We start from the raw sequence: 72,089 nt of genomic DNA on the forward strand, positions 1-72,089 counted from the left end.
GTAGTAGAGCAGAGCTGGTGATCACTATGGATATACAGCTGTAGTAGAGCAGAGCTGGTGATCACTATGGATATACAGCTGTAGTAGAGCAGAGCTGGTGATCACTATGGATATACAGCTGTAGTAGGACAGAGCTGGTGATCACTATGGATATACAGCTGTAGTAGGGCAGAGCTGGTGATCACTATGGATATACAGCTGTAGTAGGGCAGAGCTGGTGATCACTATGGATATACAGCTGTAGTAGAGCAGAGCTGGTGATCACTATGGATATACAGCTGTAGTAGAGCAGAGCTGGTGATCGCTATGGATATACAGCTGTAGTAGGGCAGAGCTGGTGATCACTATGGATATACAGCTGTAGTAGGACAGAGCTGGTGATCACTATGGATATACAGCTGTAGTAGGGCAGAGTTGGGGATCACTATGGATATACAGCTGTAGTAGGGCAGAGCTGGGGATCACTATGGATATACAGCTGTAGTAGGGCAGAGCTGGTGATCACTATGGATATACAGCTGTAGTAGGGCAGAGCTGGTGATCACTATGGATATACAGCTGTAGTAGAGCAGAGCTGGTGATCACTATGGATATACAACTGTAGTAGGACAGAGCTGGTGATCACTATGGATATACAGCTGTAGTAGAGCAGAGCTGATGATCACTATGGATATACAGCTGTAGTAGAGCAGATCTGGTGATCACTATGGATATACAGCTGTAGTAGAGCAGAGCTGATGATCACTATGGATATACAGCTGTAGTAGAGCAGATCTGGTGATCACTATGGATATACAGCTGTAGTAGGACAGAGCTGGTGATCACTATGGATATACAGCTGTAGTAGAGCAGGGCTGGTGATCACTATGGATATACAGCTGTAGTAGGGCAGAGCTGGTGATCGTAGAGGGCTGAAGTAGCAGCAGGTAGACAACAGTCTGCAAAGGTAATCCTCAGAGCTTTGGGGGCAGTATATGTGTGTATATATATATATATATATATATATATATATATATATATATATATATATATATATTAGTAACAAAGCTGATCCAGTACAAAAATTGATAGGTCAACAATATCAGATTGACAGTGGTTCAACACTTGGGCCCCCCACCGTTCAGCGATTATTGGCCGCTGCTATACGAAGAAGGGTGCAGGAAGCAGATAGCGCTCTTCTCTGAGTAGTGGCCATAGTGAGTTACTGCAACTCGGTTCCTGTATATGTGAATGAGCCTACGTTCACATGTAAACGCCGTGTGATGTCACATGATCGCATTATTTTCAGTGTCTGTGAAAGACCATCAACATATAGGCCATGCTTTATTTGTGTCCGCTTTCACGGATCCCCCCCATACTCTGCAATGTATGAGGGCCCCTTAAAAACAGCCGTTCTGCACTTCTATCATGTGAACATAGGCTATAGCTGTAATAACTCAGTATGGCCCCTACATGGCGCCCCGCACTTTCTGGTTCTGTTCTCCATATGGATTGGTTATCTTAAGGATACGTCCATATCATTTCCCTGCAGCCCATGTAAGATTTTGTTTCTTTCCTAAATCCTTTTTATTGGCCGGCCAATCCCTGTCATATCGAGAGTAAGTCTCCGGATTTAGGGCAAGCGAAACAATACTTCCAATGTGACAAGAACAATCCAAATGTGAGATACAGCTTTACTCTACATTCACAAGAACAATGTTCCCTTTATTGACTGGCTTTATCATGGGCACCATGAACGGGTCACTATGAAGATGACGCACGGGTGGAGACGACCTCCAAAACACCATTTCATTCAAGTAATAGTCAAAAAAATATGGTTAAAATAATGAAAAATAAAAAAATGATCTGCGGCGCTATGAAAGTGTAAGAATCCAAGTCAATAACATTAGATTTACAGGCGGCCACCTCTGATATGGCGAAAACAGAATGGCCATCGATGGCTCCCAAGTCCTGCAGTCCCGTAGAGATGAGGCCAAATCACCGCAGGGCGTGAAGGCGTCTCCTGACATGTGCTGGAGTGTCGGCTCTGATAGTCCGCCGCTGACATTACACGTGTCCTACCACCTCAGCCCAGTTTAGTGAGCTGGAGATCTCCATTGATCTTAATAGTGTCAATAGAAGAAAGAAGTTCCACACGATGGTAAAAGTCAAAAAGCTGGTGTCCGTCCACAAATACCCTGAAACGTGGATGCTCGCAGAGAATCTCTACCTGCAAGGAGAGAGAAACAAAGGGGTTAATGAAAGATGGCGCCGTGCAAACTAAAGCGGCTTAAAGGGAGAACCCAGTCAAAATAATCTTCTAATTTAGTTCACATGACTGTCGCGACCAATCAGTGACCGGTGATGGACTGATGATGTCACTCTCATAGTCCTTCATCAGGTCAGTGATTGGCTGTCGCAGTCATGTGAGCACCGGGGATAGGTAGAACTTTTTTTGGTTATTTCACACCCATCCTGGCCAAATTAGACCTTTTCCTTAGGCCGAGGCCCCACGTTGTGAATATGCAGCATTTTGGGGCACCGGGGCAAAAACTCTGCGTATTATAATACCTGCAAAATGAATAAGATTCTGGCTAATCCCATCCACACATGCAGAAAAATATGTGGAAATACTGCGATGGCAAAAACGCTGCAAGTCAATGATCCCTGCGGAAACGCTGGTGTATTCTGTACAGGTGTAACAGAGGCAGATTATAGGCTCGGCATGATATGCCTGGCATCGTACATAGCTATACTGATGGCATATACCAAGGGTCACTATCTTGACATTATGTTCACGTCGGTGAGTCCGGCCAACACACAGGTGAAGTTTCACGGCTGAAACATGTTAGTGTGAATGGTGGGGGGGGGGGGAGGGAACCACAGGGACACAAAATGTGCAGCAAACTGGTTTATTTAGAAAAAAGAGGAAAATAAATAAATCTTGACTTCAGCCACCAAATGAGAAAATCCAGCCTTAACTTCAGGCACAAACAGAACAAAATCCTGCTCGTCCGAGCAACTAACTAAACAGAAATGATAACCCAACTATACGTGTGGCTCACTACCAGCCACATGAACAAAACAAGCACAATATAGTGTCACCGGACTCAGGGTTACAGGACAGACCCGGCGCCTCCTTTCACCTCATGGACCTGCCCTGCAATGTCAGAGCTGCGGCCATTACCGGCCCAGTAATGAGCCTGGGATCTGCCCCTGTGCTGAGGCTCCTCCAGATCTGCCCCTGTGCTGACACTCCTCCAGATCTGCCCCTGTGCTGAGGCTCCGCCAGACCTGCCCCTGTGCTGAGGCTCCTCCACATCTGCCCCTGTGCTGAGGCCCCTCCAGACCTGCCCCTGTGCTGAGGCCCCTCCAGACCTGCCCCTGTGCTGAGGCTCTGCCAGACCTGCCCCTGTGCTGAGGCCCCTCCAGATCTGCCCCTGTGCTGAGGCTCCTCCAGATCTGCCCCTGTGCTGAGGCTACTCCAGATCTGCCCCTGTGCTGAGGCTCCTCCAGATCTGCCCCTGCTGAGACTCCTCCAGACCTGCCCCTGTGCTGAGGCCCCTCCAGACCTGCCCCTGTGCTGAGGCCCCTCCAGACCTGCCCCTGTGCTGAGGCTCCTCCAGATCTGCCCCTCTGCTGAGGCTCCGCCAGACCTGCCCCTGTGCTGAGGCTCCTCCAGACCTGCCCCTGTGCTGAGGCTCCTCCAGATCTGACCCTGTGCTGACGCTCCTCCAGATCTGCCCCTGTGCTGAGGCTCCTCTAGATCTGCCCCTGTGCTGAGGCTCCTCCACATCTGCCCCTGTGCTGACGCTCCTCCAGACCTGCCCCTGTGCTGAGGCTCCTCCAGACCTGCCCCTGTGCTGAGGCTCCTCCAGACCTGCCCCTGTGCTGAGGTTCTGCCAGACCTGCCCCTGTGCTGACGCTCCTCCAGATCTGCCCCTGTGCTGAGGCTCCTCCAGATCTGCCCCTGTGCTGAGGCTACTCCAGATCTGCCCCTGTGCTGAGGCTCCTCCAGACCTGCCCCTGCTGAGACTCCTCCAGACCTGCCCCTGTGCTGAGGCTCCTCCAGACCTGCCCCTGTGCTGAGGCCCCTCCAGACCTGCCCCTGTGCCGAGGCCCCTCCAGACCTGCCCCTGTGCTGAGACTCCTCCAGATCTGCCCCTGTGCTGAGGCCCCTCCAGACCTGCCCCTGTGCCGAGGCCCCTCCAGACCTGCCCCTGTGCTGAGGCTCTGCCAGACCTGCCCCTGTGCTGACGCTCCTCCAGATCTGCCCCTGTGCTGAGGCTCCTCCAGATCTGCCCCTGTGCTGAGGCTCCTCCAGATCTGCCCCTGTGCTGAGGCTCCTCCAGATCTGCCCCTGTGCTGAGGCTCCTCCAGATCTACCCCTGTGCTGAGGCTCCTCCAGATCTGCCCCTGTGCTGAGGCTCCTCCAGATCTGCCCCTGTGCTGAGGCTCCTCCAGATCTGCCCCTGTGCTGAGGCTCCTCCAGATCTGCCCCTGTGCTGAGACTCCTCCAGATCTGCCCCTGTGCTGAGACTCCTCCAGATCTGCCCCTGTGCTGAGGCTCCGCCAGATCTGCCCCTGTGCTGAGGCTCCTCCAGATCTGCCCCTGTGCTGAGGCTCCTCCAGATCTGCCCCTGTGCTGAGGCTCCTCCAGATCTGCCCCTGTGCTGAGGCTCCTCCAGATCTGCCCCTGTGCTGAGGCTCCTCCAGATCTGCCCCTGTGCTGAGGCTCCTCTACATCTGCCCCTGAGCTGAGGCTCCTCCAGATCTGCCCCTGTGCTGAGGCTCCTCTACATCTGCCCCGGGCCACACATAGGTCAGAGACCTGGGGCTGATATATCTGGACTCCAGCCTCTGCCTGTCAGACAACTGAATACAGAGGTGATATTCACTTTATACAATGTAGCGGATACAACATTCTGCATTGTATCTGTGTCAGTATCTCACAGTTCTCTAGATCTCCGCTCGCTGTCAGGCAAAAGCTGTTTCCGACCAAACCAGATATTCATCCGAAATGAAGGTAAATAAAAGCTAATGAAAGTCTATCCCATAATGTACGGTAATATAATAATAATATATATTGTATCTCAGGTCCCTTTAAATCTAAAGATAAAACTTACAGAAATGTCAGGAAATAAGGAATGGCTGATACAGGCGAGGCTTCATCTATTTACATTAGTGTCTGTCCGTCTGTCTATAGTCAGTAGTGTCCGTCTGTCTATTTCCATTAGTGTCTTTCTGTCTTTCCTTTCTGTTTTCACTCCGCTCATCCCGCCCTATAGTAACACCAATCTTATAATTCTGGTAAATCCAGAGTAAAGGAGCTTATGTCACACATATGCTGAGCCCCTGCATACATGTTATACTGTACAAGCATCACACCATCATACATGTTATACAAGCATCACACCATATAGACATGAGATTACACCAATAAGGGCTCTGGTCACACATTGCAGAGATTCAGCAGGAATAAATGGTGATTTCACGTAGAAGACCTCCAGGCCTGTGCACCCGGGCCATATATCATTGCATCTCATATAACAGAGGCTTCGTCCTCCAAAAGCAATGTTTGTAGGGAAAAATATCTCCATAACAAGGTGCTACCAGATAAGATAAGATAAGATAAGATAATCCATGTAATGGCACACAGACTGCCCTGTGGTAATGAGCCATATGTACGCTACATGGCAATATATGGACATACAGTAAAATACATCAGCAAAATATAGGTCAGAGGTTGTAGCTGTGTATAGTAGTGCGGCTATATTCTACCGCGTGCACCATTTCAGTATCGTATTATATTATAGTAAAATAACACAGTACAATGAAAGCAACAATGGACAAAACAACAACGTACAGAGCTACTATTAGGTATATACCAGTACCATGCAGTGTCCAGATAACAGCGCCACATCATGCACATAATATACTGTATACAGCCTAAATACAGCATGTCCCCCAATAATACTACACAAATAATACCAGATAAGAGCGCTCACACACGTTCACATCTGCATTAGAGCATTCGGCAGATTCTTAAGATGAAAAACTTCTGTAGTGACACCAGACGGACCCCATTATAGTCGCTGCAATCAGTGGGGGATCCATTGCTGTCCGTCCTTAGATAGACCAGGATAGGCCATCAATTATTTACACTGAAAACCCCTGTAAGGCTACGACCTCAGATACGAGAGGCAGCAAAAAAGTGGCTTTTTTTCCCGCAGTGTTTTTCTTTATATTTTTGCATATTTTTTTCCTGCAGACTTTCTGCTCCTATTAAACCTATACGGACATGCCAGGGTTTCTGCAGGTATAACTACCACGCTGTGATTTACAAATACGCAGCATTTTTCCTGCAATGTGTGGATGGGATTGACCAGAACCCCGTCCACTTTGCAGTGCTGTAATATGCAGCATCTTTTGCCGCAGTGTTTCCACCATAACCAGAACATTGCATTTTCACAACGTGGGGCCCCCACCTAAGTGTTAGTCTGAGATAACCACTACAGAAGCAGGCATGTGTTGGTGCAGCATTCTGTGTGTGCAGGGCAAGCACGTGCAGTGACTCCTAGGAGTAGTGTGGTGGGAGTCACATGGTGGGCTAAGACTATTCTGTCCTCAGGATGATGATGATGATGTCACAGAACCTGCTTATAATGTATCTGCATGGTGGTTTGGGGAGGTCCCTTTAATCTTTAATACGAGAGCCCTGCTCAAGAGATCAGCGGCGCAGGTATATTTATACACCGCTGAGCTGCTCCAGAAGTGAGACTGAGCCTCTGGCAAAGAAATTCTCTCAACAAGCCATCTGCAGCCGCAATGTTCTAAAAAAATAAAAAATGGTGTCAAGTGACTCATTGCAGAGATGTGATTGTGGTGGAACAAGGGGGTAGGGCCTGCAAGAGCCCCCCTAAAAAACCCTACAATCTGGGGGCTGCCATTACTGAAGGTACTATATGCTGTCACTGTAACTTTTGGGACATGGCAGGTATTACTTAGTATACAGAATTACATACTATTCTAAGGTCTTATTCATACAGCCGCATTTCACGTACGTATGGCGTCCACATTTTTCGCAGACGCTGAACATACCCATTCATTTCAAGGTGTTTATATAGACATCTGCATTGTTTATCAGGGACTCAGAGGCAGAGAAAATAATAGGAAATGCAACAAGAAATAACGAGAAAAGCGAATCAACCAGGGAGAGAAAATGTAAGGCCCCGTTCACATTGGGCATGAGGGGGTGGATTTTGGCGCGGAATCCACGTCATAATCTGCCCCCTCACAATGGAGGTCTATGTAGACCGCTAGCGCTCTTTTTTCCGTGAGCGGCAAGCTGCCCCTTCTTCAGGCAGATTCCGCTGGTCATTGAGTATAATATAGTATTGTAAGTGCCCATTTTCTCGTGGCCGGCGGGCATGCGCAGTCAGCTTGCCCTATGCCTGAGGCCTAGAAGTTACAAGCCACCACCGGAAGAAGACGCGGTGAAGACCTGGCTGCAGAAGATGGAGGCAGCGCTGGAGAGTTCTCTGGCAGCATTGGGGACACCCTCACTGCTGTTTGAGCACTGGGTCCCGCCCCCAGTGCTGCGAAAGAACTCATTTACATACAGACAGAAACCAGGATTTTAGGCGAATGGGGGCGTGGAGAAGACAACGAAAGGTAGGAGACGAATAGCCTTTCTTAAGGCTATTCCGATGTGTTAGAAAAAAAAGTGATTGAATGACAGGATCCCTTTAACAGTATTCTTAAATGTTACCCAAAGTGTCTAACATGTCTGTTACATTGTCCCAAACCTTTTCTGCTCCTGTTCCTTTTGTGCCATCACACACAATGGTGCAGACTATGACTCTACTTACAAATCTCCCTAAGACCTCATACACACGACAATCTGCAAACCCACCAATCCATAGTCTGTATGGCATCTGTAATCATGGATCCGCAAAAAGACCTGAACCCGCGAGTCTGTGCTCAAATACGGACAGGGATAGGTCCCGCTCCATATATCACAGATGGTTCTATGTATGTATGTGTGCACTGAGCCATAGAAATGAATGTGTCTATAAATACAGATACTATATGGAAATCAGCTACAGTTGTGTGGATACGGCCCAAATCTACAGGACACCCCAATATAAAGCGAAGCGGCTGGTTACAAGGAAATGTTACACAATGAACCCAATGATACAGCAGAGCAGAAGGACGACCATATTAGATATATTAGATATCCTATGGCCGCAGTCTGTGAACGTGGGCACCCATCCTGGGCTGAGCAGAGCGGCGCTCACAATACTCGTATACACATATCAGAGTCAATGGGGTAAAGTCGCAACAGAAAACATCACCTCAATGCTGCAATGACTGAATCTGCAAAGCAGGCGGCTGTTGTATGCAATGGTCAGTAGCCCCCCTCCCCCATCACTAGCCATAACCCATCTGATCACTCACCCTGAATGGCTGGTCAGCAATAAATGGAAAAAAAGGGATTGTAGATTCCTCTTCCCCCCACTCCCCGGATACACAGGCGTTCCTGAGCAGCTGCTTATCGCTGAACTCTGTTTTCATCTCTATGGCCACATCAGCGGCCGGATCTTCGGAGTCTCCACATGTCAGCTGGATTTCAAAACTAAAAAGGGGAAAATTCACAGATCTAAGGAATGAACCTTAAAGGGGATGTCTATGACATTTTTGTCACAGCATTTACTATTGTATAAAGTCATCTTTCCAGCCCCCGCCAATATTTCCCTGGTTCCCTGCTGGTCTCTGTGTACTGGACTCCGGTGATGACAAGGCGCGCTGACATGTGACCGCTGCAGCCAATCACTGGCCATAGTGGTGACACTGCAGCCAATGATGACATGTCCTGACTGCAGCTGAGACTACTGAGACCAACAAGGGACCATGGAAGTCTATCGTATTGGTCCGGGGTTTGGTATTTTAGATGTAACGATAATCCCCTTAATAAGGGAAAATGACACCACAGATGAAATGTTTGATGTCACTGCCATTCTGTCTCCTGGGGAGATTCTTACCTGAATGAAAATTTTAAGACCAATTCTGTAAAAAAAGCATATGACAGAAATCTTAGGAATGAGCAGAATCTACTTGTCTGGACGGATCGTGCGCCTGTCCATGGAGAAGCCACATCGTAGGTCTAAATCTATCATAGGAGTCTGTAGAACTTATCCCCAGGACTGCAATCTGCCCAATAATGGACAATAAGTGGCCAATAATCCTCAATGTGTCCTCCTTGTGGTCTCTTCAGAGGTCGGACATATCTCGTCACCTGTTTAATGGATCCAATTTGTGAATGCAAGAAATATTCTAAAAATGGATGAAAATATATGTCCATCTGTAGAGTGTCGCCAATGACCCAACATATCAACATCGCCATACAGATAGATAGGTTACGGGCACCTGAATTACATGGTGTTTACCCATTGTGACTTGCTGCCTCCATGAACGTCTGGTGCTTCAGATCCACGGGCCCTTTTGGAGATGGGGGCCCTAGGCATTTGCTCAGTTTGTTCCCCCCCCCCCCTCGTAACGCCGGCTTTGATCCTAACCTATCTATCTGCAGGGATGGGTGATATGCTGGTTCTGGTGACAGTAACCTATCTATCTGCAGGACTGGGGTGATATGCTGGTTCTGGTGACAGTAACCTATCTATCTGCAGGGCTGGGGTGATATGCTGGTTCTAGTGACAGTAACCTATCTATGTGCAGGGCTGGGGTGATATACTGGGGTCTGGTGACAGTAACCTATCTATCTGCAGGGCTGGGGGGATATGCTGGTCTGGTGATAGTAACCTATCTATCTGCAGGGCTGGGGTGATATGCTGGTTCTAGTGACAGTAACCTATCTATGTGCAGGGCTGGGGTGATATACTGGGGTCTGGTGACAGTAACCTATCTATCTGCAGGGCTGGGGTGATATGCTGGTTCTGGTGACAGTAACCTATCTATCTGCAGGGCTGGGGGGATATGCTGGTTCTGGTGACAGTAACCTATCTATCTGCAGGGCTGGGGTGATATACTGGGGTCTGGTGACAGTAACCTATCTATCTGCAGGGCTGGGGTGATATGCTGGTTCTGGTGACAGTAACCTATCTATCTGCAGGGCTGGGGTGATATGCTGGTACTGGTGACAGTAACCTATCTATCTGCAGGACTGGGGTGATATGCTGGTTCTGGTGACAGTAACCTATCTATCTGCAGGGCTGGGGGGATATGCTGGTTCTGGTGACAGTAACCTATCTATCTGCAGGGCTGGGGGGATATGCTGGTTCTGGTGACAGTAACCTATCTATCTGCAGGACTGGGGTGATATGCTGGGTCTGGTGACAGTAACCTATCTATCTGCAGGGCTGGGGTGATATGCTGGGTCTGGTGACAGTAACCTATCTATCTGCAGGGCTGGGGTGATATGCTGGGTCTGGTGACAGTAACCTATCTATCTGCAGGGCTGGGGTGATATGCTGGTTCTGGTGACAGTAACCTATCTATCTGCAGGGCTGGGGTGATATGCTGGTACTGGTGACAGTAACCTATCTATCTGCAGGGCTGGGGTGATATGCTGGGTCTGGTGACAGTAACCTATCTATCTGCAGGACTGGGGTGATATGCTGGTTCTGGTGACAGTAACCTATCTATCTGCAGGGCTGGGGGGATATGCTGGTTCTGGTGACAGTAACCTATCTATCTGCAGGGCTGGGGTGATATGCTGGTTCTGGTGACAGTAACCTATCTATCTGCAGGGCTGGGGGGATATGCTGGTTCTGGTGACAGTAACCTATCTATCTGCAGGGCTGGGGTGATATACTGGGGTCTGGTGACAGTAACCTATCTATCTGCAGGGCTGGGGTGATATGCTGGTTCTGGTGACAGTAACCTATCTATCTGCAGGGTGGGGTGATATGCTGGTTCTGGTGACAGTAACCTATCTATCTGCAGGGCTGGGGTGATATGCTGGTTCTGGTGACAGTAACCTATCTATCTGCAGGGCTGGGGGGATATGCTGGTTCTGGTGACAGTAACCTATCTATCTGCAGGGCAGGGGTGATATACTGGGGTCTGGTGATAGTAACCTATCTATCTGCAGGGCTGGGGTGATATGCTGGTTCTGGTGACAGTAACCTATCTATCTGCAGGGTGGGGTGATATGCTGGTTCTGGTGACAGTAACCTATCTATCTGCAGGGCTGGGGTGATATGCTGGTTCTGGTGACAGTAACCTATCTATCTGCAGGGCTGGAGTGATATCCTGGTTCTGGTGACAGTAACCTATCTATCTGCAGGGTGGGGTGATATGCTGGTTCTGGTGACAGTAACCTATCTATCTGCAGGGCTGGGGTGATATACTGGGTCTGGTGACAGTAACCTATCTATCTGCAGGGCTGGGGTGATATGCTGGGTCTGGTGACAGTAACCTATCTATCTGCAGGGCTGGGGTGATATGCTGGTTCTGGGGACACTATCCTATCTATCTGCAGGGCTGGGGTGATATGCTGGTTCTGGTGACAGTAACCTATCTATCTGCAGGGCTGGGGTGATATGCTGGTTCTGGTGACAGTAACCTATCTATCTGCAGGGCTGGGGTGATATGCTGGTTCTGGTGACAGTAACCTATCTATCTGCAGGGCTGGGGTGATATGCTGGGTCTGGTGACAGTAACCTATCTATCTGCAGGGCTGGGGTGATATGCTGGTTCTGGTGACAGTAACCTATCTATCTGCAGGACTGGGGTGATATGCTGGTTCTGGTGACAGTAACCTATCTATCTGCAGGGCTGGGGTGATATGCTGGTTCTGGTGACAGTAACCTATCTATCTGCAGGGTTGGGGTGATATGCTGGGTCTGGTGACAGTAACCTATCTATCTGCAGGGCTGGGGTGATATGCTGGTTCTGGTGACAGTAACCTATCTATCTGCAGGGCTGGGGTGATATGCGGGTTCTGGTGACACTAACCTATCTATCTGCAGGGCTGGGGTGATATGCTGGGTCTGGTGACAGTAACCTATCTATCTGCAGGGCTGGGGTGATATGCTGGTTCTGGTGACAGTAACCTATCTATCTGCAGGGCTGGGGTGATATGCTGGGTCTGGTGACACTAACCTATCTATCTGAAGGCTAGGGTGATATGCTGGTTCTGGTGACAGTAACCTATCTATCTGCAGGGCTGGGGTGATATGCTGATTCTGGTGACAGTAACCTATCTATCTGCAGGATTGGGGTGATATGCTGGGTCTGGTGACAGTAACCTATCTATCTGCAGGGCTGGGGTGATATGCTGGTTCTGGTGACAGTAACCTATCTATCTGCAGGGCTGGGGTGATATACTGGTTCTGGTGACAGTAACCTATCTATCTGCAGGGCTGGGGTGATATGCTGGGTCTGGTGACAGTAACCTATCTATCTGCAGGGCTGGGGTGATATGCTGGTTCTGGTGACAGTAACCTATCTATCTGCAGGGCTGGGGTGATATGCTGGGTCTGGTGACAGTTACCTATCTATCTGCGGGGCTGGGGTGATATGCTGGGTCTGGTGCCGGAATTTCCATAGGTATAACTGACATGCTGCACAGAAAACATACGGACCCTATTACAGTCTGGGGGTTCATATGCTTTTATTGCTCACCGCTTTTTATTGCATTCGGTATTCCATTCGGGGGGGGGGGTATACCGAATGCAGATGTGAACCAGGCCTTATATGATTTTATAATGTGACTTGCTCGTTACACTTTAGCAGCACATTATATGGCCATATACAGGACCAGTAGAGGTGTATAGCGCTCTATAGGGGACAATCTTGGCGGCTTCTATCAGACAGTTCATTCTGCTCATTCCTGCCAGTCACAATTCACACACACAGCAGGAAGACAACAAATCAATAAAATTCTTCTGACAAAGTGTTCGCACCTCTCGGGGTTCACGCCGACGATTCCCATTATGAGGATCTTCTTCCCGGGTCTCATCCCGCCCTTTATGTGACCGCAGAAAGGAACTGTCTGGAAGAATAATGAGATTGGTTAAACAAGGACAATAAAACCTACAATATATGTTGTGTAGTATATGGCCGTACAGTATAGGGCATACAGTATAGGGCGTACAGTATAGGATGTACAGTATAGGGTGTACAGTATAGCGCCATACAGTATAGGGCGTACAGTATAGGGTGTACAGTATAGGGTGTACAGTATAGCGCCATACAGTATAGGGCGTACAGTATAGGGTGTACAGTATAGGGCGTACAGTATAGGGTGTACAGTATAGGGCCGCACTGGATAGGGCCATACAGTATAGGGCGTACAGTATAGGGTGTACAGTATAGGGTGTACAGTATAGCGCCATACAGTATAGGGCGTACAGTATAGGGTGTACAGTATAGGGCCGCACTGGATAGGGCCATACAGTATAGGGCGTACAGTGATGTCACAGTACAGGATAATACACACAGTGATGTCACAGTACAGAGATAATACACACAGTGATGTCACAGTACAGGGATAATACACACAGTGATGTCACAGTACAGGATAATACACACAGTGATGTCACAGTACAGAGATAATACACACAGTGATGTCACAGTACAGAGATAATACACACAGTGATGTCACAGTACAGAGATAATACACACAGTGATGTCACAGTACAGGATAATACACACAGTGATGTCACAGTACAAGATAATACACACAGTGATGTCACAGTACAGAGATAATACACACAGTGATGTCACAGTACAGGATAATACACACAGTGATGTCACAGTACAGAGATAATACACACAGTGATGTCACAGTACAGGATAATACACACAGTGATGTCACAGTACAGAGATAATACACACAGTGATGTCACAGTACAGAGATAATACACACAGTGATGTCACAGTACAGAGATAATACACACAGTGATGTCACAGTACAGGATAATACACACAGTGATGTCACAGTACAGGGATAATACACACAGTGATGTCACAGTACAGGATAATACACACAGTGATGTCACAGTACAGAGATAATACACACAGTGATGTCACAGTACAGAGATAATACACACAGTGATGTCACAGTACAGAGATAATACACACAGTGATGTCACAGTACAGAGATAATACACACAGTGATGTCACAGTACAGAGATAATACACACAGTGATGTCACAGTACAGAGATAATACACACAGTGATGTCACAGTACAGGATAATACACACAGTGATGTCACAGTACAGGATAATACACACAGTGATGTCACAGTACAGGATAATACACACAGTGATGTCACAGTACAGGGATAATACACACAGTGATGTCACAGTACAGGGATAATACACACAGTGATGTCACAGTACAGAGATAATACACACAGTGATGTCACAGTACAGAGATAATACACACAGTGATGTCACAGTACAGAGATAATACACACAGTGATGTCACAGTACAGAGATAATACACACAGTGATGTCACAGTACAGAGATAATACACACAGTGATGTCACAGTACAGAGATAATACACACAGTGATGTCACAGTACAGGATAATACACACAGTGATGTCACAGTACAGGATAATACACACAGTGATGTCACAGTACAGGGATAATACACACAGTGATGTCACAGTACAGAGATAATACACACAGTGATGTCACAGTACAGAGATAATACACACAGTGATGTCACAGAACAGGGATAATACACACAGTGATGTCACAGTACAGGGATAATACACACAGTGATGTCACAGTACAGGATAATACACACAGTGATGTCACAGTACAGGATAATACACACAGTGATGTCACAGTACAGGATAATACACACAGTGATGTCACAGTACAGGGATAATACACACAGTGATGTCACAGTACAGGATAATACACACAGTGATGTCACAGTACAGAGATAATACACACAGTGATGTCACAGTACAGGGATAATACACACAGTGATGTCACAGTACAGGATAATACACACAGTGATGTCACAGTACAGGATAATACACACAGTGATGTCACAGTACAGGATAATACACACAGTGATGTCACAGTACAGAGATAATACACACAGTGATGTCACAGTACAGGATAATACACACAGTGATGTCACAGTACAGGATAATACACACAGTGATGTCACAGTACAGGATAATACACACAGTGATGTCACAGTACAGGATAATACACACAGTGATGTCACAGTACAGAGATAATACACACAGTGATGTCACAGTACAGAGATAATACACACAGTGATGTCACAGTACAGAGATAATACACACAGTGATGTCACAGTACAGGATAATACACACAGTGATGTCACAGTACAGAGATAATACACACAGTGATGTCACAGTACAGGATAATACACACAGTGATGTCACAGTACAGGGATAATACACACAGTGATGTCACAGTACAGAGATAATACACACAGTGATGTCACAGTACAGGATAATACACACAGTGATGTCACAGTACAGTATAATACACACAGTGATGTCACAGTGCAGAGATAATACACACAGTGATGTCACAGTACAGGATAATACAGACAGTGATGTCACAGTACAGGGATAATACAGACAGTGATGTCACAGTACAGAGATAATACACACAGTGATGTCACAGTACAGAGATAATACACACAGTGATGTCACAGTACAGAGATAATACACACAGTGATGTCACAGTACAGAGATAATACACACAGTGATGTCACAGTACAGGATAATACACACAGTGATGTCACAGTACAGAGATAATACACACAGTGATGTCACAGTACAGAGATAATACACACAGTGATGTCACAGTACAGGATAATACACACAGTGATGTCACAGTACAGAGATAATACACACAGTGATGTCACAGTACAGGGATAATACACACAGTGATGTCACAGTACAGAGATAATACACACAGTGATGTCACAGTACAGGATAATACACACAGTGATGTCACAGTACAGATATAATACACACAGTGATGTCACAGTACAGGATAATACACACAGTGATGTCACAGTACAGATATAATACACACAGTGATGTCACAGTACAGGATAATACACACAGTGACGTCACAGTACAGGATAATACACACAGTGATGTCACAGTACAGGAATAATACACACAGTGATGTCACAGTACAGAGATAATACACACAGTGATGTCACAGTACAGAGATAATACACACAGTGATGTCACAGTACAGGGATAATACACACAGTGATGTCACAGTACAGAGATAATACACACAGTGATGTCACAGTACAGAGATAATACACACAGTGATGTCACAGTACAGGATAATACACACAGTGATGTCACAGTACAGGATAATACACACAGTGATGTCACAGTACAGGATAATACACACAGTGATGTCACAGTACAGGATAATACACACAGTGATGTCACAGTACAGGATAATACACACAGTGATGTCACAGTACAGAGATAATACACACAGTGATGTCACAGTACAGAGATAATACACACAGTGATGTCACAGTACAGGGATAATACACACAGTGATGTCACAGTACAGGGATAATACACACAGTGATGTCACAGTACAGAGATAATACACACAGTGATGTCACAGTACAGGGATAATACACACAGTGATGTCACAGTACAGGATAATACACACAGTGATGTCACAGTACAGGATAATACACACAGTGATGTCACAGTACAGGGATAATACACACAGTGATGTCACAGTACAGGAATAATACACACAGTGATGTCACAGTACAGAGATAATACACACAGTGATGTCACAGTACAGAAATAATACACACAGTGATGTCACAGTACAGGGATAATACACACAGTGATGTCACAGTACAGGGATAATACACACAGTGATGTCACAGTACAGGATAATACACACAGTGATGTCACAGTACAGGATAATACACACAGTGATGTCACAGTACAGAGATAATACACACAGTGATGTCACAGTACAGGATAATACACACAGTGATGTCACAGTACAGAGATAATACACACAGTGATGTCACAGTACAGGATAATACACACAGTGATGTCACAGTACAGAGATAATACACACAGTGATGTCACAGTACAGGATAATACTCACAGTGATGTCACAGTACAGGATAATACACACAGTGATGTCACAGTACAGGATAATATACACAGTGATGTCACAGTACAGGATAATACACACAGTGATGTCACAGTACAGAGATAATACACACAGTGATGTCACAGTACAGGATAATACACACAGTGATGTCACAGTACAGAGATAATACACACAGTGATGTCACAGTACAGGATAATACACACAGTGATGTCACAGTACAGAGATAATACACACAGTGATGTCACAGTACAGGATAATACTCACAGTGATGTCACAGTACAGGATAATACACACAGTGATGTCACAGTACAGGATAATACACACAGTGATGTCACAGTACAGGGATAATACTCACAGTGATGTCACAGTACAGGATAATACACACAGTGATGTCACAGTACAGGGATAATACACACAGTGATGTCACAGTACAGAGATAATACACACAGTGATGTCACAGTACAGAGATAATACACACAGTGATGTCACAGTACAGGGATAATACACACAGTGATGTCACAGTACAGGATAATACACACAGTGATGTCACAGTACAGGGATAATATACACAGTGATGTCACAGTACAGGGATAATACACACAGTGATGTCACAGTACAGAGATAATACACACAGTGATGTCACAGTACAGAGATAATACACACAGTGATGTCACAGTACAGAGATAATACACACAGTGATGTCACAGTACAGGATAATACACACAGTGATGTCACAGTACAGGGATAATACACACAGTGATGTCACAGTACAGAGATAATACACACAGTGATGTCACAGTACAGAGATAATACACACAGTGATGTCACAGTACAGGATAATACACACAGTGATGTCACAGTACAGGGATAATACACACAGTGATGTCACAGTACAGGATAATACACACAGTGATGTCACAGTACAGAGATAATACACACAGTGATGTCACAGTACAGGATAATACTCACAGTGATGTCACAGTACAGGGATAATACACACAGTGATGTCACAGTACAGGATAATACACACAGTGATGTCACAGTACAGGGATAATACTCACAGTGATGTCACAGTACAGGATAATACACACAGTGATGTCACAGTACAGGGATAATGCACACAGTGATGTCACAGTACAGAGATAATACACACAGTGATGTCACAGTACAGGGATAATACACACAGTGATGTCACAGTACAGGATAATACACACAGTGATGTCACAGTACAGAGATAATACACACAGTGATGTCACAGTACAGGATAATACACACAGTGATGTCACAGTACAGGATAATACACACAGTGATGTCACAGTACAGGATAAAACACACAGTGATGTCACAGTACAGGATAATACACACAGTGATGTCACAGTACAGGATAATACACACAGTGATGTCACAGTACAGGATAATACACACAGTGATGTCACAGTACAGGATAATACACACAGTGATGTCACAGTACAGGATAATACACACAGTGATGTCACAGTACAGGATAATACACACAGTGATGTCACAGTACAGGATAATACACACAGTGATGTCACAGTACAGGATAATACACACAGTGATGTCACAGTACAGAGATAATACACACAGTGATGTCACAGTACATGGATAATACACACAGTGATGTAACAGTACAGGATAATACACACAGTGATGTCACAGTACAGGGATAATACACACAGTGATGTCACAGTACAGAGATAATACACACAGTGATGTCACAGTACAGGATAATACACACAGTGATGTCACAGTACAGAGATAATACACACAGTGATGTCACAGTACAGGATAATACACACAGTGATGTCACAGTACAGGGATAATACACACAGTGATGTCACAGTACAGGATAATACACACAGTGATGTCACAGTACAGGAATAATACACACAGTGATGTCACAGTACAGAGATAATACACACAGTGATGTCACAGTACAGAGATAATACACACAGTGATGTCACAGTACAGGATAATACACACAGTGATGTCACAGTACAGAGATAATACACACAGTGATGTCACAGTACAGGATAATACACACAGTGATGTCACAGTACAGGATAATACACACAGTGATGTCACAGTACAGGATAATACACACAGTGATGTCACAGTACAGAGATAATACACACAGTGATGTCACAGTACAGAGATAATACACACAGTGATGTCACAGTACAGAGATAATACACACAGTGATGTCACAGTACAGAGATAATACACACAGTGATGTCACAGTACAGGATAATACACACAGTGATGTCACAGTACAGGATAATACACACAGTGATGTCACAGTACAGGGTAATACACACAGTGATGTCACAGTACAGAGATAATACACACAGTGATGTCACAGTACAGGATAATACACACAGTGATGTCACAGTACAGGATAATACACACAGTGATGTCACAGTACAGGATAATACACACAGTGATGTCACAGTACAGGATAATACACACAGTGATGTCACAGTACAGAGATAATACACACAGTGATGTCACAGTACAGAGATAATACACACAGTGATGTCACAGTACAGAGATAATACACACAGTGATGTCACAGTACAGAGATAATACACACAGTGATGTCACAGTACAGAGATAATACACACAGTGATGTCACAGTACAGGATAATACACACAGTGATGTCACAGTACAGGATAATACACACAGTGATGTCACAGTACAGGATAATACACACAGTGATGTCACAGTACAGAGATAATACACACAGTGATGTCACAGTACAGGATAATACACACAGTGATGTCACAGTACAGGATAATACACACAGTGATGTCACAGTACAGGATAATACACACAGTGATGTCACAGTACATGGATAATACACACAGTGATGTCACAGTACAGGATAATACACACAGTGATGTCACAGTACAGAGATAATACACACAGTGATATCACAGTACAGGATAATACACACAGTGATGTCACAGTACAGGATAATACACACAGTGATGTCACAGTACAGGGATAATACACACAGTGATGTCACAGTACAGGATAATACACACAGTGATGTCACAGTACAGGGATAATACACACAGTGATGTCACAGTACAGAGATAATACACACAGTGATGTCACAGTACAGGGATAATACACACAGTGATGTCACAGTACAGAGATAATACACACATTGATGTCACAGTACAGAGATAATACACACAGTGATGTCACAGTACAGGGATAATACACACAGTGATGTCACAGTACAGAGATAATACACACAGTGATGTCACAGTACAGGATAATACACACAGTGATGTCACAGTACAGGATAATACACACAGTGATGTCACAGTACAGAGATAATACACACAGTGATGTCACAGTACAGGGATAATACACACAGTGATGTCACAGTACAGGGATAATACACACAGTGATGTCACAGTACAGGATAATACACACAGTGATGTCACAGTACAGGATAATACACACAGTGATGTCACAGTACAGGATAATACACACAGTGATGTCACAGTACAGGATAATACACACAGTGATGTCACAGTACAGGATAATACACACAGTGATGTCACAGTACAGGATAATACACACAGTGATTTCACAGTACAGGATAATACACACAGTGATGTCACAGTACAGGATAATACACACAGTGATGTCACAGTACAGAGATAATACACACAGTGATGTCACAGTACAGAGATAATACACACAGTGATGTCACAGTACAGGGATAATACACACAGTGATGTCACAGTACAGGATAATACACACAGTGATGTCACAGTACAGGGATAATACACACAGTGATGTCACAGTACAGGGATAATACACACAGTGATGTCACAGTACAGGATAATACACACAGTGATGTCACAGTACAGAGATAATACACACAGTGATGTCACAGTACAGGATAATACACACAGTGATGTCACAGTACAGGATAATACACACAGTGATGTACAGAGATAATACACACAGTGATGTCACAGTACAGGGATAATACACACAGTGATGTCACAGTACAGGATAATACACACAGTGATGTCACAGTACAGGATAATACACACAGTGATGTCACAGTACAGGATAATACACACAGTGATGTCACAGTACAGAGATAATACACACAGTGATGTCACAGTACAGGATAATACACACAGTGATGTCACAGTACAGGATAATACACACAGTGATGTCACAGTACAGGATAATACACACAGTGATGTCACAGTACAGGGATAATACACACAGTGATGTCACAGTACAGGATAATACACACAGTGATGTCACAGTACAGGATAATACACACAGTGATGTCACAGTACAGGATAATACACACAGTGATGTCACAGTACAGGATAATACACACAGTGATGTCACAGTACAGAGATAATACACACAGTGATGTCACAGTACAGGATAATACACACAGTGATGTCACAGTACAGGATAATACACACAGTGATGTCACAGTACAGGATAATACACACAGTGATGTCACAGTACAGAGATAATACACACAGTGATGTCACAGTACAGGATAATACACACAGTGATGTCACAGTACAGAGATAATACACACAGTGATGTCACAGTACAGGATAATACACACAGTGATGTCACAGTACAGGATAATACACACAGTGATGTCACAGTACAGGATAATACACACAGTGATGTCACAGTACAGGGATAATACACACAGTGATGTCACAGTACAGGATAATACACACAGTGATGTCACAGTACAGGATAATACACACAGTGATGTCACAGTACAGGATAATACACACAGTGATGTCACAGTACAGAGATAATACACACAGTGATGTCACAGTACAGGATAATACACACAGTGATGTCACAGTACAGGATAATACACACAGTGATGTCACAGTACAGGATAATACACACAGTGATGTCACAGTACAGAGATAATACACACAGTGATGTCACAGTACAGAGATAATACACACAGTGATGTCACAGTACAGGATAATACACACAGTGATGTCACAGTACAGAGATAATACACACAGTGATGTCACAGTACAGGATAATACACACAGTGATGTCACAGTACAGGATAATACACACAGTGATGTCACAGTACAGAGATAATACACACAGTGATGTCACAGTACAGGATAATACACACAGTGATGTCACAGTACAGGATAATACACACAGTGATGTCACAGTACAGGATAATACACACAGTGATGTCACAGTACAGGATAATACACACAGTGATGTCACAGTACAGGATAATACACACAGTGATGTCACAGTACAGGATAATACACACAGTGATGTCACAGTACAGGATAATACACACAGTGATGTCACAGTACAGGATAATACACACAGTGATGTCACAGTACAGAGATAATACACACAGTGATGTCACAGTACAGGATAATACACACAGTGATGTCACAGTACAGAGATAATACACACAGTGATGTCACAGTACAGGATAATACACACAGTGATGTCACAGTAACAACAGGATAATACACACAGTGATGTCAACACACAGTGATACAGTACAGGATAATACACACAGTGATGTCACAGTACAGGGATAATACACACAGTGATGTCACAGTACAGGATAATACACACAGTGATGTCACAGTACAGGATAATACACACAGTGATGTCACAGTACAGAGATAATACACACAGTGATGTCACAGTACAGGATAATACACACAGTGATGTCACAATCACAGGATACAGTAGAGCAGTGGTCAGTCATGGATGCGAGGAACAGTGATGTAGTAAGGTAATCACACAGTGGTGTCACAGTAGAATTCACACAGTGATGTCACAGATAACAGAGATAATACACACAGTGATGTACAGACAAAACACAGTGTGTCACAGTAGATAATACACACAGTGATGTCACAGTACAGGATATACACACAGGATTCGTACAGATATACAAGTGATTAAGTACAGGATATACACACAGTGAGTCAGTACAGAATAACACACAGTGATGTCACAGTCACAGGTTTACACAGTGATGTAAGAGGGGCTGGTTTGTATGGTCGCTCGTGTACAGGATAATACACACAGTGATGTCACAGTACAGGATAATACACACAAATTACAGCACAGTGATGTCACAGTACAGGATAATACACAGATGTCACAGTACGTGATGTACACAGTGATGTCACAAGGATAATACACACAGTGATGTCACAGTACAGGGATAATACACACAGTGATGTCACAGTACAGGATAGATATACACACAGTGATGTCACAGTACAGGATAATACACACAGTGATGTCACAGTACAGATAAACAGTGTCAGTACAGGATAACACAGTGATGTCACAGTACAGGATAATACACACAGTGATGTCACAGTACAGGATAAGTATGTCACTACAAGTGATAGTCACAGTGATGTCAAGGATAATACACACAGTGATGTCACAGTACAGGATAATACACAGAAGTGATAGTCACACAGTGATATACACAGTGTGTAACAGAAGGATAATACACACAGTGATGTCACAGTACAGAGAATAGTGATGTCACAGTACAGATGTCACAGTACAGTGATGTCACATACAGATAATACACACAGTGATGTCACGTACAGGATAATACACACAGATGTCAGATAGTACACAGTATCAGATACAGAATACACACAGTGATGTCACAGTACAGGATAATACACACAGTGATGTCACAGTACAGGATAATACACACAGTGATGTCACAGTACAGGATACACCAGGATCACAGTACAGGATGACACCAGTGATGTCACACAGTACAGGAAGTAAGGATATACACACAGTGATGTCACAGTACAGATAATACAAGTGATCAGTACAGATAATACACACAGTGATGTCACAGTACAGGATAATACACACAGTGATGTCACAGTACAGAGATAATACACACAGAAGTGATGTCACAGTACAGGGATAATACACACAGTGATGTCACAGTACATAGATATTACACACAGTGATGTCACAGTAAGGATAATACACACAGTGATGTCACAGTACAGGATAATACACACAGTGATGTCACAGTACAGGATAATACACACAGTGATGTCACAGTACAGGATAATACACACAGTGATGTCACAGTACAGGATAATACACACAGTGATGTCACAGTACAGGATAATACACACAGTGATGTCACAGTACAGAGATAATACACACAGTGATGTCACAGTACAGGATAATACACACAGTGATGTCACAGTACAGAGATAATACACACAGTGATGTCACAGTACAGGATAATACACACAGTGATGTCACAGTACAGGATAATACACACAGTGATGTCACAGTACAGGATAATACACACAGTGATGTCACAGTACAGGATAATACACACAGTGATGTCACAGTACAGGATAATACACACAGTGATGTCACAGTACAGGATAATACACACAGTGATGTCACAGTACAGGATAATACACACAGTGATGTCACAGTACAGGATAATACACACAGTGATGTCACAGTACAGGATAATACACACAGTGATGTCACAGTACAGAGATAATACACACAGTGATGTCACAGTACAGGATAATACACACAGTGATGTCACAGTACAGGATAATACACACAGTGATGTCACAGTACAGGATAATACACACAGTGATGTCACAGTACAGAGATAATACACACAGTGATGTCACAGTACAGGATAATACACACAGTGATGTCACAGTACAGGATAATACACACAGTGATGTCACAGTACAGGATAATACACACAGTGATGTCACAGTACAGGATAATACACACAGTGATGTCACAGTACAGGATAATACACACAGTGATGTCACAGTACAGGGATAATACACACAGTGATGTCACAGTACAGGATAATACACACAGTGATGTCACAGTACAGGATAATACACACAGTGATGTCACAGTACAGGATAATACACACAGTGATGTCACAGTACAGAGATAATACACACAGTGATGTCACAGTACAGGATAATACACACAGTGATGTCACAGTACAGGATAATACACACAGTGATGTCACAGTACAGAGATAATACACACAGTGATGTCACAGTACAGGATAATACACACAGTGATGTCACAGTACAGGATAATACACACAGTGATGTCACAGTACAGAGATAATACACACAGTGATGTCACAGTACAGGATAATACACACAGTGATGTCACAGTACAGAGATAATACACACAGTGATGTCACAGTACAGAGATAATACACACAGTGATGTCACAGTACAGGATAATACACACAGTGATGTCACAGTACAGGGATAATACACACAGTGATGTCACAGTACAGGATAATACACACAGTGATGTCACAGTACAGGATAATACACACAGTGATGTCACAGTACAGGATAATACACACAGTGATGTCACAGTACAGAGATAATACACACAGTGATGTCACAGTACAGAGATAATACACACAGTGATGTCACAGTACAGGATAATACACACAGTGATGTCACAGTACAGGATAATACACACAGTGATGTCACAGTACAGGATAATACACACAGTGATGTCACAGTACAGGATAATACACACAGTGATGTCACAGTACAGGATAATACACACAGTGATGTCACAGTACAGGATAATACACACAGTGATGTCACAGTACAGAGATAATACACACAGTGATGTCACAGTACAGGATAATACACACAGTGATGTCACAGTACAGGATAATACACACAGTGATGTCACAGTACAGGATAATACACACAGTGATGTCACAGTACAGAGATAATACACACAGTGATGTCACAGTACAGGATAATACACACAGTGATGTCACAGTACAGAGATAATACACACAGTGATGTCACAGTACAGGATAATACACACAGTGATGTCACAGTACAGGACAATACACACAGTGCTGTCACAGTACAGGATAATACACACAGTGATGTCACAGTACAGGGATAATACACACAGTGATGTCACAGTACAGGATAATACACACAGTGATGTCACAGTACAGGATAATACACACAGTGATGTCACAGTACAGGATAATACACACAGTGATGTCACAGTACAGAGATAATACACACAGTGATGTCACAGTACAGAGATAATACACACAGTGATGTCACAGTACAGGATAATACACACAGTGATGTCACAGTACAGGATAATACACACAGTGATGTCACAGTACAGGATAATACACACAGTGATGTCACAGTACAGAGATAATACACACAGTGATGTCACAGTACAGGATAATACATACAGTGATGTCACAGTACAGGATAATACACACAGTGATGTCACAGTACAGAGATAATACACACAGTGATGTCACAGTACAGGATAATACACACAGTGATGTCACAGTACAGGATAATACACACAATGATGTCACAGTACAGGGATAATACACACAGTGATGTCACAGTACAGGATAATACACACAGTGATGTCACAGTACAGAGATAATACACACAGTGATGTCACAGTACAGGATAATACACACAGTGATGTCACAGTACAGGATAATACACACAGTGATGTCACAGTACAGAGATAATACACACAGTGATGTCACAATACAGAGATAATACACACAGTGATGTCACAGTACAGGATAATACACACAGTGATGTCACAGTACAGGACAATACACACAGTGCTGTCACAGTACAGGATAATACACACAGTGATGTCACAGTACAGGATAATACACACAGTGATGTCACAGTACAGGATAATACACACAGTGATGTCACAGTACAGGGATAATACACACAGTGATGTCACAGTACAGAGATAATACACACAGTGATGTCACAGTACAGGATAATACACACAGTGATGTCACAGTACAGAGATAATACACACAGTGATGTCACAGTACAGGATAATACACACAGTGATGTCACAGTACAGGATAATACACACAGTGATGTCACAGTACAGAGATAATACACACAGTGATGTCACAGTACAGGATAATACACACAGTGATGTCACAGTACAGAGATAATACACACAGTGATGTCACAGTACAGGATAATACACACAGTGATGTCACAGTACAGGGATAATACACACAGTGATGTCACAGTACAGAGATAATACACACAGTGATGTCACAGTACAGGATAATACACACAGTGATGTCACAGTACAGAGATAATACACACAGTGATGTCACAGTACAGGATAATACACACAGTGATGTCACAGTACAGGATAATACACACAGTGATGTCACAGTACAGAGATAATACACACAGTGATGTCACAGTACAGGATAATACACACAGTGATGTCACAGTACAGGGATAATACACACAGTGATGTCACAGTACAGAGATAATACACACAGTGATGTCACAGTACAGAGATAATACACACAGTGATGTCACAGTACAGGATAATACACACAGTGATGTCACAGTACAGGGATAATACACACAGTGATGTCACAGTACAGGATAATACACACAGTGATGTCACAGTACAGGATAATACACACAGTGATGTCACAGTACAGGATAATACACACAGTGATGTCACAGTACAGGATAATACACACAGTGATGTCACAGTACAGGATAATACACACAGTGATGTCACAGTACAGGATAATACACACAGTGATGTCACAGTACAGAGATAATACACACAGTGATGTCACAGTACAGGATAATACACACAGTGATGTCACAGTACAGAGATAATACACACAGTGATGTCACAATACAGAGATAATACACACAGTGATGTCACAGTACAGAGATAATACACACAGTGATGTCACAATACAGAGATAATACACACAGTGATGTCACAGTACAGGACAATACACACAGTGCTGTCACAGTACAGGATAATACACACAGTGATGTCACAGTACAGGATAATACACACAGTGATGTCACAGTACAGGATAATACACACAGTGATGTCACAGTACAGGGATAATACACACAGTGATGTCACAGTACAGGATAATACACACAGTGATGTCACAGTACAGAGATAATACACACAGTGATGTCACAGTACAGGATAATACACACAGTGATGTCACAGTACAGGATAATACACACAGTGATGTCACAGTACAGGGATAATACACACAGTGATGTCACAGTACAGGGATAATACACACAGTGATGTCACAGTACAGGATAATACACACAGTGATGTCACAGTACAGGATAATACACACAGTGATGTCACAGTACAGGATAATACACACAGTGATGTCACAGTACAGGATAATACACACAGTGATGTCACAGTACAGGGATAATACACACAGTGATGTCACAGTACAGGATAATACACACAGTGATGTCACAGTACAGAGATAATACACACAGTGATGTCACAGTACAGGATAATACACACAGTGATGTCACAGTACAGGATAATACACACAGTGATGTCACAGTACAGGGATAATACACACAGTGATGTCACAGTACAGGGATAATACACACAGTGATGTCACAGTACAGGATAATACACACAGTGATGTCACAGTACAGGATAATACACACAGTGCTGTCACAGTACAGGATAATACACACAGTGATGTCACAGTACAGGATAATACACACAGTGATGTCACAGTACAGGATAATACACACAGTGATGTCACAGTACAGGGATAATACACACAGTGATGTCACAGTACAGGGATAATACACACAGTGATGTCACAGTACAGGATAATACACACAGTGATGTCACAGTACAGGATAATACACACAGTGATGTCACAGTACAGGATAATACACACAGTGATGTCACAGTACAGGATAATACACACAGTGATGTCACAGTACAGGGATCATGTTGGGGGTTATAGAGCCTCATGTTGGTGGACTCTGCAATGTTCGGGCTCTGGGGTATCAGTTACACCAATTCTTATCCTATTAAACCACAAGTGTGAACAAGCTTTTAGGGTGACAAACAGATCCTGATGCATCAGAGTGTAGTATAGGAAGGTACACAGAGTCCTGTCACTATAGGAGGGCAGTGCGCTATGTATATACTGATTACAGGGGCTATTCCGGAATAACCAGCGCGCGGTATAATGATCAGTGTACAGGTATAATTATACATCTACATCTTCTGCTACTGAAGGTTTCATCTTTTTACGAGCACATAGATGTAGAGACGCTGCGGCCTGTGTGTAGGTGTTATAGGATCCAGTCCTGTAATAATAGGTAACACTGACCCTATAGGACGAGGTCGTGAACTCTGACACCCCTTACCTGGATGTATATACTCACTGGAGTCTATACCAAGATGGCAGCTATTTCTTACTATAGAAAGCTGTAGCGGTGACGCCGATCATCACAGGGAGTATTTGCAGCAGTTGAATCATTTTCTGGATCCCATAATTGTCCCCATTTACACACAGTATAATTACCAACACCGAGATCAGAGCAAAAATATCCCTTTAAACACACCTTAAAGAAGACACGTCACCAAAAGCTCAATGACATCCATCATCTGATCGGCGCTGTCACCCTGTTTATCCAGATCTGTTCAGCTATTCCAAAGATATAAGCCCTTTTAGTGTTGATGCCAATTAGGATATACTGGTCAAGTGGGCGGGAACACTGGGGTTTCTCTGGGGGTCTCTGTGTGTTGTATGTCATGCAGTGTTACCGCCCACTTGGCTAGTGCATCCTAATTTGTATCAACACTAACAGGGCTTATATCTATGGAATGGCTGAACGGAGTTAGATAAACAAAATAAATGCTCAGGTCTCCTTACGGACTATGTAAACCACTAAAATAAGTTTTTTTGTTTCAATGCATAAAAAATAATAATAAAAAATGCAGCATTTGTTCACATGGTCTGTAGTAAAGATCCCATATGGTTTTGTATCTTATGTATTCTCAGATGTTTCTATAGTTAGAGACTACAAAGAAGCCTTGCGTAGTCGGATGCTAAAGTCACAAACCCTTCTGCCTTTTCCATCTTTGATAACTTAATGGATATATAATATTCAGTATATATATATATATATATATATATATATATATATACTAGCATATTCACACGACTTCCTCTGCAGGTTGGTGTTGGCGCTGAGCCGCTTATATTTAGCCAATTGCTGTTGTGGATGATCCGCCTGCTCCCACGTCTCGGCTCTGCTACATCTCTGCATATGCGCAGCATACTCAGTTGTATGTACATCTCTGCATATGGAGAGCGTACTCAGCTGTGCTACAGCGCTGCCTAAGCTCTGCTACATCTGGCCATTTGGATTATAGGGGTGTTCTTGTGTCAGTGTCTGAGCAGCTTCTGTGTTAAAAAGGGCTGAATGGATGTTGCTGAGATGTGCCACAGTTCGATAAGCCTGCTCCCACGTCTTGGCTCTGCTACATCGCTGCATACGTGTAGGATACCCAGCTGTATGTACATGTTTGTATACGGAGAGCCTATAGAGGTGTGCTACAGCGCTGCCTAAACTCTGCTACATCGGGCAATTGTGAGTACAGGGGTTTTGTTATGTGACTGTCTGAGCAGCTTCTGTGTTACAAAGGGCTGAATGGATGTTGCTGAAATGTGCCAAAGTTCTCCCCCCTCCCCCATCAGAGGCAGAACAACACATTCCCCGTTGTACTCACTGAAACCCTACACCCGATATACTCCTCTTGCGCACACACAGCCTGCATGTTCTGTAGTTTCCTGATCTTCTACAAGACTCCATTTTCTTCAGCTTTTACACTGTCCAGCTTCATTCTATATAGCTCCTCCCACAAAATAGCATGTAGCTCCGCCCACTGCCTAGCATGATCCTATCTGAGAATGGCTCAAGGACCTGTGATTACGTCATCACAGGTCCTTTAATGTTGTGTGAACCTAAATTCCTTCACTGCGGTCGTGTAGTGACGTCATTTACCGGGATAAAAAGTAGCCTATGTTCTAATCGGGGTTCCAATCTATGTAAATCCGTTCAGCCGTTTTTGCGTGATTGAGGAACAAACATATTAATAGGATAGGATGGGATATATACATACACACACACATATATATATATTAACAAGAAAAAGAAGGGGAAGGAGAGGTGGATTATGACTACAGGATCCGACTGGACGGGGATGTTTGGAGACTACGACTACGACGTCACATACTGCAGCTCTGCCTAGGAGCTGTATACACAGAGAAGTAAGAGATTTTTAATCTATATTATTTGCAATGTTGCATTATGGTTTATTTTAGATGCATTGATGTGAGAATAACATGGCTGCAAAGATGGACGTAGACTTTAGGCAGGATATTTGGTTTGGACAGGTTGAGCTGATGTATATACATAAAGCTGATCCTTGACATCAATGAATGTGCGTAGTGCGTACGTAATGTGCCCATGTACACAGAGAGTAGAAAAAACCCGCATGCAAGAGAAATCAGAAGTCACAGCCACAACTAAGTGGGAGATGTCCCTCAGTAACGGGGGAGGGGGCAGCGGGTAGGGATCATTCTGATACCCCTTCTCCTGCTGACAGGCTCCCTTTATTCATTACAGTGTGCTATATACTCGGTTTCTACATCTTACCCTCACATTTCAGGACACAACACACTATAGCAATATGTTCTGTATTACAATTTCCAATTTGCACTATAGCAGGTGAACTCTCTGTATCTGCCATAGGCAACACAAAAGTATATTATTTTTTTAATAATAAACCATAACCTGTTTTTGAAGTAAATGCAGATTTGCAGAATGTAATTTGTCTCCCCATGTACGGGATTCATGCTGCATTACATATTCTTCTGATCTTAGCACGCTCACAATTTACTTTGCATTTAGTCCAGTGAGTCATTACTATAAGCACCGGCAGATTTACCATCCTGAGCCCGAGCCACTCAGTGTCTGGTGCATGCTGCTGCCTTTGTCACAAATTTTGAGACATATAAGTGACTTGAAGGTCGGGGCCCCACATTGTGCACCTTAGCTCATTAGATGGACGTGCACATTGCTATACAGTGCGACCACCAGGTGGGGCTATACTATGTAAATAAATATCATAATTACCGAATGTAATTGACAAACATTGTTCATTGTTCTGATCTATATGATGGATATCTTATGTAAGGACAATTATTATATAAAACAACATTGACTTACCAGTCGTGGAAAGAAAACTTCGGCTTGTACCGGTGACCCTAACGGACTGCTTAAGCGTCTGCTGTCCAGCTGCTGCAAAGAGATCATATGATATATTTATAATCTATATCTAGTAGAATAGTCAATATTATCCAGCCTGCACACAGCAAAGACATAAAGGTGCTTGCATTTTTTTCCTGTTTGACCTTCAATATTATGCTCGCCTTGGAGACCGGCTCCAGGAATGATAAGCGGCATCGCCACCTTTGCACCTGTTCCAGTAGATTACAGCACTTGCAATCTGATCCCTGAAGAAAGTAAGTGACACTATGTCGTACACTGGGATCCCGAGCGCTCTGTAAGAGAAATGTCACTGGAACTTGTAAGTGAAAGCTTAGAACGCAAGAACAAATCAGGAGCCGCTTTGCAGCAGGGAGAAAAGCAAGACGTACGCCGCACACTCTTTTACAGCAATTTTCTTAGGCTAGGTTCACATGTACTGGATATGCTGCAGGATTTCCATCTGGATTTGGGAGCATAAAATCGGCAGCATCTAAAATAGCAGCAAAGTGGATGAGATTTTATAACTGCGGATCTATGGAAAAGCATTAAACACAAAAACTGACCTGAGGAGACCTGGGGAGTGGATATAAAATCTTTGTCAGGCTCAGTTCACACCCGCGCTATCTGTCATCCTGCTCCACCACAGAACCTGAACAATGACAAGCCCGTCCGCTAAAAATATGTTGGACCCTATAGACTATAATGGTGTCTGCTGGATGTCCACCAGGTTTGCACCGCTTTTATACTGTAACCGGCAGAGAATGTATTCCATGCAGGACTTTACTCTCTGTTGCAGTGGAGTCTCCAAGGACTATCCTCATGACCCCGAGCCTCATCTCAATTATATTTGTGAATTTTTGCAATGCAAAATACCTATTATGTATATTTCTTTAATTGTATTAACTAGATATTTTCACATGGGGAAATTAATATTTTACAGTTATAACTTATTTTAGGGTTAGGGTTACACTGAAGGCAGACCCTAGGGGGTCTTTATGAGGCTCCCACATAACAGAATCTGCCCCATACGATCGCAGGGGTGCCAATGCCCTCCATTGGGTGCTCCCTACCTCCAATACCATTTAAATGCTGCCATTGTCTGCAGCATCTAAAGGGTTTTCAGATCCTGGGCAGTAACAGAGGGCGCCCGGCGGTGAGTGCACCCGTCATTTGGAACGGAACATTTGTGCAGGTCCTGACACATAGGCCAAATAAAGGACTATGAATTGTATGTGCACTGGTGGTCACTGAGGGAACTCTCCGAATAGCGAATGTCAATTCTATAAAAGAGATTTGTGCCATATTTCATAAGACGGTTCACTAATCCATTTAGCGTCTATAGAAGCAGCTGTAACCGCCGCAGAACCTCGGACACGGTTTTCGTCTCCTGACAGTTCGCTCTATAGGACATAAGCCGATTTCATTCAGCAAATTGATTGTGACATCAGGATGAATCACATCATAGCCTGGACTGAAGAGGAGATTCCGTTTGTATATGGACATGTAGCCTATGTAATAATGGCCGCCCTCATAGAGTATGACATCATTCATAGAGTATGACATCATTACACCACTGTTATATGTATTGCACTGGGGTTCAGACAAGGAGGATTTTGTATATAGAGATTGATAACTTATCCTTGGGACGAGGCTTTGTGAAATCTCAGTCCTGGTGACCTCGGCAGGTGCTGAACATGGCGGCGTCCTCCATATAGAAATGAATTGCGTGGCAGGCGTCAGACCCAGTGCTCTACAACATCCCCAATCCAGCAATGTCTGCACAGCCCCCTATATAACAAGGTCTAGGCCAAGGCCTCAGCGACTTTACAGAGGCTGCACAGTTTGCATACTGTAACGGTGCATCTTATGATAGGTTCACACTGAATGTCTGTTGTTCTGATCTAAAATTGCAGACATGACCGGAGCCTGATGGACCCCATTGACTATAACGAGATCAGTCGGTTGTGTCCATTGTTTTTAAGTGAAAGCTCCAGATGAAAAGTTTGCACATGTAGGACCTTTTCATCCAGCGATTTTAGGCGGACACTATGACCTATGTTATCACACCTGGGGTGATTATATTATAGCGACGGCTTAAAAGGAAGAGGGCGACCTGTTTAGGGGAGGGGTTAGCAGTGTAAAGCAGGGGTTTAACTATATAGAGACAGCTTTTAGCAATCTGTCAGCTCTCAGTCATGTTGGTCAGTTGATAGAGTCGCCTCTGCACCTCACTAGAGTGCAGACACGGGCAGGGTTAGAGGCTTTCCTTATTATAAATAAATTTGACATGGCGTGCTACAAGTATCATGGATTTTGTTATTCTTTGGCCCCGTTCACACGGGGCTAGGGACCGTGTATTTTGGTCCTGATTTTGGCGCGGGAAGCCACGTCAGAATAGGACCAAAATGCGCCTGCAGCGACTGTCGCGGCTTCCCACTCCAGAGTAGGCCCAAATGAATGGGCCTAGTCCGGAGGGTGCTGGCCCGAGGCGTACGCCACGAGCTGAAGAAAGGGCAGCTCGCTCACGGACTAGGAAAACCACTCACGGAAAAAAGAGCGCTAGTGATCTGCACAGTCCTCTATTGTGAGCGGGCGGATTTTCTGGAGGATTCAGCGCCAAAATCTGCCCCCTCTGTGCCCGTGTGATGAGCCCTTTGGGTCCTTTGAAAGTTGTCAGGTATAATAATACAATACCATATGGAAGACGTGTAGGAACATGCGCCGAAATATCTCTATGACAAGAGAAGCCGCCATACTGTAGGATCAGATACACAATGGCGCTATCCATAGCAGCGGCCGTGACTTACTCTGCCATGTTTCCTCAGGCTGCGGAGAGAACACGGCATCCATAGAGGTGCTGATCTGCCCATAGCTTTGAGGCTAAACAGTGGGACCGTAGCCGAGCAGCCCTGACCGGCTTATACAGTAAGCTTCTTTCAATTCAGAAAGCGTTAAATCCCTCAAACAAGTCATGAGAGAGCTCCGATATCTCCTGGCGAATGCTGGTCACAATTCCTCTGATCTCTAAAGGACACTGTAAGAAGTGCCATAGACCTTTCTGTCTTCTTGTGACCACCTCCGTATACTACTCACAGACCCTGGTATCTTATCTATACTGTATTTACGAGCCCCTTCCCATTCCGCCGTTGCTTCCATGAACCTTGCAACCACTGAGATTCTGAGCTCGGCTTCTGGGAATTGCTGGTTCTTGGACATCTTGTCCACAGATTCGGAAATGTACGCCTACTTTCTAAAAGGGTATTCCAGTCACTTCACAGTCCTCACAAAATAACAGGGAATAACCGGACCTGCACGGATCACAGGACTATCAGTCTTTTGTACCGCCAAACGATTGGACAGCTCCTCCATTTATATCTATAAGACTGTCAAAGACAATTGAGTCCAGCGTTCAGCTATCTCTGGCAGCCCAATAGTAAATGAAGGGAGCATCGAGGTGCAATCTCCATTTGCCCCCTCATTCAGATAAGGGAACCCTTGTCCTCGTGGTCAGTGGCCGGATTAGCAAGTAAACTCTATGTAAATGAATGGCCATCCATTATTTGCATCTGTTAAATGACATGAATGCACCCTTAAGGAGGTTACCCCGTCAAGACAACCCCTTAATACAGGGAATATTTGGTGCAAAAAATTATTCTTTGACGCTTTGTAGCTGGCCAAGCCAAAACCATCAACTCCAACACCCTGTCTCAATACAAAAAACAGGAGTCTGGCCGACCACCTCCACAGCTAAGCTATGGTAACCCAACCCTTGAGATGACGGCAGCCGAGCTGTAGAGTCATTAGGCCAAACCACCAACTCCGACTCTATGTTTCCAGAATCCAACTCCTTCCAGAATCCAACAGTCGTGATCAGGCAGAAGCTGATTCAGGATAAAAGCCCATGAAAATAAATCTGTCACAGTCTATGCATGAAATTAATTCTACCGTATTAGTAATTATATAACACACAATGCACATCCACAGAATCCGTGGCAAGACCGAGCAGGAGTGTCCTGAAAAAAACAAGCGTGCGGTGCTGCTTCAATTTGCAAAAAATGGGCGACCGATACCAGCCGGAATTTAGATCCACCGCCAAATCAGCTCCAAATTTCTGTGAACATACCCTAATACTATAATGCATGGATACAGTATTAAAGACGGAAACCTTCCATAAATCCAGCGCCTTCTACCGACACAAACAAGAGCTGTCGTCTGTAGGGGTTGGGGTGTCACCAAGTACTATGGCACCCTGCACACTGCTCCCAGTCCGAGGCCTCCTTACATATATAGGAATATAGGATACCGCAGATGATGCAAATCCATTCCCTGTTGTACTAATCAGAGCACTTTAATTATTGATGTATTTCTGGGATCCAGGGCCCGGGGGGGGGGGGGGAAACTGATTTAATTACTACAGTATAATTAACAGGAGGTGCAGACGCCAAACTACCTCAATATGGCGTCTCATGTCGTGTGAAAACAGGGACTGGTAAAAGTCCCATCACAATATATTCCTGCAGGTATATAGGGCAGCGTTGTCCTGTCTCACAAGTATAACTGGCTTTGCTTCAGGGTGAATTCACACAAGGCAAATGTCCAATGCATCTGAATGGGGTGTGCAGGAATCCACGGGCTTCACACCAAGACATACCTGGGGTGATGGTCGTGCAAGTTCCAGGACTGAGAGCCCCGGTCAGATGTATGGCATACCTTCTGTCCTGCAGAAATCTGTGCAAGAGATCTGCCACATGTGAATTTGTCCTTGTGCTCCTGTATAATATTACACAGCTTTGTATAACTCACAGGAAGAAGATCCTGGGGCTCCGGTATCAATGAATCCTCGATTATACAAGTCTGTCATTAGCTATGGAGCTGGAGAGTGGATTTTCTTCTTACATATCAACAGCTCATGTACTTTGGAGTAAAGCTAAGAATCCACGTAGTGACCCAAAGACTTTGCAGGTAGTGTAAGACGCAGCGCTTTAGCAATGTGGAGCCCTGGCCTAAAGCGGCAAATATGTGTAAGAAATCGTTTCATGCCTATTGTGCAGGGCTATGGGTCGGGGTCAAGTAGTCAGGGCTAATTTGGGGTGAGAAAAGTTACCCTTTCCAACTTCTAAATAAAGTGATACAATTATTACTCACTTACTTCCATAGGATTCCATCACTGGATTTTTTTTATTTTTTTTTTTGGGGGGGAATTAGAGGATTTTTACTGCTTCTGACTGACCATGGCCGTCACCATTTATGAAAGAGTCAGACTCAACAAATGGGGGGATGGGATAAGAACTACCAACAGCCCAGTGTTTATGGCAGCACCCCGGCTATTTCAGCACCATGGCCAAACCACCGACTCCTCTTATTCTTCTTCAGCCTGACTCCGACTCCTCCATATGTGTCAGACAGACGCTGTAAAGCTCCTCTAATCTAATAAAAATCTAATGATTCTATGCCAGTAACAAACAATGTATCTAATTATACAATATTAATATGTGTAGAATATAATTAAAAATAATTAATCATTTTATTGTGAAGCCGACTCCGGTTCCACCCAAAATTAGCCCGACTCCGGCTCGACAGCCCTGGACTGCAGTGTGTGGACCAAGCCTAAGCCTGTGTTCACATATCCCATACTGAGTGCAGAAAATCTGCAAAGTTCTGAAGACATCCGAATGTAGTTGGTTCTGAAACGTGTGCAGGGACTTTTATACGCTTTTGAAGGCACCTTGGGAGTGCAGGGTAACGACGCCTGGGACATGAGCATGGGTGTGCAGGATTTCCCTCAGAGCTGCAATCACAAGTCTCCAGGAGGCAGCTCCTTTCTGGGATCTCTGCATTAGGTATTCCCAGATCTTCCCCCCTCTCTACGTGAAGGCTCTGGTGGTCTCCAGATCAGATGGAGGGTAAGATTAAGCCCAGAGAGCTCTGGACACTGCACATGAAGAGGCCGCCCCTGGGCACTAGCGGTCACACTACTAGGGGCGTAATAACTTACATTTTTCGGTCACGACACACACAGGTACCTCCTGCCATCTTTACACCCCTCTCCCTGCCCTCTAGACAGTGCTGTGCACTCACTCCCTTTAAGATCCCCGCAACAAATCTCACCCACGTGAATGCACACTTAAAGGGCAGCACTTTAACAATTTGCAAGCTATAAAATTTCAACATCTCCTGACTCCCCGTGCGACCAAATGACCATTCACGTAATCTCTGGACGCTCACACTCTCCAAGCTGCTCTAAGTATTTGGGCTCCTCCAGGGAATTGCTGTCACTTTTTTGTATGATCCATTTTGTCTAAAAATTCTAAATTTACTAAATCCTGCAAAATCTCCCTGACCGTGTGATCCCCCTGCAACGCCATTCTGCCACTGACCATAAGTACAAGAACGTCTAGAAGAAGCCGACAAAGACGCAGATCTGTAAACAGCAGCAAATAAGCGACATTCTCAGCATAGTAAAGTTCTGGGACAAATAACTGCAGGCAGCGGAGACCGGAAGAAGAGCCCAAGTATTTTGTGTTTCTTTAAGATCTTGGCAAGCATTGCCTCACCAGGACGACTGCTTGAATGTCAATCTCTAGGAGAAGACATTGCAGCATTTCTTCCCAGAAAATTGGTGAACAAGAGAGAACCTGAAAAGCCCCGTCTACTCCCCATGAGGCCAATGACAATGTCAGTGTCCAGTGTCATCGGCTGCCCATAGGTGCCCATGTAGGTGCCCATATAAAACAGTGTATATGATAGGTGTACACTGCAGGTACAATGTGAAGAGACCAAAAAAAAAATCTGAAAAATCAAAGGATTTGGTAAAAGTTGGTAAATAAATGCCATCAATGTGCCAATTTTTCCATTACAACCTTTCGGCGCACCCCCTCCTTATTTACAGGGCTCAGTCACAAGTTGTGGTCAGGTCACCACTTTAGTCTCCAAATCGGGGCCAAAACAGCGGCACAAGAGCAATGTGTGAATGAGGCCAAACAGGGACAGATGTCGCTCATGACAGGGGGAACTGTTCTTGCCATGACTTTACAATTTCCAATAATAAAATATATAAAAGCCGTCACATTGTGCGAGTGCATGCGAGGACGCCGGTCAGGCTCGAGGCCTCATAGTAAATACGATATTACTGAATATATTACATGCAAAATTGTGCTGAAATCTGACATATAGGTTAGCGTGATAGAAAACACGTCAATGTTACATGTGTGTGAACCAGGGCTTACTGTGATAGATGTATGTGCCGTGTAAAGGAATAGGACATAGATGTCACAAGACATATACATACACATATCTCCATACATACATGTCCAGTCATAGCTGATTCCTTCAGTGATTACAGGTCCCTGGTCTGGACATACATGTCACATGTTGCACACACATATCTCCATACATACATGCTCAGTCAGGTCTCTGGTTTGGATGTCACATGTTACATATCTCCATACCTACATGTCCTGTCAGGGCTTCGGGCAGCAGATGAGCGGGGTGACAGCTCGGTGTAGCCGGCACGTCAGGCTCCAGGCAGGGCCCACCCCCTACACGTCGCGTCCATACCTGTCACCCCCCATCTTGTTCTTCGCCCCCCTCAGATGTCACTTACCATCGTTTCCCTTTCTACCAGGGACCCCGCCATTTTGCAGAGCAGCCCGTGTACAGAGGTGCAGGAGGGATCAGCTGGAGCCCGGCAGGAGGAGGAGGAGGAGGAGGAGGAAGGCTGCGGCACAGGGAGACTGAGGGCAGCTCTGAGCCTGGCTCCGCTCGGGATCTCACCACAAGGAAGAAGCCGAGGCTGAGCTGGCAGACTGGAAAAGCTGAGAAGAGGGAGGCGGTGATGGCGGAGGAGGAGCCGGCAGAGGAGGACAAGTGGCTGCTGCTACAGGAGAGGGAGCGGTGTGTGCTGATACAGGCTGGGCATGAGGAGGGTAACAACACCAGGCTGGGCAAGAGGAGGGTAACAACACCAGGCATGAGGGGGGCAACAACACCAGGCATGAGGGGGCAACAACACCAGGCTGGGCAAGAGGAGGGTAACAACACCAGGCATGAGGGGGGCAACAACACCAGGCATGAGGGGGCAACAACACCAGGCTGGGCAAGAGGAGGGTAACAACACCAGGCATGAGGAGGGTAACAACACCAGGCATGAGGGGGCAACAACACCAGGCATGAGGGGGGCAACAACACCAGGCAAGAGGAGGGCAACAACACCAGGCAAGAGGAGGGCAACAACACCAGGCTGGGCATGAGGGGGCAACAACACCAGGCAAGAGGAGGGCAACAACACCAGGCTGGGCATGAGGAGGGTAACAACACCAGGCATGAGGAGGGCAACAACACCAGGCATGAGGGGGGCAACAACACCAGGCATGAGGGGGCAACAACACCAGGCTGGGCAAGAGGAGGGTAACAACACCAGGCATGAGGAGGGTAACAACACCAGGCATGAGGGGGCAACAACACCAGGCATGAGGGGGGCAACAACACCAGGCAAGAGGAGGGCAACAACACCAGGCAAGAGGAGGGCAACAACACCAGGCTGGGCATGAGGGGGCAACAACACCAGGCAAGAGGAGGGCAACAACACCAGGCTGGGCATGAGGAGGGTAACAACACCAGGCATGAGGAGGGCAACAACACCAGGCATGAGGGGGGCAACAACACCAGGCATGAGGGGGCAACAACACCAGGCTGGGCAAGAGGAGGGTAACAACACCAGGCATGAGGAGGGTAACAACACCAGGCATGAGGGGGCAACAACACCAGGCATGAGGGGGGCAACAACACCAGGCAAGAGGAGGGCAACAACACCAGGCAAGAGGAGGGCAACAACACCAGGCTGGGCATGAGGGGGCAACAACACCAGGCAAGAGGAGGGCAACAACACCAGGCTGGGCATGAGGAGGGTAACAACACCAGGCATGAGGAGGGCAACAACACCAGGCATGAGGGGGGCAACAACACCAGGCATGAGGGGGCAACAACACCAGGCTGGGCAAGAGGAGGGTAACAACACCAGGCATGAGGAGGGCAACAACACCAGGCAAGAGGAGGGCAACAACACCAGGCAAGAGGAGGGCAACAACACCAGGCTGGGCATGAGGGGGCAACAACACCAGGCAAGAGGAGGGCAACAACACCAGGCTGGGCATGAGGAGGGTAACAACACCAGGCATGAGGAGGGCAACAACACCAGGCAAGAGGAGGGCAACAACACCAGGCTGGGCATGAGGGGGCAACAACACCAGGCTGGGCATGAGGGGGCAACAACACCAGGCATGAGGGGGCAACAACACCAGGCATGAGGAGGGTAACAACACCAGGCATGAGGGGGGCAACAACACCAGGCATGAGGAGGGTAACAACACCAGGCATGAGGAGGGTAACAACACCAGGCATGAGGGGGGCAACAACACCAGGCATGAGGGGGCAACAACACCAGGCATGAGGGGGGCAACAACACCAGGCATGAGGAGGGTAACAACACCAGGCATGAGGAGGGTAACAACACCAGGCATGAGGGGGGCAACAACACCAGGCATGAGGGGGGCAACAACACCAGGCATGAGGGGGGCAACAACACCAGCTGGGCATATGTGAGGAGGCAACAACACCAGACTGGACATATGTGAGGAGGGCACCTGTAATGGCGACACAACCTGCACTGACCCCAAGGTGCCAACACCAGAAGGGGCATGTATGAGGAGAGCACCTGGAATGGCACCCCAGCCCTGCCCTAACGCAAAGGTACCAACACCAGACGGGGCATGTGATCTTTGCCACTTATACATTAGACTCCTACCTGAACTGTAATGGCACCCAGTAACGCCACATGTCCCATAAGGGAGCCAGCCTTAGTGCCCTGACAACACTACAATGACCCTAATAATGCTGCCAATGTCACCCCTTATGATCTGGCTTAAATGTCGGTCCAGGCGCACGATCTGGAGAAAGGTCCAGCTCATTTATGAGAAGGGATAGACCTATTCCCAGATGCTGCGCAGTCTCCGCCAGGGCAGGGGTTACATCTCGCCCATAGAGCGGCCAAGGCTCATGGAACAGAACTCACAGCGTCAGAGAGATTTATCAACCTATGAAACCAATAAAGAATCTCTCTCAGGCTGAGGCCCCACATTGTGGAAATGCAGCGGATTTTGTTGCAGATTTTTGGTGTTTTATTGAGCCAAAGTCAGGAATGGCCTGATAAGGATCCTCTTCTGTCTGGGGCCCAAAAAAACAAAGCAAAATTTGCAACAAAACAAGGCATTCTTAACAAAAGTGGAGCGGTGGTTGTTCTGGATGGGAACACATACTAGTATTTCAGCGTGTAATATCCGGTGACTCAAATTTTTCATGGACTACCAAAAGTTCTTAAGTTTTTATTTCCACCACTGATGACATACACTATGTGATCAAAAGTACTCAGACACCCCGAAAAACATCCATTTTTCATATTCGGTGCACTGTGCTGCCCCCTACTGCCAGGTCCTCCATATCAGCGACCTCAGTAAACATTAGACATCGTGAGAGAGCAGAATGGGGCGCTCCGCAGAACTCACAGACTTGGAACGTGGTCAGGTGATTGGGTCCCACACATCACGCAGGTCGATGCCAAACGACGCCTCGCTTGGTGTAAGGAGCGTAAACATTGGACGATTGAACAGTGGAAAAACTTTGTGTGGAGTGACGAATCACGGTACACAATGTGGCGATCCGATGGCAGGGTGTGGGTATGGCGAATGCCCGGTGAACGTCATCTGCCAGCGTGTGTAGTGCCAGCAGTAAAATTCGGAGGCGGTGGTGTTATGGTGTGGTGGTGTTTTTCATGGAGGGGGCTTGCACCCCTTGTTATTTTGCGTGGCACTATCACAGCACAGGCCGACATTGATGTATTAAACACCTTCTTGCTTCCCACTGTAGAAGAGCAATTCGGGGATGGCGATTGCACCTTACACCACGATGGAGCACCTGTTCATACTGCGCGGCCTGTGGCGGAGTGGTTACACCACAATAACATCTCTGTAATGGACTGGCCTTCACACAGTCCTGACTTGAATCCTATAGAACACCTTTGGGATGTTTTGGAACGCCGACTTGGTGCCAGGCCTCACTGACCTACATGGATACCTCTCCTCAGTGCAGCACTCCGTGAAGAATGGGCCGCCATTCCCCAAGAAACCTTCCAGCACCTGATTGAACGTCTGCCTGCAAGAGTGGAAGCCGTCATCAAGGCTAAGGGGGGCCCAACACCATATTGTATCCAGCATTACCCATAGAGGGCGCCACCAACTTGTAAGTCATTTTCAGCGGATACGCGGTGTGCGGATATGTTTGATCACATAGTGTATCTTCTCAGTTATCAGATCCCTCTTGGAGAGCTGTAAAGAAATATTGTTTCTGGATTTCACTTGGTCAGCTGACTTTTGTTGTGTGACCTGTTGCAGGACGGATTCTTTCGTTCCCCATGGTCTTCCTTTGAAAGCCGTTTCCCATCAGCATCCGGGTCTAACTTGTGTTCCAATGATTTGTATGAATTATTATTTTGAGCATTTCTTTTTGTTACTTTTGAATATCATCTCTTCAGCAGGAAGGAGGCGTCCTGAAGGGGTCTTAGTTCTCCCTCACCTTGCCTATGTCCTAGTGATGGGAGTCCTTTAAAGGGATTCTACCAGAAATACCAGTTTTTACCGGTATGCAAATGAGTTCTCTCGCAGCAATGGGGGCGGGCCCCAGCGCTCAAACGGCAATAGGGGCGTCCCCACTGCTTCCAGAGAATTCTCTCCAGCGACGCCTCCATCTTCGTCTGCATCCTCCCCTTCTCTCGTCCTCTTCCGTCTGGGTCAACTCCAACGCCTGCAGTCGGCTCTATCAGTGAGACACAAGTAGAGCTGACTGCGCATGCCGGCCGGCAACCATTTTTTTGAGGCCGCAGTTGCGCGCGCAGTATGCTCCTCTAATTCTACGCCGAACAGAGTGTACTGTGCATGCTCAGTATGGTCTGTACAGCCCTCGGACGCGCAAGTGAAGTAATTCAGGCTTCGGAGTATAATATGGAATGTAAGAATTCAGCCAAATGGATCCTGGATAGGGCAAAAAAAATCAGCAAAAATGAAATACAAACATTACTGATTCTGTATTGCAAACAGACAACAGAGGGACGCTTTGTCCACATCCGGTCTTCGGTCCACTTGGTGACCCTAAAAACAGAAATCCACTCCACTTAAAAAGCAGTTACCCATGGAAACCCACGGACGCCATAGACTATAATGGGGTCCACGTGGTTTTCGCCCGAAAAATTTAGAGAGAAAATTCCTGCTGGAGTGGGGGACAGAATCCCCAAATGGTAAGCAAGCACTAGTGTGAACCCCGCCTTAGTTGCCTCACATTACCTCTGCTACATTTTGGACAAGTTGTTTTACAAGTTCCTTCCAATTCTTTACCAAGATGAGAACATGTAAGGAGTGTAAGGTTTGATGGAAAAGGTAAAATTCTTGGCAGCCTTTTCCCTTAGTCTTTTACTTTATCTGGTTTGGCCTTGGCAGGGCTTTTTTATACGTGGTGGGTGTTGGTGTAATGTATATACTTATGTATATAAAACGGCTTATTTGCTATAGTAATAACTTTAATAGTAAACCATAATGAGATGGTCTCATTGAGCAAAGACTGAGAAAGTGACAATCGTAAATGAATGTTACAGAATATAGCCTGTCATGGGGCTGTTTCCAAGAAAGACAGACCTTGTGACATTCCTACAGATATGTAGATGGCGCCCTATACTATTGGTGACATCGGAGGAGATGCCGTAGGATAGTGTCAGTCCATCTGGTCGGAGCTCGGCGCAGAACTGCATCATCTCAGAAACATCTTGTAGTTAGTTTACACAACCACAAGTCTTGTTTTGCCATTTTTGGTGGAAAAACTTTCAGACAGTTCTTGTTCCCGTCCTGTCGTATAACCCATCTTGGCAGTCGGAGTAACCAAAAATACGTAGAGGAAATGTGATGGCCGAGGGAGGAGCGCAGGCAGAGTACTTCTACATGTGGATAGATTGGGTTATTTGAGGATGAATCTGGTTATGACTAGAGATGGGCGAACCTCCTAAGATTTGTTCCATTTCAGTTCAAGTGGCTAGGATCCCTGATTTTTTCGGGTCAAACCTCTTTAGACCAAACTGGTGGATCACTTCATCCAAACAGTGAACAAGACAAATCTTCAGAGGTTCGTCCATCTTTAATCATATGACCATGGACTGTCCGTCACATGACCGAGCCTTCTTGTCATCAACTGGAAGCAAACAAATCTATAGAAAACCGTAAGTATGAGAATTGCGTAACATTCATTATACAAACAATGACATTTATTGGCTGAAACTGATTTTAATTAAATCATCAGAAAAAAAATGTATTAAAAAACTTCCTGCCGAAACACATTGTTGTATTTATTTTTATCCCAGAAGTAAACTCTGTTTTTTCCCATGAACGTAACTGTATTAAAATCTGTAAAGAATTAAAAGTGAAACATTTTTGCAGATATAAATGATTAAAAATTTTGCAGCGTTTGAAAGATTTTCTCTAAGTAAGACAGTCTGTTGTTACCGATGGATACGACTATGAGTGCGGGAACTTTCTTACCTGTCGTGTCAGAGCCATGATCTCCTTATTGCGTCAATGTTACCAGGCAGTGAGAGTGAAAGTAATCCGGCCACAATCAGGACATCATGGTTAGGGTTCTGACAAGTCCTAGCCCGCAGAAGGTTTCTACATTCGTGGCCATATCCATTGGCAACCGATGTCACCACTAAGATGGTTAGGGAAAATCTTTAAGACTCTGCAAAATTTGTAAGTATTTATAGTTGTAAACATGTTTAGCTACTTGTTGTCTACAAATTTCAATATTGTTATGTTCTTGGAAATACTGCTTTAAAGGGATCCTATCATTAAAACTCAATTTTTTGTCCCTAACAATAGCCTTAAGAAAGGTAAGAAAGGTTATTCTTCTCCTTCCTTTAGATGTCAACCCGAGAAGGTCCCACAAGTTCATCTTTGGTGATCCCAGCCCATACCAGTCCCCCACCTCCACCTTGCTGGCATCTGAGACGGAGTGGAGCTCTCTGCCCTTTACTGGTCCAGCCTCGGGCCCATCCGTCTGGCCTCACAGTTTCTGGAAGACGCCTTCTTTAAGCAGCGGTACAGGAAGAAGTCGGTATTGTTCAAGAAAAACATGATTTTCATGCAGGACATCGCTCCATCACAGGCGTCCGAATACTCCACAGCGAGGCCGGCCAGTAAAGGTCTAAAAGAAGACAAAATAACATGGCCCCCTTGTTCACCTGATCTGAACCCCATAGAGAATCTGTGGTCCCTCATAAACTGTGAGATCTGCAGGGAGGGAGAACAGTCCACCTCTCGGAGCAGAGTCTGGGGGGCAGGGGTGGCTGCTGCACGCAACGTAAACAGATCAAGCAACTGACACAATCTATGGATGGAAGGCTTATGGGTGTCATCGTAAAGAAAGGCGGCTAAATCGGTCACTGATTTTTTTGTTTGTTTTTGAATGTCAGAAATGTTTATTTCTATATTTTGTGTTGTTCTATTGGTTTACCTGGTGAGAATAAACAAGTGAGATGGGAGAGATTTGGTTTTTATTAAGTTGCCTAATAATTCTGCACAGTAATAGTTACCTGCACAAACAGATCTCCTCCTAAGAGCCAAATCTAAGAAACTCCACTCCAACTTCCAAAAATATTAAGCTTTGATATTTATGAGTCTTTTGGGTTGATGGAGAACATAAGTTATTGAATTATAATAAAAAGAATCCTCTCAAATACAACTCGCCTAATAATTCTGCACACAGTGTATATGTATAGGGAGTTGTGACACCAAGTAAGAGAAAGTGTCATGTGGGAATAATACATGTGTGAGTCCTACACCCTTGTGGGGTAAAACAGATGGATATAATAGGAAACACACTGTATATAAGTGAGCATAATAAATAAATAAAATATATAATGTGATACACTGTATATAATGTGATACACTGTATATAATGTGATGCACTGTATATAATGTGATACACTGTATATAATGTGATGTGCACTATGAATGGATGTAATATTGGCGGTGCAGGCTGCATTGCTGAGCTGTGTCCCTAGTAGGTTAGGTAATATTAAGCCCATTCACAGTACATATTATATAGTCATTTCCACATAGGGTGTATATCCTACAGCATGCATATATTATTCTCACCACAGTATACTGAACATTACACATACATTACCAACATGTCACATCAGTATAAGGCAGACAGGAACAATTCTCTTCCAATAACATTGCTAATATGGATTGTACTGCCGCCATAACAGGGTCACGGGGAACCTACACAACTGCAGATTTAGTGCAAAGGATAATTTGTGTAACATAGAGTATGCAGGGGCGCAACTACAGACAACCATTAGCCGTGTCCTATTCACAGAGTTTACACTTTCCTTATCTGCACCCAGGCCGCCATGGAGACTTGTCGGGGCCCCCACACTGTAGTTGTTCCCTTCTTGTGCACAGACTCCCCCACAGAATCTCTCCTTAACTATTTGCTGCTCACAACTAATATTTTGCCATTAAAGGGACATGTTCTCCTTTCTGACAGTGTCAGGCTGTGTATCATAAATCTCCTTACTGAGCAGCACCAGAGGGCAGGAGGAATAGATTCACCATACACAGATTGCCGGCCATGAAAGCAAATTGGAAGGAGATCAGAGAAGTTTAGCCAGTAGTGGTGTACTGACAGTGACCTGTGGGGGCCTTGTGCCCATCTGCGCCTTGTTTTGTGAAGTCAGATCTAAGGTATTTGGTATCTTTTTTTTTCCTTGATGGGGAGTTCAGAAGGGATAACCATAGGCTGCCATTATAGTTTCCTATAGGGTTGTCCTAATTGACATGTATATGAGTGTATAAGGGTAACAGGGGATAAAGATTTTATACTTTAATGCTTCCATTTTAGGACACGCACCGTCTCTGACAACTAACGCCTTTGTTTACCTTTGTACCTTTTGCTTTTGTCAGCTGTCGCATTCTTCAGCGCCGTCTTACACATAAACTTGTCTTGCTTGCTTTTTTATAAGGATGCTGACATAATGGTATCTAGAGAACACCCCACATACATTCCCACCCTACTGATAATTAACTCCGCAATGTCTGTATAATGACGTACTTAGCATAGCCCCTGTAGGCAGGGATGGTTAGCTGCACGCCTAGTTTCTTGCAAAGCCTGCTGGACTTCCCCAGCAGTGAACAGGTTAATGTAGCATCAAGATCACGGCATTCTTTAAGGTATGGCAAGACTTTCCATTTTTATGTACAGCATTGGGCAACCCTGCCTAAGCAAAACAGTGGTGTGTACGTGTACTTAGCGTATGTGACTACCCATGCCCAATTATATTATTAGGACTGTCATTTTGCAGCAGTCTTTGGCTTACCTCCAAAAACTTCTAATTGTTATATAAAACCAAAACACTTAAACTTATATAAACCAGTCACAAAACTCGCCCCGGCTAGTAACACGTAGGCTAAAATAGCTCGTAGAACAGAAGATCTGGAACCATTTAACGTAACAATGCAGAAGAAACTTTACTGACACGAATACGTAATAGAAAGAGAACACAAGTAAGAACCCATTTTATTGCTACTGTTCACACCGGAGTCTCAGGTTATAGTCACACAGGTAATAAAGACGGGAGGAATATTTGCTGTAGATAGAAGTTGGATCTATGGCCATATCTCTGGATTGTATCAAGGTCTTCCCTATAAACATCTGACTTATTTACATCAAGGCAACCACAATTTGCTAAATCTGGACCATTGGCCTCAGTTACAGTCTTACACATTCTCTCTGTTCTCTGTATCTTCTCTTCTCCCAGGTTCATTCCCCTTCTTCTCTCTACCAGAAATATCAGCTACATGCAATTTTCTCATACACATTGCTTTGCTTTGGTGCAATAGACATTGCCTAAGGATAAGACCTAAGATATTTCCTAGGAAAATGGCTGCAAGTTTTTAGCATTCAGAAGAAAATAATGTAATTATTATTATTACTGCCATGTCTGAATAGAGCAGTATAGGGCAAAAATACAGGGACGCTTGGAGTAATTCGGGACGCCTGGAGAGGGGTTAGGCTATCAGTGAATCCTTTAATCCCTTTAATAAAATGGATTACATTAAAGCAAGACACAGAACCCTCACCAGGAACACAGTAGACACAACTACCAATTACCGTACTATAATATACACGACGGGGCATAACTAGAGATGAGCGAGTAGTATTCATTCAAATATCGAATACCATTATAGTCTATGGGAAAAAAACGGGAACCAAAGTTCGACACATTGGATCCTCCAAGTTCCAGAAGTAGCAGGACGAGGAGCACGAGGAGGTTTTAGAATTGAATTCAATGGAATTTTCCTGTGTGGTATTCGACCGATACGAGTATTCGCTCATCTCTATGCATAACCATCCACCTCTGTATTCTGATATTTAACACATTGAGTATTCCGATGCCAACCCCATAGGATTGCTAAATGAAGTGCAGAATAAAGCAGATTCCGACCAATGTTAAAGTGAACTTTTTCTCTTTTAATGAATCCATCGTACAGGCGAAGGGAACAGACTTTACAATATACTGTATTTCAATAAAGAAAAGTATTACTTTTTTGTTCCATCTTTACTTCTTATCTGAGTGATGTTACAATGAAGTCTATGGAGAGGGGAGAAGGAGAGACACAGATTATATGAATAATTACTGTCAGGAGTATAGTATAGGATAGTAATTCATGATCTCACAGCTGTCTTGTGAAAGAAAACTGTCTCTCTGCAGCGCGGCTGTCTCTCTGCTTTCAGCAACTCTCTTTTTCCTCCCATCTCCATATACTTCTATTGTACAGATTAGATCAGTGGCGAAAGGAGGCAAGTACGGTAAGTGAAGATGCAGGCACTTTTCTTTAATAAACTATGTTATGAAGTTTGTTATCTTCACCTGCTCTATGGATTTATGATAAAAAATAAAAGTTTAGTTCCCCTTTAAGTATTTTATAGCAGGCGAGTCTCCTGTTCTGTTACAAAGTTACTGTAAGGACTACACAGGTAGTATAGGGACCCTGAGCAAAGTGATTGTGGGGATCTGAATGTGTCATGGCAGATGGGCTGATATAATGTGATTAATATGTGTGCTAAGAACCTCACGTGTAGCGCATAGTATATATGGCAGTCATGTCCTCTAATATGAGGACAGTAAGAGGATTTCCAAACATCTTAGAGTCGCTGTGTTTGGTATGCATTGCAGGGACAGGTTTATTTCAGTGTATAAGGCTAAGGCTACACCTAGATACCACTCATTGCAAAGAAATCACTCAAATTGTTGTATAGGAATGTGTGAGTAGCTTGAAAACTCCTCAAAATTGCTGCAGTTCAGTGAGTCACTCGGGAATCCCTTTATAGCTGCGACATGCTGGGATGTCATAGAATAGAATCCGTAGAATAGAATCGTATGGAAATAGATTGGAAAATTGTTACATTTTGTATCCTCTATATAATAAAGTATTACTACAGAGATTCCGGGGGGCAGTTCTAGTCCCGGGACAATCTCTTTTTATTTGCATTAAGTTACAGAATAAAACTCAAGTCAACTGGAAATTCCAAATCCTGTGAATAATATTTATTAGAAAGGGAACCTAAGAGGTCAACGATTGCTGCCAAACCAATACTAGTGCTGTTTAGGGGCTTTTAATAAGACATAGAAAAAAACATATTTCTGTGGCCGCAAAGCAGTCTATGTATATGCAAATCAGCCTGCAAGTGCTCAGGGGGCGGACCCAATTTGCCAGACTAGCCTATAGACAATTGAAGTTCTATGGCACTACTCTGGAGGTGTTATCTAATGCAATCCCTTTAATTGTAACGGGCACTTTTATCCTCTGCCTGCATTATAGCTGTCTTTATGCTAATGTAGCAATACAGGCTCCGCCTCCAGTGCACTTGAAGAGTAATTTGCATCGCCATAAAAATGATTAGTTTTTCATTGCTTTATCAGTTTGTCGCCAGACAAGGACGTTTCTTATTGAAGACCCCTACATGGAGCCATTATTGGTTTGGGAAGCATTTTAGACCTGAATGAGGCCCGTTAAGCAATCCCCATGTAGTGCTACAAAGTTTTGCATGATCGCTCTTATGGGGTCAGTGCTAGACTGTGGTGGTCTCTTTTATTATAACTATACAGACTTTACATTTTCAATCCTGATAGTTTAGTGCACTTATAATACAATAGTACATGTTACAGCTTCAGCCCCTTCTCCGCAGGCTCTTTCCTTCTTGCCAGTGTCCTATGTATGCCCGCCACCCTTCCTGCACATGTCTATGGGTCAGACTATGAACCCCCTCCAATGTGCTATTTTCTGCTGCTCTGTGAGTGATTTCACCTTCCTCCTGTCCACACGACATAAGGTCTTATTTTGGGTCTTTGTGTGCCTGAGAATGTTTACTGGCTTCTAAGATATTGTAAGGGTTTGTTCCTATCTCATATCTTATTGATATACCATTGCTTGGTGGGGTTGAAATCGACAAGGGCTGCAGTGCTATTTCTGTAATGTGTCCTGCTTCCCTGCACAGCGGTGGTTTCTCGGTAAAGCTCCTAGCACAGCTGGAAGCCAGAAACAGTGTGCAGGGAAAACTTGGAAGAGGACTAAAGCATCGCTACAGACCCTCATTCCCGAGCAATGTATTGTCAGCAGCAAGGTCGGCATTCTATATATAGGATATAAAATGGTAATAGTCTTACGCTTGTGAGTCCTGTAAACAAATCATTCTTAGGTCAGACTAAGACGCCACGCTGCGGAAAAGCTGCTTTTTTTGTTGCAGATTTTGCATTATTTAGTCAAAGCCAAGAATGGCTTCAAAAGAATGGGAAATATATAGGAATCTCTGAGGGTAAGTTCACACAGAGGAATCCGCGGCAGATTCTGACTTCCATTGTTTCAATAGGAGGCAGAGATCGAAGCAAGAAACTGAAAAAATCAGTGTCCTCCTTGAATCTGATTCAGCTGCGGATTCTGCGGCTTGAGGCTCCTTGGTGATAAGTCTCATTCATCTGCGCCGAATTAGCAGCAAAAAGTCTGTGGCGAAATAACCACGGACAGAAAACAGAATTATAATTCATTTCCCACCGTGTGAACTTGCACTTCTATTTCTCCCTTATGGTAAAGTCACTCCTGGCTGCAAAAACTGCAACAAAATCTGCAACAAGAAAAGCAGCCTTTCCGCAATGTGGGGTCTTAGTCTTATTATATATAAGTGCAGGCTCGGTATGAAATGCTGGAATTCTAGAAAAAGGCAGTCGTGTATGAAATAAGGTCATTGTACATGTAGCTGTAACCCATCATTGCACCATGTTACACTGTATTTATATATGTATATTCACAGGTACAAATGCATCCTGCCTATTAAGTGCTGAACTGTCTGTGGTTGATCCAAGATTAACTTTTTCAAAATTTCATTCCCTGCACTTTCTATGTCCAATTCTGCTCCAGAGTTCTGACATGAGTAAGTTGCAATGTCTGCATTTGACATTATTATTCTGTAATATGACATACAAGTGCTCGGCGCCCTCCCTCTAATACATCTCACAGAGAAATACAACTCAATGAGCAAAAATAACTTCTTACAGTGAATGGAAACATGTGAGCTGCTCATAGGGTGGTGCTTTTATAAGAACAAGATGTAAGCTGCAACGTACAGAACATGCCAAGAGGCTGAGCCTTCATTTTCTCATGGTTTTGGTTAAGGGCTAAGAAAAGCTGTTGGCATTGTGTCCAGGAGTCAGCAAACACTTACTGCCAACTTCCAACTGTTCTAAAAAAAGAGAAAAGAACGCGGTGCAGATTTCCTCTTTGTGTATCGTGAAGGAGAGAGATGATTTGTACCGAGAGGTCTCACGGAACGTTCACGAAAATCATTTTGTAAAAAATCCTCCAAAAAGTTCTGTCTTTATAGTTACAAGTTATGGAACGTCCTTCTCCTGAAATGTTTCCTCCACATCAGCACAAGATCCGGAGCAGTTACTTAATCCAGTGAGTGGGAGGGAGGATGTCACAGGCCGTCCAAAGGCTTCAAACTAACACTTTATGGCAAGTCCACGGTCCACCCCAAACGTGAGGATTTCTATGGTGGAGGGGAGCAGGGAGCAAGGACTGATGGGGTTGGATCACTGATGGTTGTAGGTTTAAAGGGATTCTCCGCCCTGGACATTCATCTCCTGGGTGCACGGATCACAAAGTGTCCCCCTACTGGGATCCCTAGAGATCTGCTGTAATTTGCGGGGGAATCTGACATTAAAGAGGACCTTCTCTACCTCCACAAACTCCAACCCTTTCCATACTTCTATAGGTTCTGCTTTGCTGATTCTGGTGCAGTTGGAATTGTTTCTCTAGCCCCCGCCATTCCTGAGCAATTGTTGCTCTTATTTCCAGCACCCAATATGATAATCAGGTTCTCTGCTGTTGACCTTTGCCCTTCAGAGGAGGAGCCTGGAAGTGATGATCCGGCCCCCGCAGATATCGCCCTGATCTCAGCATCATCCAGTCTGTCTTGGATGACATGAAGAGACGGACAGATTGGACAAGCAACATCCACAGAAGATCTGGGCTTAGTTCTCCAAGATGGCGGCGGGAACAACCTCCCTGCCCAGCATTGCCAAAAACTGTCTGCAAGTACCAAGAAGAAGGCAAAGGGTAACGGTCACACCGAATATTAATGGGTTTTCTCTTTTCTTCTTTCACTTCATTTTATTTAATTGAGAAAAAAATTTAACTATTGACACTTCTACTTTTGGAACCATCTTACTTTGTAGCATTTTTTCTACACCTGCCTAAAACTTTTGCAGAGTATTTTGCATATAGGTAATAAAGGTTAACATGACTCATTCCGCGATAATGGCACGTTATATATAAAAAAAGAATAAAATGTCAGCGCTGCGCTGGTGCCAAAGAACAAAGTGTCTCTATTCCAAGGAGCGATGTTTCAGTCCCATCTGGAACCTTCCTCGATCCTTTCTGTATACATATATATAGGTGTCGCTGATTAGTCATATGTAGATGTGTGATCTGTGTGACCGATCTGGCGTCCTGATGTGTCTGCGCTGTTACTAGGGAGGTCACTTTCTGTTATCATCAGGTCTGATACAAACATCTAGAGTTACTATATAGGACAATGCAGTGGGAAAGGGAGTAGACGGAGCGTTTAGTGTAAGTGAATCCTGTCCATCATTCATGTACATTACAAATCAGATGGTGAACACCCAGGACTCATTACACAGAAGAGATCATCTCGGCAGTTTCACAATTCTCACAACATTGCACAACAATAGAAGTTACAGACTAATATACAGGACGATACCCGAAGCAGAACTGTGGGGTCAATGCTGAGTAATGTGATAGGAATAGACTGTCTGCTACACATTGTACCTGGATAAACACTACGGGCAATGTTCTGTTGGTCATTGGAGCCATTTATTAGCATTTTGGTGCTGAAATTCAGACTATTCGTCCATGCTGATGCTAAGCAGATGGATCTTGTTATAATCTAGTCCATGGTTAAAGGGTTAATCTAGTCAGATCTTTGGCAGTCTATCACACGGGCGCTTCTGTACGAGGACACGTGGCTCTCGGCAATGCTTAAGTGCTAGTCACACGTCATACAGAGTAGGTGGCGGGTTTAGGTATTACAGCATGTCCCGTATACTTCAGGGGTAAACATTACCAGGACTCCAGATCCAGTTATTCTGCAAGAGTCTTGTATGATGGCTGACACAGATCTAATATGGACGACCTATAGCAGCGCTTTCCAAATCGTGCTCCACGAACCAACTACAGGTGCTCTGCGATATGGCGATAATAAATGGTTAACAATAACAAATAGATCAATATGAAGGGTTTCTAAATGAAAATCCTGGTTCCCGTGCACTCCTAATATTCTACCGGCCCAGCACTACGGTCTGTTCGGCGAATATATGAGGCCGGCGGATTAACGCTTCACGGTCGTAGGCGACTCCAAACTGGTCTCAGACCCCCCTTTCCAGCTTAATCCGCTGGTCTTGTATATTCGCCAAACAAACCGTACCTACGGACACAAGTGCTTTAGTCATTGACGCTTGTATAATAGAAAATGTAATACGAAATCCCCCCCCATCGTTAATATTGCTCGTTATCTTTGGTACCTATGTAGGTTTTAGGTAAAATATGTTAAGTGCTCCCTACAGAATTTTTGTCGTGAATAGTGTGCCTCGACTCCAAAAGTTTGGAAAACACTGACCTATAGGATAAGACATTAATATTAGAAACCCCTTTAAAGGGCTGGTGAAATGATAGAACTTCTATCTTATGTAATGGATGACACTATAAGCGAGCCACGCTTCCTACCCTAGAATAATTAGCAAAGTATTATACGAATTGTAGCCAGGCTTTATACCCCCCTCTACTGGCCACATATGGCGCTAACACACAATTTTATTTACAGGGCAACAACTTCTCAAATAAAGGCATCTCTCAATTTCACCCAAACCCGAACCCAATAACGGTCTCTCAGACCTCCTATTCTGGTGGATGCAATAGATTGCACGACTCTCTTTAGGTTAGCAAGAGGATCACAGGGAAACTGAGTAACCCCTGACCTTCAATGTCTGTAAAGCGCTGCGGAATATGATGGCGCTATATAAGTAAGCATAATAATAAATAGACTACAGGACCGAGCTACACAATGAGCTGCATAGACATAGATCTGTGCAGGAGCTGTAAAAGCAATATTATGGGGCAAATATATGCAAAGTGGCCCCATTTTGTTTAGAACATTAAAAATGGCTGCTGAAGTCCACAGGGTTTTATAGAGTTTTCCACACTTGAAATGGTCACTAAATGTTCTGACGACTTTGTCTGATTTAATAGCATGTAATTCTGGACCAATTTATTTTTAATGTTCTCTATTTGAAAAACTCTTCTAAAATTCCTGCCACTATCTGTGTCTTTCCTCGCTAATTTACTGTTCACTCCCTGTTACTAGGGAAAGCCCATCTTTAGGCTGAGTTCAGACTGGGTTTTTTAATCAGGTTTTTGATGCGGATGTCAAAATCCTGACCAAAAAACACCTCCCATTGAAATCAATGGGAGCCGGTCATTTCTTTTTTCTCGCTCGCAGAATAAAGAAGCGACATGCTCTTTCTTCTGGCGGATTCTGCGGCTCAATCAGAATCCCTGCGGACTAGGCCCATTCATTTGTGCCTAGTCCAGAGCGGAGTGGACGGGGTCGCTTTTCAAAGCTTTACTGCTCCGCGCTCCCTGGCTATACGCCGGGGCTCCTCGCTGCACAATCACTGATTGGACTCCATTTATATAGGCTTATACGGCCACAGAACAGACTGCACAGCATAGGTAGCTCAACTTTTGAAACCTCTGGTAACCTTTCATAGAAGTTATCATTTGTTTTAGTAGTGTAGTATACTGTACTAAGCTCATACACGTTTGGTATACTATGTGTAATCCAGACCAGAGGTGATATGTCTAAGGCTGAGTTCACACTAGTGTTACATTCTTTGTAGCGGACTCTGCTGCTGAATCTGCCTAAAATCAGTCGAAAATCCTGATCGGAGAACTTTTCTCTCTGCTGGATTCAGTATAAAATCTGCTTTTTAAGCGGACGGGGTTTTTGTCTTAAACGGACCTGAAAGACGGAAACCTGAACCCTGGTGTGTACCGAGCATTAAATCCATCTCTTGCCATTGGCTGAAGATTATGCGATGGGTTAATTTCCAAGTAAATGAATTGCAGTAATTTCATTCCTTGTCCTCTACCAAACCACAGAAATGTCTCAATGTGTTGTAAATCCCTCAGACAGAGTTATATAGAAACGTTATAAAGATGTATCTACATTCCTAATTGACTACAATGTATCCAGTGCAGACATCTGTAAGGTGCAGTTCACATCTGCAGCAGAGTCTTTGTTGGGGACACAAATCAGCAGAGAAAAGACCTGCAAAGAGAACTTTTTTCTCCACTCATTTTAGCTTTGAAACGGCGGACCCCTTTATAGTCAATGGGGGTCCAGTGGTGTCTGTGTAAGTGGAAGTAGTCACACCATAGATTAGGGTGGAGGGAGATTGGTGCTTCTGTCTACACTGATACAACTGTAACAAAGCCTCAGCTGGGAGAAGTTTGTTGCTGTTTGTGAAAGTTGCTTTTACATTATTTAGTGACCGGTCTCGGTTTATGTAGAGCAAAAACAACTCTTTTACAACGGAAATGTGATTTTCCTGGAGTTTCCATATAAGTTGGACTTTGAAGAAGCCAAAACTATTCTTAGTATCATTTCCTGCTCCGTTATTCAGGACTCCGTTATCTTTAGTTCCAGTTGTTTGTTACATGAGCTTGTCATTCATCTAGTGGAGGAAAAACATGGTACAGACATATAACACGAAGAGAAGAGTCTATACTGAGCCTGAAATACCTGCTCTATACGAGGATATGTGAATAGGTTCTATAGGACCCCCTAGAAAAATAAGATGGACCCTTAGCACCTAGTGACGAGAGGGTGAAATGGCAGCATAAGGCCATGTTCACATCCGCGTCATAGACTCCATCAGGAGACTCCGCTGCAGTGTCCGCCTGACATCGACCGACAAAACAGTCCTGTACATACAACATACAAAACAATGGACACATAGTCAATGGGGGAAGCGGGGCCCTTACAGACAATGCAGACAATGAGTGTCCAGTTGCACTACTTTCTGCCCCTGAGCCACGGCCTGCACCCCCTGCACCCCCACAGTGTTAGCTACACTATTGCGTGCTACTCCCTGTATATACTGTATATACTGTATCTTCAGAGCAGCGCTGCGGTGCCTAGGAGCTGCCATGACACTTAGGCTTGTGCATCTTCTATCCCCAGCTCCCGCAGCACCATAGCGGTACCAGGAGGAGAATAGAATATACAGACAGCCTGCGGACCCCAGCAGCTCCAGTGCCACTATATAATTATTAACCTCAATGGTGTTCACCTGTGGGGAGGGGGGGCACAATTAGGCCACTGTTATAGTAATAACACCCCCATGCAGGTAATAGCATTACTTATGTGGGGCGCTTTATTACCTATCCATCACGCAGAGGCATAACTTGGCCCCTAATGCAGATTTATAATGGGGCAGCTATCTACCTTGTGCCATTTAGAGTAGTGGTATATTCAGGGGCTTACATATAGGGTTTGCAGAGTTGTAGCAGACACTACTAGGCCCTGAGCCCTGAGGGAGCCCCAAAGGTGTCTCTGCCATGTAAAATATACCAGTATTATAAAAAGCCACAAAGTTGGTAGGGGCCCCATTTCAGATTCTGCTTTGGGGCCCAGGAGTTTCAAGTAATTCCTCTGGTTATAGTTTATACATGAGAGGGACCTTTGGGAGTCCTGAGGATCCTGGACCCCTATAGCTACACCCATGCCAGCAAGTATAACCTGAGATAAGTCTAAACTATGAGAAAATCGCAGACCAGGAGTCTTACAATAAATGGAGGAATGGCCATTGCAGCCTGGAAGTACACGTGTATGTAACGAATCTGCCGTATAGAAAGAGTTACATTGTTACATAAACAGACGGGTAAACCTCAAATCAATAGAAGTCTATGGGGACAATTTATTAAGCCAGTCTCAATTGATTCCCTGACGGGTGTAAGATGTGCCAGGGTTACTAAGAGGCTCGGGTTCCTTAATTGTAGCACAAATAGGTTCTCACGAACTCTTAAAACTATGCCTGTAAAGAACTGGTGCAGATTTGGGGTATAACTCTTACCAGTTTTCTGGCATTAGATTTAGTAAATCTGGTTTCCCCACCCTGGCCTGTCCAGATTCTCTACCATCGTGCACCAAAAATGTTCCAAGGTCAGTGTGTATTATTGGTCACTATCCAGGCACATTGGGCTTCATAAACCTGGGCCGTTATTTGTGGATCACTTACAGATAAGGAAACTAGTAGAAGTTACTTATCTGATGTTCCGTTTCAAAAGGAAAGTTTTGGAATAGAAAATAAAGAATAGAAACATTTCTTATATTTGTGCTGAAGATTCAGAAATGTTCTAAATTTAAATGTTAATCTTCCAAGAGACTGAAGAGGTTAATCTCCTTTGTCATTAATCTGGTTCTTGAGGCCATTGGATTAAGATCTTGGCCCCATCTTGGGGTTGAAAAGGTAAGCCCAGCTCATAGTCATGGTAAGGTCAATGCATGCTGTATTATGTTAATAAACACTATATCGTGTCACTGGGTCTCTAGTTTTTTGCATGTGATACCCTAATTCCACCACCGGATGGCGCAGTATAGTGCAGGGCAGTTCTTTATATGCACAGAGCCCTGCTCATAACCTTCCAACCTAATATATTGTACACATTGGACGTCCATATTATAAAGGGTTATTGCCAGCACTGTCTTTATGGCTTTATCTATCGGATTTCCTATGGCAGCCTTGGATAGTTTCAGATTCCTAAGTTATAAAGAAATATTTATTGCATACAGGGATACGTCAGAACTGTGCACATCATGAGGCTCGGGGGGCCCAATCACAGGCCTCTGTGCTGACCCTGGCCGCATGACATCACCAAAGAGACCAACAGAGGGCGCCACAAGGAGGCCCAAGAGAGGTGATGGAAGGGGAGTATAAAGGCTTTTTATTTTTTCACCTCCCCTGGACCCCCCATCTATTATACTCTGCAGTCTGAAGAGACCCCTGAATGTAATAATGTCACTTCCAGTTCTATCCAAACTTGTTTGACCGGAAACAAATCAGGGACCTGAGTCACCCGAACCCGCACCTTGGGAGGTTCGCCCATCTCTAGATGTAATACTCTACAGAGACAATGTTGTTATTCATCTCCATCATCTGTCATGTATCGTGGTGATGACTTGGATTGTGTTGTCATTCTGCTTCTGACACAGGGTTCACACCAGCACTTGGACGATGTTCGGGGAATCCGTCCCCCTGTGCAAGCAGCACTTTTGTCTCTGCATTTTTCATCTCGAAACCGAGCGGAAACCACATGGACCCCATTATAGTCTATGAGGTCTGCGGGTTTCCTAAGGTAACCGCTTGTTTATGCGAATGTGAACCTAGCCAACCGTGCAGGAATCTGTCCGCAGCCCCCATTGTAAACAAATCTGCTTCTTCACTCCATAGAGCGATTCTTAGACACCTTGCTTACGTAATTCTTGCATCGAGTAATCTGAGACTCTCACCTTCCCGGATGCCATCGATTGTCCCGTCTATTGTCCCACGTACACTTGTGTATCTAGGCGACTGTGTAGTGACTGCCTTGTTCCTGTATATATTCTGATGTCGAAGAATTGTATGGCGGCTTTACTGTAAATCTTGCAGGGAATCTCCAAGGGACAGAGTGCAAGGCTGCAGTTTGCAGTTTGTGCAAAATTTGGCACAAATGCCTCAGCCCTGGCTGGACGAAGGATAAAGCATAGACAACAAAGCCATTCTATAGAGGGAATCCTGTACATGAATTTGGGACGTGACCCCCAGTTTGTCCTATTCAGGAAATGTCCGACTGTTTACATCTCATTTTTCTCTTAATCAGATTTTTATAGAATTTTCGGCGATGTTTTTTTTCCATTTAATTAAAAAGAAAAAAATTACCCAAAATCTTGCAATCCCAAGTTCTGTCACTAAGTCTAAACTAGTTTGTAACGTCACGTCTCCTGTAGACAGACCATGGGCCATAGACACGATGTTCTGGAGCAGACCCCATTGACCCCTATGGATGAGTTCTCCTGGCAAGCGCTATAGAACATATAGATGAAACCAGTAAGACACTAGACTGGTCAGCGCGGCCCAACAAGTCTAAGCCGGACACAGCAGCCCCGCTCTTCTTTACTACAGTTATACTGCCATCTGTTGGCCAAAACCTGCATTGCAGATAACTTATTCCTCCTTTTCATTTAGGTTATTATTAGTATTATTATTATTATTATTATTGTTTCTATAGCTTAGTGGTGCTTTACATTAGGTGTCATCAGGAGTGAGGATGGACTGTTATCTGTGGTCCATGTGTAATGCATACACTTCCCAACTTTCAAAGGACAGAAAGAGGGACAAAATGTGACAGGCCACTGCAAATCTAGCCCCGCCCACTTCTACATTGACCCCACCCACATTCACCCATTTCCTCTGTGCCCCCCCACAGTATAAGTTCCTATAGTCACCCTAACATTATATGACCCCACATTATAATGTTCCTCTCCAATTGCCTCACAGTATGAAGAAACTAGAGGGGGGCATTAAACTGGGGCACCTGGAGGGGAACGTTAAACTAGAGGCAGACATGTCCCCCTCCAACTATCCCCATGGTTTAATGTTCTCCTCCATCTGCCCCCTAGTTTAATGTTCACTGCTCCATCTGTCCCCACTATAATGTCCCCCTTCATCTGCTACCAATTTAATGCCCCTCCATCTGCCCCAGTTTAATGTCATCCTTTATCTGCCCCAATTTTATGTCCCCCTACATTCGTCCCCAGTTTAATGTCCCCCTTCATCTTCCCACAGCTTAGTTGACCTCTTCATCTGCCCCCAGTATAATTGCCCTCTTTATCTCTCCCCAGTACAATGCCCCTCCCCCAGACTTTAACATAATAAAATCACTAGTATTCACCTCTCCTTGCTCCCCTGCTTCTGTCTCTTCTCCTGGAGTGTACAGGTATCTGCAGGCGCGAGATGAGGGATGTCCTCACATCATATCTACATCTCCGGGGGGTTGGAGCATAGGAAGGTGTACTACAGTGGTGGAGTAAGAGCTGTCTGCGGACGGCTCCTGCTTCACCGTTGTATTCAACTCATCTGCGGCCTCTCCAACTATGTCCTCCCGGGCCAGCGCCCTCTTGTCATCCAGATGAGAACATTGAAGCTGTAAATACGATGCACTGGCCACATTTTAGTCATCTACAGGGACAGACAAGAATAGATATATAAATAACAAGAACACAAGGATACTCTGCAGGTTTGTGTCCATATTAAACTATAGATGGCCTTTATTCCCTTTTTATAGCATTCCCTACATCACAAACTTGAAAGAGGCGCAAGGGCGTCACTATAGGGGGTTCACAGGTTACAGTCACTAATGGGTCCCCAAATGTCCCTATGCCCAATAAAATATACAACTGTTCTAAACAGCACAAGATACAAGGGGCCCCGTTAGAGATTTTGCACTGGGGGCTTCATTATCCTACATGACAAACCTGTTAGTAACGGAACATCGGACATCGTATAAAACATACTTGTATACAATATTCCCAATCATTTTGGTGCTGATAATTTATACAACCTTGTACAGCATTTATCCGTATTACATGTAATATTGTACTGTATGTATAAGCTCTGCCGCCTGTCCTATACAGCACAGTGGTAAGAATCCAAGGTGCACCAGCGCCCACTAGTGGAACTTCAAGTAACAGCGCAGGGTTTCTATCTTCTGCCTCCTGACCTGGAACTTCTGCTCTTTTAACATTTGTGACTCCGCTATAAAATCTTTGGTCTAGGTTGACCCCAATTTTCCTAACCTGGCAGTACATAGAAGATTTGCAGCAATTAAGAGACTTGTATAGGGATGAAGTAGTAGACGTGTATTTATTCACTACAGGCGTGCATAGTAACATAGATTGTCATGTAGAGTAGATACAGTGTTGGCCAAAAGTATTGGCACCCCTGCAATTCTGTCAGATAATCCTCGTGTTCTTCCAGATAATGATTGCAGTCACAAATTCTTTGGTATTTTCTTCATTTAATTTGTCTTCAATGGAAAACCACAAAAAGAATTGTCAAAAAGCCAAATTGGATCTAATTCCACAGCAAACATAAAAAAGGGGGTGGACAAAAGTATTGGCACTGTTTGAAAAATCATGTGATGCTTCTGTAATTTGTGTAATTAACAGCACCTGTTACTTCCCTGAGGTACCTAACAGGTGGTGGCAATAACTAAATCACACTTGCAGCCATTTGAAATGGATTAAAGTTGACTCCACCTCTGTCCTGTGTCCTTGTGTGACCACATTGAGCATGGAGAAAAGAAAGAAGACCAAAGAATTGTCTGAGGACTTGTGAGGAAGCCTGAGCAATCTCAAGGTTACAAGTCCATCTCCAAAGCCCTGAATGTTCCTGTGTCTACCGTGCGCAGTGTCAGTAAGAAGTGTAAAGCCCATGGCCCTGTGGCTAACCTCCCTAGATGTGGACGCAAAAGAAACATTGACCAGAGATTTCACCGCAAGATTGTGCAGATGGCGGATAAAGAACCTCGACTAACATCCAAACAAGTCCAAGCTGCCCTGCAGTCCGAGGGTACAACAGTGTCACCCCGTACTATCCAGCGTCAGCGTCTGAATGAGAAGGGACTGTATGGTAGGAGACCCAGGAAGACCCCACTTCTTACCCACAGACAGAAGCCAGGCTGGAGTTTGCCACAACTTACCTGAGAAAGCCAAAACCGTTCTGGAAGAATGTTCTCTGGTCAGAGGAGACAAAAGTAGGAAAAGGCCTCAACATAGAGATTACAGGAAAAAAGAGAAGAAGACGCCCCCTACAGTCAGACATGGCGGAGGTCCCTGATGGTTTGGGGTTGCTTTGCTGCCTCTAGCACTGGACTGCTTGACCGTGTGCATGGCATTATGAAGTCTGAAGACGACCAACACATTGTGCAGCATCATGTAGGGCCCAGTGTGAGAAAGCGGGGTCTCCCTCAGAGGTCAGGGCTCTTCCAGCAGGACAAGGACCCAAAACACACTTCAGGTCAGCACTAGAAAATGGTGGTGAGAGAAAGCCCTGGAGACTTGTAAAGTGGCAGCAATGAGTCCAGCCCTGAATCCCATAGAACACCTGTGGGGGAGGGGGAGAGATCTCTTGGGGGCAGTTTGGAGAAGGCCCCCTTCACATCTCAGGGGGGACCGCGAGCAGGAGCCAAAGAAGAAGGGTCTAAGATTCCAGCAGAGCCTTGTAAGAAACTCATTGCTGGTTAGCGGAAGCGGTTGTGCGCAGTTATTGTGTCTAAAGGTTGTGCTGCCAAGTATTAGGCTGAGGGCGCCAATACTTCTGTCCGCACCAGTTCTGGAGTTTTGTGTAAATGATCAATGATGTGACTTTTTTTTCATTCTCTTTTGTGTTTTTTCATTGCAAGCAAAATAACTGAAGATATTACCAAAGAGTTTGTGCTTGTAATCATTATCTGGGGGACACCGAGGATTATCTGACAGGACTGCAGGGGGCGATACTTATACTCTATATACCCTGTGTCACTTATATACTATATAAGAGTCTGTGCTGTGTAATCATTATCTGGGGGACAGCGAGGATTATCTGACAGGACTGCAGGGGGCGATACTTATACTCTATATACCCTGTGTCACTTATATACTATATAAGAGTCTGTGCTGTGTAATCATTATCTGGGGGACAGCGAGGATTATCTGACAGGACTGCAGGGGGCGATACCAGGGGTGAACCTACGTTTTTCGCCGCCCGAGGAGGACGACAGAAAGCCGAAGGGGGCGGGGTGGAGGGAAGAGGGCGTGGTGGAGCGGTGTTAGCAGGCAGAGAGCAAGCAGGGAGAGGACCTGCTCTCTGCCTGAGCGTGAGGGGAGGCCGCTGGAGCAGCGCTGCGTCCGCAGGGCCTCCCCAATCCACCGCTCGGTGACGGTGACACTAAGCCAGTCCAGGACAGCTTGTCCTGGACTGGCTTAGGTAAGCAAAAATGCTGCCCTCCCCGGGGCCCTGGCATAGCGCCGCCTGCAGCGGTCGCTTCAGGTCGCCTCATGGAAGGTGCGGCGCTGATCACAGGCCTGACCCCAGCGCCGCACCTCCCATGAGGCGACCTGAAGCGACCGCTTCAGGCGGCGCTATGCCAGGGCCCCGGGGAGGGCGGCATTTTTGCTTACCTAAGCCAGTCACTGGCTTAGCGTCACCGAGTGGTGGATTGGGGAGGCCGCTGGAGCAGCACTGCTCCACCGGCCTCCCCTCACGCTCAGGCAGAGAGCAGGTCCTCTCTGTGCCTGCTCTCTGCCTGCTAACGCCACTCGGCCACGCCCCCTTCGCTCCGCCTCCCTCCGCTCCGCCCCCCTCCTCCCGGGGGAAAGGCGGCTTTCTGTCGTCCGCCTCGGGCGGCGAAACAGGCAGGTTCACCCCTGCCTGTGATGCTGTGGTTAGTAAACCAGGTCTTGGTACATTTGGCAGTGTGGACAGGGGCCAAGTCCTGATGGAAAATTAAATATCCATCTCTATAAAGCTTGTGGTCAGAGGGAGCCCTGAAGTGCTGGAGAATCTCCTGGTAGACGCTGCACTGACTTTGGTCTTAATAAAACCCAGTGGACCCCCCTAGCAGAGGACATGGCCCCCAAACCATCAGAGATTGTGGAGACGTCACACTTGACCTCCCGCAGTTTGGATTCTGTACAGCGACCTCTCCGCTCTTCTGCAGACTCCACCACCAAACTAATGAGAGGCAATATTTACTGAAAACACCTTTCACCACCGAGAATAGTCCAGAACTTTGTGATGACATTCTAAATGCCCTAGTAAATCTATCTATCTATATATATATATACACACATCCATGCACTAATATACCTGTACATAGTTCATATGTGGAATCTGCAATCTCACACACAACCTATGGACAGGTGCGGTGCCAGTTCTGGGAGAATCTGGCCATGCTACGCTAATCCAGGTAAACCCCTGTAATGTCTGAAGAATTATAAAGAGGCTCGGACTCAGATACTTAATATCCAATAACTCCTTTATGAACTTCATTCAAGGTGTGTAAGAAGTTACAATGTGAGGTCAGAGATGTCTTGTGTGGAAGGAAACCAGAGTATCCAGGGAAAACCCACGCAAGCACGGGGAGAACATACAAACTCCATGCTGAGGTTGTCCTTGGGCAGATTCACACCCTGGATCCTGCAAGGCATCAGTGCTAAGCAGTGACCCCCACGCTGCCCATGTCACAGATGGTTGGTTGGTTCAGCAGATAAATCACTGGCCCTATGAATATATCTAACTGCAGCAAGTCCAGGCAAATGGCCATTCCGGTGAAGAGACGAGCCAGGACTCTGCCCTCTTAATGCAGCAGATGACTCGTGTTCAATGAATACAACTAGTCATGGAAAGTCCGGTAATAGAGTCACATCTAGTAATGGCAGGAGAGACGTGGGAACAGTCTCTCGCCGAAGCCAGAGTTCCTGAGCAGGAGTAATTACTAGGTCACAAGGCTGTTGGTTCTTAAATGAAACTTCCCTGATGAATAAATAAAGCTTGGGAGACAGGAATAGAACAGAGTCATTAAGTGTCATATAGAGAAAGTGGGATCCAAACCCAAGGTAGTGAAGGCTGAAAACATCATTACCGAAAAAATGTAATACAAGTAAACAAATAACTTTATTCCCTTGAAGATATAAACAAAAAACCAGGAACCTATCATTATAACCTAAGATACAAGAGTTCCTCCATGAATTGTAAGAGTTCACGTTCAGATCCCTCCCAGACTAAAATACGGTCGTCTATATATCTTTTGTAAAACACAATTTGTTTTGACCATTTCTTATTCCCATATATACAGATTGGCATAACGAGGGGCGAATACCGTGCCCATTACGGTCCCTCTTTTCTGAATAAAGATATTGCCTTCAAATTGGAACACATTGTGTTCCAAAATATAACGAATCCCCTCCAATATAAAACTCTTCTGCGTTTCAGACATTGTTCTATCACCATGTAGTCCACGCGTGATGTTGGCTGGGCCTTCCTTGTGGGGGATGTTACTATAGCGGGCAGTTACGTCCATCGTTACCCATCTATAGCCTGGTCTGGTTTCCATGTAAAGTTTAACAGGGAGTTAATGAGACAGGGAGAGTCCTTGAGATAAGACTCCAGCTTAACAACATACAGTTGTAATTGTATATCTTTGTATTCAGATAAATTTCTACTGATAGAGTTAAGGCCGATATGATGGGCCCTCCAGGGGGTTTGTAGTATCCTTGTGGATTTCTGGAAGATCGTAATAAAGTGCTATTGTAGGGTTCTGGACCCATAAGTAATATCTTTCTTTTTTGAGGAGGACCCCTGTGGTGACGCCCTCCTGTATAAGTTTGTAATAAACTGCAACGTGGTCTGGGGGGGGATCTGTTGACAATTGTTGGTAGTAAAGGCTTGACTCCAATATCTATGCGCATGCGCAGTCCGTCGGACTCGACGCATTCGCACAGGTGACTTCTGGACTCCGCGTGGAAGCAGGAAGCAGATTTCCCACACCCACCAACGGTTTAAACATACCTGTTTTCCGCCGGGCCGATATGCATCTGGTAAATGGACACAGCTTTTATTATCCATGTTATGATGTAAATTTTGGCCACTTTTAGCCTAGAATTGTTTTAACAAAGGCCCTTTTTCTGTTTGCGACTGGTAATTAGTAGAGATGAGCGAACACTAAAATGTTCGAGGTTCGAAATTCGATTCGAACAGCCGCTCAATGTTCGTGTGTTCGAACGGGTTTCGAACCCCATTATAGTCTATGGGGAACAGATACTCGTTAAGGGGGAAACCCAAATCCGTGTCTGGAGGGTCACCAAGTCCACTATGACACCCCAGGAAATGATGCCAACACCTCTGGAATGACACTGGGACAGCAGGGGAAGCATGTCTGGGGGCATCTAACACACCAAAGACTCTCTATTACCCCAACATCACAGCCTAACAACTACACACTTTACACACTCAATACCACCTCTCTGACAGTAGGAAAACACCTTGAAACATGTATATTTGGCACTTGCAGTGAGGAGAGCTTGTCACCAGCAGTGAATTTGGCCCTTGTAGTAAGTTGAGGTTGGCACCAACATTTGTTTTGAAAATCAGGGTGGATTGAGCCTCTAACCAGCAGAGTTTGGGCAAATTCATGGTGGAGGGAGCCTCTAAAAACCCCAGTTTGGACCAATTCATGGTGGAGGGAGACTCTAACCAGCCCAGTTTGGGCAAATTCATGGTGGAGGGAGCCTCTAACCAGCCCAGTTTGGACCAATTAATGGTGGAGGGAGCCTCTAACCAGCCCAGTTTGGACCAATTAATGGTGGAGGGAGCCTCTAACCACCCCAGTTTGGACCAATTCATGGTGGAGGGAGCCTCTAACCAGCCCAGTTTGGACCAATTCATGGTGGAGGGAGCCTCTAAAAAACCCAGTTTGGACCAATTCATGGTGGAGGGAGCCTCTAACCAGCCCAGTTTGGGCAAATTCATGGTGGAGGGAGCCTCTAAACAGCCAAGTTTGGACCAATTCATGGTGAAGGGAGCCTCTAAAAACCCGTTTGGACCAATTCATGGTGGAGGGAGCCTCTAACCAGCCCAGTTTGGGCAAATTCATGGTGGAGGGAGCCTCTAAACAGCCCAGTTTGGGCAAATTCATGGTGGAGGGAGCCTCTAACCAGCCCAGTTTGGACCAATTCATGGTGGAGGGAGCCTCTAACCAGCCCAGTTTGGGCAAATTCATGGTGGAGGGAGCCTCTAAACAGCCCAGTTTGGGCAAATTCATGGTGGAGGGAGCCTCTAACCAGCCCAGTTTGGACCAATTAATGGTGGAGGGAGCCTCTAACCACCCCAGTTTGGGCAAATTCATGGTGGAGGGAGCCTCTAACCAGCCCAGTTTGGACCAATTAATGGTGGAGGGAGCCTCTAAACAGCCAAGTTTGGACCAATTCATGGTGGAGGGAGCCTCTAACCAGCCCAATTTGGACCAATTAATGGTGGAGGGAGCCTCTAAACAGCCAAGTTTTGGGAAATTCATGGTGGAGGGAGCCTCTAACCAGCCCAGTGTGGGCAAATTCATGGTGGAGGGAGCCTCTAACCAGCCCAGTTTGGGCAAATTCATGGTGGAGGGAGCCTCTAAACAGCCCAGTTTGGGCAAATTCATGGTGGAGGGAGCCTCTAACCAGCCCAGTTTGGACCAATTCATGGTGGAGGGAGCCTCTAACCAGCCCAGTTTGGACCAATTCATGGTGGAGGGAGCCTCTAACCAGCCCAGTTTGGACCAATTCATGGTGGAGGGAGCCTCTAACCAGCCCAGTTTGGACCAATTCATGGTGGAGGGAGCCTCTAAACAGCCCAGTTTGGGCAAATTCATGGTGGAGGGAGCCTCTAAAAAACCCAGTTTGGACCAATTCATGGTGGAGGGAGCCTCTAATTAGCCCAGTTTGGACCAATTAATTGTGGAGGGAGCCTCTAACCAGCCCAGTTTGGACCAATTAATGGTGGAGGGAGCCTCTAACCACCCCAGTTTGGACCAATTAATGGTGGAGGGAGCCTCTAACCACCCCAGTTTGGACCAATTCATGGTGGAGGGAGCCTCTAACCAGCCCAGTTTGGACCAATTCATGGTGGAGTGAGCCTCTAAAAAACCCAGTTTGGACCAATTCATGGTGGAGGGAGCCTCTAAACAGCCCAGTTTGGGCAAATTCATGGTGGAGGGAGCCTCTAACCACCCCAGTTTGGACCAATTCATGGTGGAGGGAGCCTCTAAACAGCCAAGTTTGGACCAATTCATGGTGAAGGGAGCCTCTAAAAACCCGTTTGGACCAATTCATGGTGGAGGGAGCCTCTAACCAGCCCAGTTTGGGCAAATTCATGGTGGAGGGAGCCTCTAAACAGCCCAGTTTGGGCAAATTCATGGTGGAGGGAGCCTCTAACCAGCCCAGTTTGGACCAATTCATGGTGGAGGGAGCCTCTAACCAGCCCAGTTTGGGCAAATTCATGGTGGAGGGAGCCTCTAAACAGCCCAGTTTGGGCAAATTCATGGTGGAGGGAGCCTCTAACCAGCCCAGTTTGGACCAATTCATGGTGGAGGGAGCCTCTAACCAGCCCAGTTTGGACCAATTCATGGTGGAGGGAGCCTCTAACCAGCCCAGTTTGGACCAATTCATGGTGGAGGGAGCCTCTAACCAGCCCAGTTTGGACCAATTCATGGTGGAGGGAGCCTCTAAACAGCCCAGTTTGGGCAAATTCATGGTGGAGGGAGCCTCTAAAAAACCCAGTTTGGACCAATTCATGGTGGAGGGAGCCTCTAATTAGCCCAGTTTGGACCAATTAATTGTGGAGGGAGCCTCTAACCAGCCCAGTTTGGACCAATTAATGGTGGAGGGAGCCTCTAACCACCCCAGTTTGGACCAATTAATGGTGGAGGGAGCCTCTAACCACCCCAGTTTGGACCAATTCATGGTGGAGGGAGCCTCTAACCAGCCCAGTTTGGACCAATTCATGGTGGAGTGAGCCTCTAAAAAACCCAGTTTGGACCAATTCATGGTGGAGGGAGCCTCTAAACAGCCCAGTTTGGGCAAATTCATGGTGGAGGGAGCCTCTAACCACCCCAGTGTGGACCAATTCATGGTGGAGGGAGCCTCTAAACAGCCAAGTTTGGACCAATTCATGGTGAAGGGAGCCTCTAAAAACCCGTTTGGACCAATTCATGGTGGAGGGAGCCTCTAACCAGCCCAGTTTGGGCAAATTCATGGTGGAGGGAGCCTCTAAACAGCCCAGTTTGGGCAAATTCATGGTGGAGGGAGCCTCTAACCAGCCCAGTTTGGACCAATTCATGGTGGAGGGAGCCTCTAACCAGCCCAGTTTGGACCAATTCATGGTGGAGGGAGCCTCTAACCAGCCCAGTTTGGACCAATTCATGGTGGAGGGAGCCTCTAACCAGCCCAGTTTGGACCAATTCATGGTGGAGGGAGCCTCTAAACAGCCCAGTTTGGGCAAATTCATGGTGGAGGGAGCCTCTAAAAAACCCAGTTTGGACCAATTCATGGTGGAGGGAGCCTCTAATTAGCCCAGTTTGGACCAATTAATTGTGGAGGGAGCCTCTAACCAGCCCAGTTTGGACCAATTAATGGTGGAGGGAGCCTCTAACCACCCCAGTTTGGACCAATTAATGGTGGAGGGAGCCTCTAACCACCCCAGTTTGGGCAAATTCATGGTGGAGGGAGCCTCTAACCAGCCCAGTTTGGACCAATTAATGGTGGAGGGAGCCTCTAAACAGCCAAGTTTTGGGAAATTCATGGTGGAGGGAGCCTCTAACCAGCCCAGTTTGGACCAATTCATGGTGGAGGGAGCCTCTAAACAGCCCAGTTTGGGCAAATTCATGGTGGAGGGAGCCTCTAAACAGCCCAGTTTGGGCAAATTCATGGTGGAGGGAGCCTCTAACCAGCCCAGTTTGGACCAATTAATGGTGGAGGGAGCCTCTAAACAGCCAAGTTTTGGGAAATTCATGGTGGAGGGAGCCTCTAAACAGCCAAGTTTGGACCAATTCATGGTGGAGGGAGCCTCTAAACAGCCAAGTTTGGACCAATTCATGGTGGAGGGAGCCTCTAAAAACCCCAGTTTGGACCAATTCATGGTGGAGGGAGCCTCTAACCAGCCCAGTTTGGGCAAATTCATGGTGGAGGGAGCCTCTAAAAAACCCAGTTTGGACCAATTCATGGTGGAGGGAGCCTCTAATTAGCCCAGTTTGGACCAATTAATTGTGGAGGGAGCCTCTAACCAGCCCAGTTTGGACCAATTAATGGTGGAGGGAGCCTCTAACCACCCCAGTTTGGACCAATTAATGGTGGAGGGA

The 72,089-nt window shown here is 45.1% G+C and overlaps 1 protein-coding gene across 1 annotated transcript; it reads right to left on the reverse strand.

Moving 5' to 3' along the window:
- Positions 1-1,537: 1,537 nt before the first annotated feature.
- LGALSL (galectin like) lies at positions 1,538-40,207 on the reverse strand. Its single transcript, XM_075266473.1, has 5 exons — positions 39,989-40,207; positions 32,344-32,415; positions 12,909-12,997; positions 8,440-8,617; positions 1,538-2,209 (listed from the first exon to the last, which is right to left on the reverse strand). Exons 1-5 carry the CDS (start codon positions 40,019-40,021, stop codon positions 2,066-2,068), a joined length of 516 nt encoding a protein of 171 aa, XP_075122574.1. The 5' UTR covers positions 40,022-40,207; the 3' UTR covers positions 1,538-2,065.
- Positions 40,208-72,089: the final 31,882 nt, after the last annotated feature.

The sequence above is a fragment of the Leptodactylus fuscus genome, chromosome 3 (genome assembly GCF_031893055.1).
Source record: "Leptodactylus fuscus isolate aLepFus1 chromosome 3, aLepFus1.hap2, whole genome shotgun sequence".
Classification (NCBI taxonomy): domain Eukaryota; kingdom Metazoa; phylum Chordata; class Amphibia; order Anura; family Leptodactylidae; genus Leptodactylus; species Leptodactylus fuscus.

Bases quoted from the DNA above. Each gene is read 5' to 3' on its own strand.
- LGALSL (XM_075266473.1), bottom strand. From the start codon at position 40,021: ATGGCGGGGTCCCTGGTAGAAAGGGAAACGATG. The intron at 32,416-39,988 runs GTAAGTGACATC...ATCTCTTTGCAG, and splicing joins TGGTAGAAAGGGAAACGATG to CAGCTGGACAGCAGACGCTT. The intron at 12,998-32,343 runs GTAAGTCAATGT...TTATTCTTCCAG, and splicing joins AAGTTTTCTTTCCACGACTG to ACAGTTCCTTTCTGCGGTCA.